The following is a 72,089-nucleotide window of genomic DNA, read 5'->3' on the forward strand; positions in this document are numbered from 1 at the left end:
TCTTGAAAAAGAGGGGGTCGTCTTATAATCAGGGCCGTCTTATAGTCAGTGGTGTTACCAGGATGACATGAGTGGGTGGGCATTAATCTTACCTTGGGGGTGGGGGGGGTGTTCGGGGGCAATTAAAAAAAAAAAAAAAAAAACAACAATGCTGAAGTAGGTCGAAATCCAGCGTAGGGCTACTGCACCTTTAAAGATATTTTGTGTTCTCCTTGAGATAACTGTTGTTGTGATTTGGTCTAAACAAATAAAAGTTAATTTGATTTTATTTGACTTAGAACACATCCATAACTGAACAGTATGGACATGCAGGTGGACAATGTTTTTATTAGGAAACCTAAAGTGGCTCCTCGGTTTTATTATTATTATTATAGTTATTCTTTGTTCCGCAGCCCCTTTGAGCTCAATTTGACCCCCTTAGAATGCTTCAAAATGCACCAAAATCGGCAGGCAGGTCAAGACAGGTGCAATCTTTGATACCGTGGACCGTAAGACAAATTCCAAATACTATGTAGCGCCCCCTAGCAGTCATTCTTTGTCCCGCCGACGCTTTGAGCCCTACTTTGACCCCCTCAGAATGCTTCAAAACTCACCAAACTCAACAGCTAGGTGAACACTGGTGAAAACTTTGATCAAATGTAAAAAAAAAATTTTTTTTTTTTAAAATCAAAATATGTGTAAATGTGTGTAGCGCCCCCTAGGAACCAAACCAACATTTTTTTTTTTTTTTTTTAAGGTGAAAGAGGAGGTAACAACGCAAAGGTTAAAACTTAAAACACATCAGTACTGATTGATGATTCAGCGTGTCCATGGGTGAGCACTGCCCAATACCCCCCACCCCCCGGTAACGCCCCTGCAGTATATGTTTTACTATTACTGTAACAAAACTAAAATGGCTACACTCAAGAATTTAATAAATTATCCGAACCAAACCCAATAGAGCATGATTTTTACTCATCTTAGACAAAAAGGCAGTCCATGCCAAAAACAAGGAGCAATTGAAGGTTGCATTTTCAAATATTTTTTGTCAGGCTCTAACCTTTTCTAAAGCATTTTTGTCTTATATTCTGTCCACTATGGGTTTATAATAGTATAGAGAGCTTTTTGTAGGTAATTTTAGCCTGCCATAATCTCTCTATGTTGTCAGTAGAAGCAGTGAAATGCAGCGAAAGGTCATTTACGCTGCTGGGACTGTGTAACTACTGGAAGGAGTGCAAATGGTTCTCCGGGGACGCTGCAAGTTTGGATTGCTGTGTTTTCTCTGAAAACACGTACAGCAGTTCACTTGCAGACACTCGGTGAGTTCAGACCTCTGCCAGAGCCAATAGAGCTAAGATCACTCCCTTATGAAAATAAAGTTTTTCCTAGGCCAGAGTCCTAGTTCAATGTTCACTTAATAGTTTTTTTTTTTTTTTTTTCCCTAAATCAACGTATGTAATCTTTTCTGTGGAACTAGTGAAAAAGTCAAAAGATACTTTAAAAATGTACAGGAATAGGCCAAAATATGTTTTTCCATGATTGCTTGCCATAAAGAAAATCACCTGAATCTTTTTTGTATGTACTTAACCTCCTTGGTTGAGGTACTTGTACACAAACAGGTCAAGAAAACCTCTCGCACGTTAAAAAACAAAACAAAACAAAAAAACTTAAATCTCACTACCAAAGAGGCTTTCATTTCTCTATTTAGTGAAAAACTAATGTTATCCTGTTTGTTCTGTTATGTTTGTCCGTTTAGCTGCCGCTGACCTTACTGAGGATGGCGTCACGGGCATCAACATAATCTTCTGTGTCATTTTAATGCCTTTTCATAATCCCTACTCCACACACACATCTCGTTTTTAATCTCCATCACTCCTTCTGTTTTTCTTCCCCTCATTGTTAGGCATCTGCTGGCCTTTTATGGCTGCCAGCGAAGCATAACAATAATTGCAATTGTCAATTAAAAATGCTGATCAAACCATCACCATTGTCTTTTTAACTGATGTATGCTTCATGATTTATATTGTATTGCAGTGCGGTGGCAGAGGCCGAAAGAGGACTGGGGTTGAGTATTAGGTTTAACTGTATAAACTCTACTGTACATGTATGCATCACCTTAACTGCCAGTAACTGTGACTGCATTCTCCCTGTCAAATAAATAATTATATGTACAGTGGACCCTCATGATATAAGCACAATATACGACCAAGCTCGTAACATGAATGTGCTCGTATCATTAATGTGTTTTCTCTATAAAAAAAAAAAACCTGACTTCCAGTTAATGCATTTTACACTACCCAAGACCACCCATGTTACCCCTAAATAATCATTTAAGGTATTACTTTTAAGGCCAAGTAATCTGAAAAAGAAATTCAACACGTAAAAACAATGTTACTCATATATAAGCACTTACCATGAGAGCTGAGGTATGTATGAGGTATGAGGCACTATGTAGCAAAAGTGCGAGCCAGCCATGCAGGAGGAAAGAGAAAACGGGCAGCCATACATAGACCATAGCATTTAAGGAAAAGATGGCATACAATGAGGAAAATAAGTATTTGAACACCCTGCGATTTTGCAGGGTGTTTTCGAAGTTCTTCCGCTTAGAAATGAGGGACGGGTTTGAAATTTTAATTTCCCGTTCCACCACATCCCAAAGATGCTGTATTGGATTGAGATCTGGTGACTGTGGAGGCCATTTGAGTACAGTGAACTCATTGTCATGTTTAAGAAACCAGTCTGAGATGATTCCAGCTTTATGACATGGCGCATTATCCTGCTGAAAGTAGCCATCAGAAGTTGGGTACATTGTGGTCATAAAGGGATGGACATGGTCAGCAACAATACTCAGGTAGGCTGTGGCGTCCCAACGATGCTCAATTGGTACCAAGGGGCCCAAAGAGTGCCAAGAAAATATTCCCCACACCATTACACCACCACCACCACCAGCCTGAACCACTGATACAAGTATGGATCCATACTTTCATGTTGTTGACGCCAAATTCTGACCCTACCATCCAAATGTTGCAGCAGAAATCGAGACTTACCAGACCAGGCACGTTTTTCCAATCTTCTATTTTCCAATTTTGATGAGCTTGTGAAAATTGTAGCCTCAGTTTCCTGTTCTTAGCTGAAAGGAGTGGCACCCGGCGTGGTCTTCTGCTGCTGTAACCCATCTGCCTCAAAGTTCGATGTACTGTGCGTTCAGAGATGCTCTTCTGCCTACCTTGGTTGTAACGGGTGGTTATTTGAGTCACTGTTGCCTTTCTATCAGCTCGAACCAGTCTGGCCATTCTCCTCTGACCTCTGGCATCAACAAGGCATTTCCGCCCACAGAACTGCCGCTCACTGGATATTTTTTTCTTTTTCGGACCATTCTCTGTAAACCCTAGAGATGGTTGTGCGTGAAAATCCTTGTAGATCAGTAGTTTCTGAAATACTCAGACCAGCCCTTCTGGCACCAACAACCATGCCACATTCAAAGTCACTCAAATCACCTTTCTTCCCTATACTCATGCTCGGTTTGAACTGCTGTAGATTGTCTTAAACCATGTCTACATGCCTAAATGCACTGAGTTGCTGCCATGTGATTGGCTGATTAGAAATTAAGTGTTAACGAGCAGTTGGACAGGTGTACCTAATAAAGTGGCCGGTGAGAGTATATATATATATATATATATATATACGTGTATATTATACACAGGGTGCACATATTTTTTTTGCCCAGGTGACTTGGTCCTCATTGAGCTTGAGCGCTGACCCGCCTGATGCAATAACAAGCTTTACTTAGAGCCAATGACCTTTAATTAATTATATTAACAATTAACGCTTGATTAACATCAACTGGCACAACAAAATTGCCATTACTTTGAAGTGAAATGTAAAGAAATAAACATAAAAGCACTAATTCAAAATAAAGGGCATTATCCGGCTCCCACATTAACTCCAAGCTTTTGTAAAAGTGGGATGCCCTCCTCATAAGAGCTCATTGAACGTGCATGTTTAGCTTTGTGAAATACGAGCAAAAACACGTTTGTCAGTGCATGGTGCTGTTCTTTCTGTTTTTTAGGTGAGGCACCTAAAAAACTAGAATTCTTCATTTGGTGACTCGGCTTGCCTGAATGGACAATAATTACATGATGGATGGATGGATGGATGGATGGATGGATGGATGGATGGATGGATGGATGGATGGATGGAAAGTAAAAACTAGTATAATTCTTTGAATTACCTTTAGTTACTTATGCTGTTGTTTTATCATGTTTGTTATTGTTCAGTAGGGTGGTAGTTTTCATTGTTGAAAACAACATTAAAAAAGTTTTTTTTCTAGAAGCTTGAGTAGATACATGGCTTGTATTGGGGATTTGTGTTGATAGATAAGTAATTTGATTTTTGGGCATGATCAGGTAATTAAGTAAACTTGTAATTCATCCTACTACTACAGAAAATAAACATCTTGAAGACAACTCAGGAAAAACATTTTCACAATGGCTTTGCTCATTGTCATAGTTACAGCATACTACAGAACCAGCTGAGCACTCCATTTGGCTTGCAGACCTTAACAGTGTGGCAATTGTCTCCAATTTATGTCTCCAATTTCTTGAGCGTGTGCCAACACCACCGGTGCACATTTGACGGCTGCAGTGCTCTGTGCAAACTGTTTTTACCCCCTCTGAAATGATTCAGTGGTGGCACCTGTAATGAACTACCTCAGCTACCAGGACATTCACTACTCCCAATGTATTAACTACATTGGCATCACTGCAAGAAGGAGAAAAGCTCACAGCGGGCTAAAGGTGTAACAGTGTGGTGTCGACAGCACTTTTCCACACCAAATTGAGCTTCCTGCTCAAGCCGGTGCAAAAGGCTCTAATGGAGTGCCCACACCTGTCTGGTAGCTGTATCAACTCTGCTTACTGTTACTGCAGCAAACATGACAAGGAAATGTAAAGCAGCAATACCACAATGATGGCAAATAACCATTTATTTGCCGCTGAAGTCTTTACAGTAAATCTTAATTCCAACATTGTATAAGATTTGACATAAAATTTAAAGGAAACATTCAGACTTGGCCGAGGGAATATGTAAGCAGCTCAACCACAATTAAGGAATGAAATTAGTATGCTTACATACTGTTTCGGATAATAAGGTAAGCATGAACCATTATAACTTGATACGACATTTGAAAAAGTCAGTTTTTGACTTAAACTTTCAAGGAAAAATATTGAATTGGTGGAGCAAGCATGTCAAAACACCATTGTGGAACACAGTGATGTTTTTAGCAGCCCTTTTAATTTTCGTCTTAGTCTTTTGGACGATAATACCTATTAGTCCCGGTCATATTTTAGTCTTCTCAAAATGTGTTTTTCTTCATCTAGTTTTTGTTGACGAAAACTCAAGACTGATTTCATCTAGTTTTAGTTGATGTTTAATAAGAATGTTTTCGTCTGTAAAAAAAAAAAAAAAAAAAAAAAAAAAAAATCACCGTACTCAAAAAAAAAAAAAAGGTTTCCAACAATTTGGAATGAACATTGACAGACGAGCACATATTGTAGTGCCAACACCAACTTGGTGATAATACACACACAGCAGGAAAACAGCATATTATTTTTAATTAATCATACCCACCTGTACGCCACGAACTGTATGTAAAAAAAAAATTCAGAGAGTTTAAGAGGGCGCTCGGCATTGGCATTAGCCGAATGCTAACGCAAATGCAAATGCTATGCTAACGCTACGAGTTACATTTAGTATGTGATGATCATTGTTGTTAATAAGCCCGTTAGAATATAACGGCGTTACTAAATGCGTTATTTTTTTCAGTAGTAAGTAATCTAATTAATTACTTTTCTCATATTTGCAACACCTTTACTGAGGATGTACAGGCATGCGCTACTATGCGTTACTACGTTGGTTGAATGACATGAGAAAAGTGAGAGACACGGACTCACGGAAAAAGTAGAGCAGGAGTGGGGAAGAGGAAAGGGAGTTATGATGCCGTTGCAAACGTAATGCTAGGTGGCTCCAATAATAACTGACTGTAGCCGATAGCCTACAAACTACGCACACATGATGCTATGATAGACATCACACGTATAGAGAGCTAGATGTGAAATAACTCGCCGGCTTTAGTAAACAGCCGCCATCTTAAAGCAGTAGACTTCTCAGGAAGGCTCTGTTGTAGACAACCTTCCTAGCGAACCGTAGTAACTTTTATCTAAAATACTCCTAAATCGGCAAAATCTTGGCTTGGATCTATGTTTAAATGATGAAACGGTTAAAATTTTCACATGTCAAAGTAGACAGAAGGGAACTAATGCAATAACGGGAGCAATTTTAACAACTTTAACGGTTGATTCACAATATTAAATGACTTCCAAACATAGCAAAGGTTACTACCTAGTTATTACAACATCCGCAATACACTTGTGTCTAGCTAAGTTTAGGGTAAAGAATTGGGCTAGGGCCAATTGTGCTAAAAACCCTTTGAATTTCACATAGTTTGGCCTATGTTTTTTTTTGTTTTTGTTTTTTTGGAATGAAAAAAAACATGAAAAGTAACACCAGTTACTCTGCCAAGTAACTAATTACTCTTCCATTCAGGTAACTGAGTTACTTACTCAATTACTTTTTTGGGAGAAGTATTTTGTAACTGTAGTTAATTACCTTTTTTAAGTGAGATTAACACTGGTGATGATCACTCAGCACAGACCTTTAAAGGCTAAAGCAACATCGCATATTCTCTCTGGCCAAGATAAGAAAACAAATCTTACTGTGTATGCAAGCCTGGAGACTGGAGACATCACTGGTGAGTAGGGGGTGCAGCACATCACATGAGTGACAACCAGCCACTGCTATGATGCAGGCTAACTACACATGAAGGGGCAGTTTACATGGCGACTCTGCGATACAAAGACGCAATGACTGAGTTGCGGACTCGCCTCGCGTGCATGTGGTGCCGGCGAAGATGGAAGGCGAAAACGAAAAATTCTGAATCCTGCCCACAAAGTGAAAGAATCCGATTGCGGGGGGTTGAGGGGGGCTTCCTCGGCATGCATATCAAAGGCTCCTGCCGCGCGAGACCACGCTGTTAACGTCAGCACTCGTACACGTCACATTGGGCGTGCGCAGCGCTGCTACTAAATATTAAAAACAGCAAATATTGCGGAATGCCAGCTTTAATTTACTGTTTTAATAATATTTTTAAATTAAATATGTTGAACGTTTCAATTTTTGTGCCTTTTTGAACAAAAGAAAAATTACATCGCTTCGAATGGGCGGGCATATTTTTTTCCGGGCTGAGGGAGCTTGGTGGGATTAAAGCACATCATTCTCTTTCGCCTGCACTGCCCCCTAGGGCTTGGCATGAATACTACATCGTTTTCATGCGGAATTGCAACATTGTTCAAATGGAAACGCGAATGAAAATGCAAATTTGAAATTGTTCGTATTTTCAGAGATTCACCATGTAAACGGCCCCAAAATGGCACACATTGTGAACATGTTACGGAAACTATTGTGCATTTTCGTCTCATTCTCGTCACGTCAGACAAAACTAGGCATTCGTCTCATTATGGTTTAGTCTCACAAAACACGTTTTTAGCTTGGTATCATCTTGTCATCGTCATGAAAAATTTGTTCGTTGACAAAATATTTTCGTTATGGTCACTGTTGACGAAAACAAAACTAGTGGAACGGAATGAGCATTTGCCTGCTGTTTTGGCAAAAAAAAAAGACTGGATATTCAGATTTTCCAAAGTTTTTAGAATTTACTTTAGATTTTAAGGAAATTTGGAAGCAGCACATCCACAATCATGAGATAAAGTCGGTAAATTGACGTAGGATTTCAGAAAATCAAAACAAATTCAGTGAAAAGTAACATCTTAGCCAGTGAAATGTTAAATCATTACAAAAATGATGATTGATTATGTAACGTTTGTGAACATACAATTACAGTGGATGCGTGGAACCTGAACAGCACCACGTGCGAACAATTCAGTGTTGTAAATGCCAGAAAGAAGAAAAATACTTAAACCAGGAAATATGAAAGCAACACAACCAATATTCTCGAACCAGTCAGTACTTTAACATAGCATTTTTGCATGATTAAAAAAAAAAAAAAATTATGGTGGACTTATTAAGAGAAAGCTAGAACTTGGAAGGATAGATCATCTGCACCATAGCTGGCAGGCTCTTTTGGAAATCCGCAAACTTATTTATGTGACACAACAGAGAAGCCACCACGTAAGATAGCTAGTTTTGACCTCACCATCTGACCTTCAACTGTAATGTGCAACTATCTTGCACAGATGATCAAAATGGATGCTGTCCTTAAATAAAAAAGGTGTGTGAGCATGTTGTGTTTTGTCTTATATTTTATTACACATGTCACATTATTGAATAAATATGGACTTTAAACTGTTATATTATAGTGGAGGGGTTTGAAGTTTGTCAGGATGGTATACTCAATCAGAGCTTGCATTTTGTTGTTTTACCATTTACGGTATTAAGCCAATGATTGTACTTATTTATGATGGTAACTGTTGTTACATTGTAAAAACAGTTTCACTATCGGATTTTCAAAACCTCCTGGAAAAGATTGCATTCTTGTTTTACACTATTGTAGTTTACACTATTAAAATGCATTGAGTGATGACCTCACAGCAACTCAAATCACCAGCGGTCCGTGTTGAACACAAACGAACGTAATTTACAACACGTGGTCAAGCCTCCCGGCCTGTAAATCAATTTGGCCCTTCTTTTATATTTGATGTATTACTGCTGTCGCGTGTCTGTGGAAACAAAATGGTTTTTGTTTATGACAAACAAACAAACAAAATAAATGGACAGGCATAGAGATGTAGGCCGCAACTAGTAGACAAGCTAAAAACGCTTGTTTGTTGCTCTCGCGTGCCAGCGGTTGACATGATTTTGACACCAAAGTGGTAGTGACGGGGCAGTCCTAACTTGCTCTGCATTCTGCCGCAGCAAAGGTAAACAATGAGGAAGAGGAGGTGGAGGAAAAAGAGGAGGGAGGTCTGCAAAGACCACACATTTGCCACGTTCACATCTTTATAGAGGCTCATAAAAAGCACAAGCCTCCATTATGTCTCTTACAGCCCAGAGCTGTGTCAAATGATGGCAAATCATGATTATTTTTACTGGGCCATCTTATTTCAGTTGATCGATGCCTATATGTTTCTCCGTTCACACTGATATTGAACCCCCCAGTCTGTGTCTGACCTGTTCCTGGGGAATCTGGCCCCTTTATCTCCCTGATGCTAATAAATGAGCCTTCATAAGAGCCCGCCATCCACGCATTATCTAAATATAATAAGTGACACATTGCTTTAGCAATCAGTCATAATCATCAAGGCACACAAGCAACAGCAATGACAAGCAACAGCAATGACTTCCCTCTACTGGTCTGAGGTTAAACTACATTCAAGTCAAACAGCAGTTGTATAAAAATACAGTGGTACCTCTACATACGAATTTAATTCGTTCCAGGACCTTGTTTGTAAGTCGAAATGGTCGTATGTCGAGCAGGATTTTCCCATAGGAATACATTATAATTCCATTAATTCGTTCCAAAGCCTAAAAACATACACTCAATTCTTAATAAATACTGCTGGCACTGTTACAAATGGCAATTAAACATAGAGAAACAAATAAGTTATAAATAAATAATTCAGAATAATATAATAATAATAAGAAGAATTAATAATTATTCCTGTAAATAATGTAACGAATCGGATTCTAATATGGCGGACACTTTTTACTGTCCCTGAACGCACCGCGAAGCTGACGTCTCAGTGAGATAGGTCGGTGCGGTAGAGATAATACTTTCGTTTTCTTGAGAGCAGTCAACTGCTTAAGACAATGGGCGTTTTGTGTTGGATAAGTTCTTAAATAAATGATAAAAACGTGACGAAGCTGGCGATTTCCTTGGCAATGTTACCACAATAATAATTGTCACCTTAACTTATAAATAGTGGCGAACGGTGGTCGCAAGAGGACCATGGAGCTGTATTGTTGAGCCAGTTCAGGGACGCGCACCCCAAGCTCATATTTTTCTATAACTTGCATCTTCATTTCAAAGGTAAGCATCACTTTTTTCCTTGTTTCTCCAACTGTATCAACTTTTTTTGAAAACTGTGTTGATTTCTCACACAAGAAAATCCACCGTGCGTTCGTTTGCAGTGCTGTCATGTCGTCGTATTTCGAGCATGTCGTCGGATGTAGAAACAAATGGCGAGTCAAATTTTACGTCGGATGTCGAAAAGATCGTGTGTCAAAGCGATCGTATGTCGAGGTACCACTGTACAGTAAATCGCTTGTATGATCTCTGTTTTACATGAGTTTTTTTTTTTCTTACAGAGCACATTATAGTCAAGTTTATTTATACAGCCCTAAATCATCAAAGATCATAAAGGGTTCAAAGTCACATACTGTAGTTGACATAAAATACACAAATGGAAAAATATTAAGAGCAAAAATTAATCATATCCGCTGATCTATAAACAGCGCAGCACTATAAGGACTTGGCTAGTTGGGAGCTAGCTGGTTAGCCTAGAGCTACCATTCACTTCCTAAAGTGCACACGAGCGAGCGTACCCAGTTAAAAGCATTGCTCTCTTTTGGGACGATAGGATTTATACAAACACTGAAAGCAAAATTGGCATTCTCAGCCTCATTCAAGCCTTTTTATCATATCTTTTTTTTTAACTACTCTGCTCAAGCCAGCCTCCAACCTGAATGATCAGGTCAAACCAACTGGTAAGGGTTAATAGCCTTGCTTGGTTGTCCCTCCACTGTACACTCTAACCCCCCTCTCACAAACATATCTCGGTAAATTCCCGTATAAGGTGACGCAGGATTTACTCGCGTCATTGCTTTCACATATGCAGAGATATCCCAGGAATGACGTGGGTTGGATACTTTCCCAGATTTGTCCCGTGTTGCCCACTGGCGCTCTCTGTGTAGGGACGACTGCTGCACAATTTTATAACCCAGACATTACGTCATTTTTGGTCGGCATCGGCTGTGACAATGTTGGTCAATCGTGTTGTGTTACAGAGCGTTCCTGTCGTCGTAACTGCAGTCAATTCAAGCTCATCAAGACTGTATTAAAGCCGAGGCGATCCAAGAGAAGGGTGCTGAGATATTAACTTGCTGGTCGCCATTCGACACCTTTGCCGCCCTTTTGTTTAAATCCGCTACGTTGTGCGATTGTATGATTTCAGTGTATCCCCGTTGACCTACTGTCACGGACCCATTGTGTTATTCCCCCTTTTCCACGATCGTGTGTGTTTTTGTTTGTATTTAATAAACACTTGAACGCATCCCTCTGTTGTTTTGTGCTTTGAGGTACAACCTTGTTTCCACAGTTGCGGACCCTAACATCGGCAACAAAATAAACCACACATTTCCAAAGATGGATGATGGAATCCCTTCCTCGGCTCTACAATCCAGTAGCAATTTACTTTCGTTATGTTTTCAATTTAATTTAGCTATTTCCAGCTTGCTATGTTGATAATTGTGATGTTTGCTTACCACTTTTCATCTTACTGCAAAGAAGGAGGAAGTGACGATCTGCCCGCCGTGAATTTTACGTCATCAGCCATCGTGCATGTTCTGGGAATTAAAGGCTTGCTTTCACGTACACCTCGTTCCATGAAAGTCCCGGACATTATTCTAAGACGCAGCCCGTGAAGGGCCGTGTAACTTCCGTGTCAGTCAACCTGGGAAACCCTGGCCAACCCTGCTTTGAGTCGTGCTAATCATTAGCATGACTAGCATAGCAGAATAGCTTGCTTTTATGGTGTTGCAATACTACAAGAATGTTGCCAAGAACATTATAAGAGTTCATGTCAGCATTTCAGATCACTGAGCATCATCACAGTCGTCATTTTCTGCATCTGTTCCGGATTTTCAGTTGGGGTTTCTACAGTATATCGGGCCCTTTGCACCGGATGCCAGTGGAGAGCATATTAAATTTGTTACTAATTTTGAACTTGGCATGGCAGCCTGTCGAGCCGCCGCTGCTGCCGGCACAACCACAACACAAACAAAGCATGTGGAAGAGTGGCTTTCAGTGTGCAACGCACTGTAAATGTTTAGACCTTTTCAAAATAACTCTGTGTAATAGAATTAGTGGCAGAGAGGTGCCCTGCTGGCTGTATTTGAGGGCTGAGAAACATATAAACCACAGCCATATACAACAATTTCTAAAAGCAAATCACATCATTAAAAAGGTATACATAGTACATACCGACACAGACAGTGTAGGGAAATGTGGGCAATAATCTAAAAGTCTACGTAAAAAAGAACATTGGGAAAAAAATGGGAATACTGTAAATACACACATTGCAAAGTGTTTAAATGAGGCCCCTAAATTTTGAAAAGCTCTCTGTTGCTGTAGTTGCGTTCTTTAAAATACACTGATATCACACCAAACTACACTGTTAACTATCACAAAAAATATTGCCCCACTAATGGATATGTACGTGCTTAATTGTCTATGGTGTGGGCAACAGGCTAAATAATGTGTAGCCGTGTGTGTAAGAAGCAAAAAACATTTCCTAAGTGTCTCCAGTGGGTGGACCCAGATCTAATACAAAATTGAACTATTCTACTTTATTCACTGGAAAAACTCACCTGTTTACATTTTTTGCATGTTCTGTCAAAGCCATGTTTAAAATAAAAAACATTGATAAGGAAAATGTAAAATGATAAATATATTCAAACTAATGGTGGAATGTTAAAACAATTATTATGTTTCAAGAATTACAAAAGATTTAACGAGTCAAAAATGTTTTACTTTTTTTTATCGAAAGTTGCGTTCCAATCAAGGAACCTTCAAGCAACTTTTATCAAAGGGCAATTTTCCAATAAACAGATTGAAGTGATCCACGAATTATCTTGGCTTATGGTGACAGAAATCGTGAAATGTGATTGAATTAGCATATTTCATGTATAAAATGTATTTTGATTTAAAATAAAAGTGGGTTTGTGGAAATATTATATAATGTGCTAGGCTTTACAGAATTCACCCACAAAACTATATGTAAAGTAGAAGTAAAAATACTAAAATTATATATATATATATATATATATATATATATATATAAATTAATAAATATAATAATAATAATAATAAAATATTATAAAATAAAAATACCAAAAAAAATACACTTTTGCCTAGGTTAGTTTGAAATATGTGTCCTTGGTGCTTTTTTTTTTCTGTTGTTGTTGTTGCGTTTTGTTGGGGGGTTTTTTTGTAACATTTCCATGTCCTAAAATTGCATATTTTAGGTTTTGGACAGCTAATTGTTTTTCAACTGTTTTGTATTGTAATAAACTCATTGAAAAACAACACATTTTGGGACAAATATTGCTATGAAATTAATCAAGATTTATTAATTACAAAGCCTGTAATATGAATTTGATTAAACATCAAACAAAGTGGAATTAAATTATCTTTTGAAAAATTGAGGCATACAAAGAAAATACATACAAATAACATACATATATCCTTCACGCATTCAAATGTTTCAAATATAGTTTACAAAACGCTAATTAAGTTTTCCTAACTTTTAAGTTTTTCTTTCAACTGCAAGGTTACACAATGAAAATGAAAATCTATTTATTTATTCATTCATGTATTTTTTATTTAATTCATTTAACACCACATCAAGCCATGTCCTTTATTTTTCAGGTGTAAAATAATCAAACACTTTCCTGCTTTCTATGACTGACATCTTTCATTTCCTACCTTTTGCATCCGCAGAGATTTGGTGGTGTTTGAGACCAATGTGAAATCATAGCTATCATCTTCCAACACGTTATGGATGTGGATTTTAATATGTATCTAATGCTGACCCATGCGCTCAACCACCCCCAGTACATACACTTCATTAGGTAGAGAGGTCTGTTTTGAAATGTCACCCATGGAACTGCAGTGACCTCTAGAGACAGATCCCTCCATATACAGTGACAAGCCTGCTGAGGTGATGCAGTACTCATAAGAGAGGTGTGTGTGACTAAGTGTGTGATCGAGAGCTAATTTAAAAGTGTGGATCAATTATTGTATTCAAAAGAAAATAGTGTGCCAGAAGCATCAAAATTGGAAGCATATTTTTGATATAGGTCAGCAATAAAATAATTTCAATTCTTTTAACATTAAATTTGATTACTTTACCCAGAATTCACGTGCCCCCCCCCCCCCCCCCAAAGAAATTGAACATATCCTACAAAGCTTGTGTAGAGTAATGCTCTTCCAGTTCAATTATGACACATACTACTGAAATAGATTTTAGATTGAGCAGTGTCCGTTAAATCAAGGAAAATAGCTGCTATGATGGGAATCTTGTAACCATGAGACAGTACATGTCGTAAATCAATGTTTTTATGGGACACTGCTAACAGTGTTCAAGACGAAGCTTGCAACATTCTCGGGAACTGTAAATGTTTCCACTATATTTGGACAAGTTCCCACAGAGACATGCACCTGTTGGACTTCGAAAGATCATAGTGTAATCTCAAAACAGTAAAAGGGTCCAAATCGTGTACTGTGTGTGCATTTTTATGGGATATCGGGGATGATGTTTACGGTGGCGTTTGAAACAATCCCAGGAATTGCGTCACTATCCCATTTGTGCAGGTACCGACAGAAACAAGCACTATGTTTTTAGCATTTTGAAAGGTCATGAGGGGATCCCAAAATAAGAAAATAAATACTTGCAAATATATACAGGGGAAATAAGTATTTAGTCAACCACTAACTGTGCAAGTTCTCCCACTTGAAAATATTAGAGATGCTTGTAATTGTAAACATGGGTAAACCTCAACCATGAGAGGCAATGTGAGAAAAAAAAAAAAACAGAAATTCACATTGTTTGATTTTTAAAGAATTCATTTGCAAATCATGGTGGAAAATGAGTATTTGGTCAATACCAAAAGTTCATCTCAATACTTTGTTATGTACCCTTTGTTGGCAATAACGGAGGCCAAACGTTTTCTCTAACTCTTCACAAAGTTTTCACACACTGTTGCTGGTATTTTGGCCCATTCCATCCATGCAGATCTCCTCTAGAGCAGCGATGTTTTGGGGCTGTCGTTGGGCAACACGGACTTTCAACTCCCTCCACAGATTTTCTATGGGGTTGAGATCTGGAGACTGGCTAGGCCACTCCAGGACCTTGAAATGCTTCTTACGAAGCCACTCCTTTGTTGCTCTGGCTGTGTGTTTGGGATTATTGTCATGCTGAAAGACCCAGCCATGTCTCATCTTCAATGTCCTTGCTGATGGAAGGAGATTTTCACTCAAAATCTCATGGCTGCATTCATTCTTTCCTTTACAAAGATCAGTCGTCCCGGTCCCTTTGCAGAAAAACAGCCCAAAAGCATGATGTTTCCACCCCCATGCTTCACAATGGGTATGGTGTTCTTCGGATGCAAGTTAGTATTCTTTCTCCTCCAAACACGAGGACCTGTGTTTCTTCCAAAAAGTTCTAATTTGGTTTCATCTGACCATAACACATTCTCCCAGTCCCCTTCTGGATCAACCAAATGCTCTCTACCGAACTGCAGACGGGCCTGGACGTGTACTGGCTTCAGCAGGGGGACACATCTGGTAGTGCAGGGTTTGATCCCCTGGCGGCGCAATGTGTTACTGATAGTAGCCTTTGTTACTGTGATCTCAGCTCTTTGTAGGTCATTCACTAGGTCCCCCCGTGTGGTTCTGGGATTTTTGCACACCGTTCTTGTTATCATTTGACGCCACGGGGTGAGATCTTGCATGGAGCCCCAGGTTGAGGGAGATTATCAGTGGTCTTGTATGTCTTCCATTTTCTAACAATTGCTTCCACAGTTGATTTCTTTACACCAAGCGTTTTACCTATTGCAGATTTAGTCTTCCCAGCCTGGTGCAGGTCTACAATTTTGTCTCTGGTGTCCTTTGACAGCTCCTTGGTCTTGGCCATAGAGGGGTTTAGAGTGTGACTGACTGAGCTTGTGGACAGGTGTCTTTTATACCGATAATGAGTTAAATCAAGTCCCATTAATACATCTAACGAGTGGAGCCTCGTTTGACCTCGTTAAAAGAAGTTAGAGCTCTTTGACAGCCAGAAATATTGCTTGTTTCTCGGTGACCAATACTTATTTTCCAATCTAATTTGGAAATAAATTCTTTAAAAATCAAACAATGTGATTTTCTGTTTTTTTTTCCACATTCTGACTCTCATGGTTGAGGTTTACCCATGTTGACAATTACAGGCCTCTCTAATCTTTTCAAGTGGGAGAACTTGCACAATTGGTGGTTGACTAAATACTTATTTGCCCCCACTGTAGTTTCAAGTGATCAAAATTAATCATAAAGTGTCATAAAACATTATATGTGTAGTTGGCTGGCAGTCAAAGTCATTAAAGGTCTATAGAATAAGCGTAACAGAAGATGAATGAATGAATGAATGAATGAATGAATGAATGAATGAATGAATGAATGAATGGATGAATGAATGAATGAATGAATGAATGAATGAATGAATGACTTGCAAAGCAGCACTTCTGGGTCACAAATGACTGCTGATCTGTAACAATTTGAACAAAATTAGACTTCAACATGCATGTGCTCACAAGGACAAGGAGAGTTGGAATGAAAAATTATTTTAAAAAAGACTTTAAAATATTTATTGGACAAATTTATTTGTAATTGATAAATTCAATTTTCAAAATGTATACTGAAAATGCAGGAGTAACATTATGTTTTTCACCTTAAGAATTGATAGGGTACTAACTCATTTTTCCATGATACAAAATCTCAGAAGTTTTTCATATTTCACAGTTCAGTTTTAAAAATCCAGGCGGTATAAACAATAGGGAAATGGTACAATTACGATATCATTCAAAACAAAAGCGGCCTTCAAAACCCAGTTCATCTCTTTTCTTACCATGCATTCGGGCTATACAACATTTCATGGTTCATCCGGGTGAATAGAAAAAAGCCTTTGATAACACCGCAGATGGAATATTTAACTTACTCCTGGCTGGCATGGACGTTCACATTACCTCCAGTTGCACTATACAAGCAACTCAGAAGCTTAAAAAAATGATTATACGGCATATTCAAACGCAGTGAATGATTTGCTATGAAGCATCTTTACAACTCAAACTTCCACCTCCGATAAAATCCCAAGATAGAAAATTATCGTGAGGAAAATGTTTTAAACATAGATATGAATAAATATTGCGTGCCATTAAAGATAATTGCATTTCAATAGAATTATAGCTAAACTAAAGCTCACTAAAACAATGAAGTGTAGTTTAGCTTTTTTTTTTTTTTTTTTTTTTTTTTTTTTTTTTTTTTTTTTTTAATATAAATGTGGGACATTAGGAAAAAAAAAATACAAAAGAGAATGCTCAAACTGTGCATCATACAGTATTTTTCAATCACTTTCCCTCTTTTTTTCCAGAACAGAACATTTCTTCATTACACAGTTCAGTTGTATTTATCTTTATGGTACAATGCAAATGCAATTCAAAAAAATTTTTTAGAACTTATTCTTCAAGCATATATTTAGTTGCACTCTTCAATTAACACAGGTTAATTGAATCATTATTTAAGTAGTTTGCTTATATTAAAGATCAACTTTAATGCTAAAATTATGAATAAAGCAACAGCGGATTACAACATATCAAATATAATATAATATAAGTACATGTACATATCACATTTAAAAATTGAAAGTAAAAATATTTAATTGCAAAATATAACAATACAAATACAAAATACAAATTTCAACAAAAAGTGAAATTGGATGTACTCTTAAAAAAAGTAATGTAAACAACAATTGACATTGCTATCAGCAGAGGTGGGTAGAGTAGCCAAAAATTATACTCAAGTATGAGTAGCATTACTTAAAAAAAAACACTAAAGTAAGAGCAAAAGTAAGCATCCACAAAATATACTCAAGTCCAAGTTAAAGGTATTTGGTGAAAGGAATACACAAGTAATGAGTAATATTGTAAATAAATGCTTAAGATGTTTGATTATTTTTTATCATATTTTTTTTCTCAGCACAAAGTTGTCTATTTAAACTGTAATTATAATACTGTTCCATAAATTATTACATTAACATTTACAATACATTAACCACGCTAACCCAAAGAATAACGGAAAAAAAATGTTGAATTCCAGTGAGAGAAAAAAAATAAACAAAATGAAACATTATTCAACCAATAGGGCATGAGTGCAAGTGGAGAAAACATAATTCCTATTATGAAATTAAAAGGATCATATGTGTGGTTTTTCGTCGTCGATCAGTGCCAAATAAAAACTGGTAGAGAGGTCAAACCTGCACTTTTGAGGCATGTTGACGGCGACACTCTATGTCAAATACTTAAATTTTTACGGTACATTTTAAGGCACCATATGACTGAACAGGTGACATGATCCTAGAATTGCACACTTGAGTCTGATTAGTAAAAAGGGGTCATGTGATTATAATTGCAATATCTCATTGGTGAAACTGGTATAACCACTGTTAATGTCTTTGGCAAGGCAAAAAGTGAAATCTAATCTGTAAAATGTAGCTCAATTTAACGGAGTAAGAGTACACTTTATTCTCCACATTTCTACTCAAGTAAAAGTAAAATGTATGGCTTAGTAAAACTACTCTTAGAAGTACATTTTTCTCAAAAAGTTGCTCAAGTAGATGTAATGATGTAAATGTAACGTGTTATTATCCACCCTATCAGAATCCCGAAAATAGTCTGAATCTCCAATAAGAATTAAAAAATAAAGCTCATAGAAAATCCTTTGTCAGTAATTTGTGGGTAAACCTTTTTTTATGCAAGAAGACAATGCAGGTGGTCCTGCCAAAAATGTGGGATGTCGTGCTGTGTATTTACAGTACCCCCCTCCCCTTTAGCCTATAGCGTACAGTAGCCGGGTCGATGCGCAGATGCCCTGAGTGGTACCATACGGCCGATGGTTCATTAGAGCTGCGAAGGAGGACATGAATCAAAGGGGGAGAGGAAAGGAAACAATCAATCTGCCTAATGGGAATTCCCTGTGAGGAGCGCGGGCCGTCCGTCCCCCAACACCGTGCAGCTGCAGACACTTTCATATGTGACCCTCCCCAGCTTGGGATCCCCAAAAAGACACCAAAGAAGCCCCATAAGATGCTATTAGCACAGTGGGTGGGTTGCTCCCGTCGGGTGATGTGGTTTCCCAATGCGACGCCCCTCACACATGTGTCCTCATCCTTCAAGATGTGGGCGGCAGTGAAGGAAGTGATGGGATTCATGGTGTGGATGGCGAGCATGTGTTTACAGTGTGCAAGGTCAAGGGCAGGATATAATTCTAATGCTTTTTTGAGAACTCAGTTAAGGATCTTTATAAGGAGTACTCATTTCTGCATTGCCTTAAAATGGAAGAACAGAGTCTAATCTTTGAACCAGACTTGGAGGATAATGTCCCAGGCAAAGGAGAGTAAAGTCTTGTTAGCGACAATGAATCAGGCCACCCGCTGACATTATTTGAAAATTGCTTAGTTGCATAGAACTCCCTTTAGTGCTGAACGGACTTTCATAAAATTGATTTTCTGAGTACAGCCTTTTAGCAGCTATAAGCTTGAAATATGAACCCTTCATAGCTGAGAGCATTTCATTTTTTTTTTTTTTTTTTTTTTTTTTTTGTGGCCCCGTGACTAATGATCCAGAGGAAAGGGGGAGTGCGTTTGAAATTCTCCTCGGCGAGCCATTTCCATAATTAAACACTGCTAATTATAGAGCTTTGGATGACTTTAAACAAACACTCGCCACTTTTCACGCCTTCAATTTGGAGATTTATGCAAATAATATGACGTTGGCCCAGATGTCAACTGACACTATTTTTCCAGGAAGCAGAATACGGTCTTATTCCCGCCGGTGCAGAAGTCAAATTACCCAATAAAATGTGTGTTTCAAGTGTGTTCTCCTTGAATTGAAATTCTCCTTGCTACTATATTTTAAAAACTAAGAGCATTTTCTTCCCATCTACTTGGATTCATTGTTACATACCGCACAGCTCCTGAGCATATGACCACCTACTTCTTCCTGGCTGCCATTGATCCCAGGTGTCTACTGTATGTGGTCATTTATCTCTGAATATCCATCTATTCGTCAACATTTCTACACCATGAGTTATATTAAAAAAAAAAAAGTAGTGTCGCTAGTGTGGATTAACCGGCATTTTTGTGGTGTGCCACAGTGAAGAGTCGTGCAAGTATTGGATGATTAACAATGGAAGTTTTTTGCCTACACAGAAATACCAGAGAGGCGTCAAAAGATCCCGATACCAAAATGACTACTTTGCTTTGTCAAACAATAGACCAATCAAACAAGCAATCAACCAGCCTAGGTGTGAAGGGGGGGTTTCACTCTGGATAGCTGCAATTAGCATCCTAAATATTTGCAAATCCAGATTTGTTAACTCCTGGGTTAGTGCAAAAATGATGAGGGGGCCATGTGGCATGAAACTAAGGGGCCGTTTACATGGTGACTCTCCGAGAATACGAAAAATTTCACATTTGCATTTGCATCTTCATTCAAACAATGTCGCAATTCCGCATGAAAACGATGTAATATTCATGCCAGGCCCTAGGGGGCAGTGCAGATTTACAGGGCGACAGAGAATGATGCACTTTGACCCCACCAAGCTCCCTCAGCCCGGAAAAAAATATGACCGCCCACTCGAAGCAATGGCATTTTTCTTTTGTTCAGAAACGCACAAAAATGGAAAGATTCAACATATTTAATTGGAAAATATTATTAAGACAGTAAATTAAAGCCGACATTCCGCCATATTTGCTGTTTTTAATGTTTAGTAACACCGCTGCGCACGCCCATTGTGACGTGTACGAGTGCTGATGTTATCGGCGCGGTCTCGCGCCGCGGGAGCCTTTGATATGCATGCCGAGGAAGCCCCCTCAATCCCCCGAAATCGGATTCTTCCACTTTAGAGGCAGGATTCAGAATTTTTCGTCTTCGCCTTCCGTCTTTGCCAACACCATATGCACACGAGGCCACTCCGCAACACAGTCATTGCGTCTTCGTGTCGCAGAGTCGCCATGTAAACTGCCCCTAAGACTAGCATCCAGAACTGTAGCGAAACCAGACTCTCAACATTTTAGAAAATTTAGTGTTAGAACATCTCAAACAAATCCCATTAAGCACCTTTACTTTGTCTTGACAAGTCCAACATTCAGTCGTCAAGGTTCACAGTTTATTATGTTGAAGCACACAATGACCAAAGAACTTTCCACAGCACCTCAAACAGCTGTTTTGTCACAGCAAACACAAGCTTCATTATACAGTACATTCAGTAAAAAGGTTGTACGCCCGATTGCCTGCCTGAGCGGTCCATTGTCCGACAGAGCCAAGGCAGTCCTGCCCTGCAAACACTCAAGGTACTAATTGGAGCAATCCAACCCTATGGTTTTGCGAGTGTGAATGGGAATGACTAATGAGGACCTCATTGCTCACAAAAGATATGCTGATTAGAGTAAGATGACCCTTCTCTGGTAACAAAAGTGATTTGTATCAACTGATCCACTCTTGTTAGTTCTAGTGTTAAATGTGTATTTAGATATGAATATGCCTTAAAGCGGTGGTCTCCAAACTATTCCATATAGGGCCGTAGTGGGTGCAGGATTTCACTCCAACAAAACAAGACCACGCCTTTTCACCAATCTGGTGTTTTATAAGTGTAATCAGTTGTTTTAGTAGAAACCACATTGGTTTAAAAGGTCTGTGCTAGATGGGTAAGAACAAAATCCGAGACCCGCAGCGGCTCTCGAGGACCGGTTTGGAGACCCCTGCCCTAAAGTATGAACAACAGCATGAGTGCAGTACACTATGATAAATGCCAGCATGCCATTAAAGATAATATACTGTAGGTTATTACATTAGGAATTTGACTATGTCATTTCATTTCTTAATGTATTTCATTAATTAAATTTACATTGTCTTTCAAACACTAATGTACTCAAGCAGTTTGTTAGCAGATATTTACTCCATATGATATTTTTATGGTTTGATAGACGAGAATTAGCACAAAGCAGGTGAGCTCGTTTAAACTAAAAATGATGATAGACAAAAATAAGTACAAGGTATAAAAACAAAAATTCAAAGGACGAGAATAAAAATCGCAAAGAGGGAAAACAGTTGGACTGAGGGAATGTGAATGTGCCTGCATAGATGTCTGAGACTGACAACATCAAGGACTGAAACAAACTGAATACAAACAAAGTGATGAGCCAACGAGAAACACCTGGAAAATATACAGGTGGTTGGGGGAAGTTGATTGGGTGAACATGAGGGAAGAGGCTGATTAGAACAGGTGTAACTAATAAGTAATCAAAGTGACAAGACATGGACCATATAAATATAAACAAAATATAAACCCTAATCGATATTTTTTTCTATTGCATGGCATCGCACCAATATCAGATTAGCGAATGTGTGCATATATGTTTTGAATATCCATCTGTTTGGAAATCTCAGTGCAGTATACATACACATGATGATGATAAAAGCTAAAACACAAACATAAAGACATTGGTGTAAACATTTATTTTTATAATATTTCTCCCAATACCACTTTATAAAAATCAGATAGTTATTACACAACAAGGGTCAGACAAAATAATGGAAACACTTAACATTTTCGCATCATAATCATTGAACATAATTGTTAAAAAATGGAATGAGGAACATTCCAATGAAGTTGAGTTCCTCGTATGGCTGGCACAATCCCCAGACCTCAACATTATTGAGCATTTATGGTCAGTTTTAGAGATTCAATTAAGACGTCAATTTCCACTGCCATCGTTTAAAAGAGTTTGAGGGTATTCTGACTGAAGAATGGCTTAAAATTCCTTTGGAAACAATTCACAAGTTGTGTGAATCAGTACCTTGGAGAATTGAGGCTGTAATTGCCACAAAAGGCGGACCTACACCATTTTTTTTTTTTTTTTTTTTTTTTGTAGATTATTTAAGGTGTTTCCTTTATTTTGTCCAACCCTATTTTGTCCAACCCCTGTATATCATTTCGCCTTTATTCATAATAAGTAGGACGGTGTTTGAAAAAAGAATTGAAAAACCTAAATATCTTGGGTTGTTTTCGTCAGTTTTTTGCCAAATATACTGCATTTTATGATATTTCCCCACAATGAGTCATTGCAATTATATTAGATGACAGAATGTGTATTTACTTCTAAATTTGTCAGCACGAGTGCAGTACTTTTGAATGACAAAAAGCTAGAAATGCTAACACACTTGCATTGTTATTATCAGTTTGGCATGGAAATACCAAGACTTTTTTTTTCCCTTTACAATGAAGAGTTGCACAAATATCAGATGATTGAATGTGTATTAATTTATGAATATGCATCCATTCTTCACCTGAACTATTGAAAAAAAGCAGACCAACATCCACACGTCGTGAATGATAGTGCCTGTCAATTTATCAGCCTTTGACAGCAAGCCACCAGAAGCCATTATATCAGACAAATTATATATGAAGATTAACATCGAGTCGTTTGTTAGAATAGGAGCACGACCAGTAATTCACACATCAACAGCGTTTAAATTATTAAAAAGATGGGAAATCATAATTGGCCGTATATTTTTACTCCATTCTTCTCTACCACAGGTACTTGACATTCACCGGCGGTTTGTAATGTAAATGACATGGGAGAGGGGAATAAGGTGCTATCTTAACACTGAAGAGTGATTGACTCGTGAATGGATGCAAGGCGGCTACAGGTGGCGGTCAATTATCATTTGAATAATCGAGTATCGGCGCGCTCCACTGCCGAGTGTGACACATTTTTATCTCCATGCATTTCAATGAAGTCTGAAGACCGGTACATAAAAGGTTATCACCTAGGAAACATATTTGCCCGGGCGCAAGTTAAACAGGCGGCTGAGATCGGCATAGATATTCAATTTAACCAGTCAACCCTGACCTATAAATATTTCAACAAATCCCTGGCGAGGAGCCGCCTCCACCCGCCTTTTTCACACAATTCTATTTCGGCAGTAGGAGATGCAAGAAATAACGCACGGGTAGAAAGTCAAATGCAATGTAGTTTATCTATTAGTAGGATTGTTTAATGCATCAGTTCCTTGCCCGAGGGATGTGCCTTGACGGAAAAAGGGACAGATTTACACTAAGGTGGATCCGAAGTTGAGTTGGACTAATCTTTAAGTTGTGAGCTGACAAATCTGGCTTGACACGATGGCGCGTTCTTGGGGAAAGCTCACGGGGTAGGCATTAATCACAGCAAGAGCTCAAGCACACTGGGGATGCCTCAAAGTGAGCTGGATGTTGGACAAGTGAGGGCATAATCAATACGGGTCCATCACTGCTCACCAGCAGCACTTAGAGGCCCCCACGGTACTCGCACTCAGTCGAAGCAAGACCTACTGTACACGCTACCAGTCACAGAGAACCAGTTCAGAAACAGTTCAAGATGTTCTTTACAGATGGATGCTGTACCATATTCACTCTAACATTTGAGACCCAAGGTCTAGTTATGCCTGACTAAGACTACACGATTTCAGCCCAATTCTCACCGAAAGACACGTCGTGGAGAATCGTTGACTGTCGTGGCATCATTGTGAAATGGGGGAGTCGCGAGGCTTAGTGTAGTGTGACATATCCACTAAGGCTAACTTCATACTACAGGTCTTAATGCACGAATCCAATTTTTTCATGTTTTTCCAACTTGACGGTCTGAACGTGACAAGTAGCATAGAAGTGGACCATTTCAAATCCGATCTGAGTCAGTTTCGTATGTGGTTCAAATCCGATCTGGGCCATATTTTTTCCAGAATGTGACTGGCGGTCTGAACTGTCAAGACTACCAAATCTGAATTCATGCAGCAATTACGTCAGCAAAGAGCAAGAGGCACGGAGGATGGCAGCCATGTAGGCATTAGCGCCTAGCTTGAACTCTGCTTTTAAGCACGAAGCGGGCTTGACCACAGTCATAAAAATATAAAATGAAGAAAAGAATAAGCCTTACAATTTTCGATTTTCATTCTGTGCGCCGAATGAGCAATATTTTATTATTGCACACATGGCCAAGTCGGGGCAAAGTGACACACCCACGTCATTTCATGCACACACATGAGCCCTGACGTTTATGCGTTTTATCAGTCCAAATAAATTTTGAATATAAGACTTAACAGGGATTATTAATGTCTGGTATTTGTGTCCTCTTTTTGGAAATCTAAATATGATCACTCTGGAATGACATACAGCTAGCATGTGTAATTTGTTTTGATGCTTCTGCGCATGCGGGTCTCTTTGCTGAGTGCATCTCAGACTGCGAATTAGTGCGCATGCGTGATACTTGATACTTAGCCTCAATGGACAAAGGCAGTCTGAACGGGCACGCCAAAAAAACAGATATGACAAAAAATCGGATTTGTGCATTAAGACCTGTAGTATGAATCTAGCCTAAATGACTCGGACGCCTCACGGCCACATCGTAGAAGGTTTGACAAGTCAGAATTTTAGCATGGAGACACATCCTATGTGTTCCTACTATTTTTTTGATGAATTTTGACCAATAGTGACCAGCGTTTGCTATCTCTTGCGTGCAATTTCTCTTTCGTTTTTCACCGGCAGCGTGGGACACCTGCACGTTGCCTGCAGACCATACAGTTGTGTGCCTCCACCCAGACAAAATAAGCATTGAAACCATTGTTCCATCCTGTTTATAGCGAATGTGTTGATCCGAGAGCAGATGACCGTTACTATATGATATAAAGTGCTTCCGTGGCCTTTACTGATTGACAACTGCTTGTCCTGCCATGTTGTCGGACCGTGCTCTTAGCAGCAGTGCGCAATAATCAGGCAGGCACCGTTCTTGTAGTGTGACAATCAGTGTTGTTAATAACGGCGTTACAATATAACGGCGTTACTAACGCCGTTATTTTTTTCAGTAGTAGGTAATCTAATTAATTACTTTTCCCATCTTGGCAACGCCGTTACCGTTACTGAGGACGGAAAGGCATGCGTTACTATGCGTTACTATATTGGTCGAAAAGTCTGAGGGAGACGGACTCACTGAGACGACAGAGCAGAGCAGGAGTAGGGAGGAGGCAAGAAAGTTGTGACGCCGAGCAAACGCGATGCTAGGTAGCTCCAATAATACATGTTGTAGCCGATAGCCTACAAACTACGCCCGTATGTTATCGTAGATATGGTAGACATGGTAGATATCCCATATACTGAACATAGATATAACTAGATGCAAAATGACAGACATGGCACTAAATGAGTTACTAGACAGCCGCCATCTTAAAGCAGTAGACTTTTTAGGACGGCTCTGTTGTAGAGAACCTTCCTAGCGAACCTAAGTAAGTTTTAATCTAAAATACTTCTAAATCGGCAAAATCTTGACTTGAATCTATCTTTAAATGATGAAACAGTTTTAAAACTTTCATATGTCGAAAGTAGAGAGAAGGGAACTAATGCAATAATGGGAGCAATTTTAACAACTTTTAACAGTTGATTCAGGGTAAAGGGTAAAGAATTGGGCTCGGGCCAAATGTACCAAAAACCTTCACAAAAAACTTCCCATCGTGTGGCCAATGTTTTTTTTTTTTTTTTTGAGGAAAAAAAAAAAAAAAAAGTAATTATCACCAATTACTTTGCCAAGTAACTAATTACTCTTACATTCAGGTAATTGAGTTACTAACGCAATTACTTTTTGGGAGAAGTAATTTGTAACTATAATTAATTACTTTTTTTCAGTAAGATTAACAACACTGGTGACAATGTTATCATCCGGTCAGACCAAAAAAATTGTGTAGTCTGTGGAAGGCATTAGGTTGAATGGTGTGCCAGGACTGGAGTTAGAAATTTAGATGTCAGAGGTTTGAGGATTTATGTCTAGTGCCCAACCATAACCAATAGTGAGTTAGGGTAAGAGGTTAATGTAAGGGTAGAGATATGAAGGTTTGGGATGACTATGTAGGCTAGGTATTATCTCGGTCTTAGACTAGCTGGCAGGGCAGAATCGGGATTTTCTGTCAAAACCAGTATTTCAACTTCATTAATGTGATTTTAAGGGAAAACACGGATTTTTTGCTAGCATTGCAACCCTATGAAAAACTGCAAGCTTAACATAATAGAAAATAGATTTTTTTTTCTATTTTTATTTATTCTATTTTTTCATCTTAAAAATTACTCCAAATAATTCACAAATCATAACTCACCACATCTTTGAACATGCACAAGCACTTGCATGCAGGGTTGTCAATAATAAGGTACAAAGTAATGCGTTACTGTAATCTGATTACTTTCTTTCAGTAACGAGCAATCTACCGCCTTCATTTATCCAAACCAGTAATCTGATTAAAGTTTCCTTCATGTCTGTGCGTTGCTATTTTGTTATTGCCTCATAATGTATGTAGAATGAAGAATATTGTAGTCATGTACAAAGAGCATTTCAAAATGTTAGAAAGGTTCCCATCTTCTCACTACGGGTTCGTTTGTATGCTAACATCTCACCTTTAATTTCTGTTTTGGTCTCGAGTCACACGCAATAAGTATTTTGGAAAAGAAAAAAGCGTGTGCCAGGTGCCGGGTGCACATTCGACCCGAGTGCAGCCACCTACTGAGATGTGCGAGGGAATGTTGATGTGTTTGCGTCCATGAATGAACGTATTTTTCCTTCATTCTGGAGAGTTCCAGCGATAGGTTAAGGGCAGCTACATGAGCGCCTGTTTCGTAGCTTTGCCGTTGCAACGTAGGGTAGTCATCGCTCCAAGTCTGCAAGCAATTTTTTACATCATATTCGTCCATCCATCCTATTACACATTTATGCTGTGAGGTGATGTGTTCCTTTAGCATCTTTGGGTTGTGTTGTCAGTTCGATTGAGTGTAAAGTTCCAGGTTGTGCGCGCACATTTGCGCCCGCACCCACCTTTGTGTTCATTGCACAATGTGCAAAGTTAAATTCATTTGTGAGTTGTTGATGATGGTGCATTGTTTTACATTGGCATTGATATGCTGTTAAACCCTAACCCGAAGTTCAGAATTTTGTGAAATTTGTGACATTAGGCTTAGTCTTCGAGTTAGCATGAGTTTAATTAGTCGGTGGAGTTGATTTCAACAAATTCCATACAGTTGGTCAGTTATTTGTTTGTTTCAGGGCTCCAGAGTGGCTAAACTAGCATGAGTCACTGTTGGTTGAAATCAACTCCATCGAGTAACTAAACCCCCAATAACTCGAAGATGAAGCCGCATGTGAAACATTCTGATCTCCACCTTTAAATTCAATTATCGGAAAATCACTGACATGTGATGACATTTTTCTGTTGTCATTCTTACGTTGAGGCAGCAAAGAGAAAAATTTGCATAAAGTAACCGAAAAATTACTTTTAACGTAACTTAGTTACTTTGTTAATAAAGTAATCAGTAAAGTAACTTGAATACTTTTTTGAGTCGTAATCAGTAATCAAATTACAGTATTTTTTCAAGTAATCTGTGATATCACTGCTTGCATTGACATGTACAATCATTACTTAAAACCAATTATCAATTATATTGAGAAAAAGATTGTTGTATAAAGAGTGAGTCCATAACTGTAAAATTATTTAGATTATCATACATGATAATTTGTCACCAAATTGAATTCAACAAAATAGCCTAGTAAATAGAAGACTTCTGATCTTATTTTGACAGCTACTGTATGTATCTAATTATCTGATTTGTTGATCTGATAGGGTATTAATTGATTATGTGACACACAAATCTAAACCGTCCACCATTTTGCCCTTTTTCTTTTTGTGACGGAGTAGCCGATTTGTAAATATGGTGAATTTTGGTTTAACTTTTGTAAATAATCAATTTTGTGCTTTGTCACAGAGCACTGCTTGTTTAGTTGTTGGGAACGTCGTTATTAAAAACTAAAATCTCCTTCTGCTTCGGTTGCCATTTATTGTGAGCAAGAGCCCTGCCACACTTTTCTACTGGCTCTTTCCCATACGGATTAGCTTCAAATTTAAGATCTCAATTTAACACAGTGTTGCAATGCCACTGTCGTGTTGTGACAAAGACCGCTGCCAGTGGTCCCCTCGTGTGGTTTTAGTCTCCTACCCACCCTCAAGTCTCGACAGAAGATCTGTCAACCCCCACGTCCACCCTCATACCCCCCTCATTTCATCCAGTAGACGACGGCCGCTGTAGCAGAAAGCAGACTGTGTGGCAGGAGGTGAAAACTCCAGCTATTTGTCAACGTGGCGCCCATGTCAAGATGTCATGCCCAGGGACATCACTCCCTTGAAACCCTCCCACCCATGCATGTGCAGCTGGCCCGTTAGCGGAAGAGACAGGTCTTTTGGTCGCATCACCAGCACGCTGTCAAAAGTGCTCGAGTCTGGCAATCATTGAGTGCTTCCTCTCCCTTGCGCTTTATCACCACTTCTTATCCACTCCACTCATCCGTCATGGCCAATTTTTCTCTCCCAGAATACCTCAGGGCTGCTTGTTTCTATGATTTGTCCACTAAATAAATCTTTCTTCTTCATCAGTTTTCCTCTGTAAGAATGGAAATGGGATTTTTTTTTACCGCATTTTCTTGAGTGGCCCTCATTTATTGCTTCCTTGTTCTTATCACTATAGCATCACAAGCCGTGTTTTGTCCTTTCAGAGAAATCAAATGCGAAATAGGGAGAGTGGCACAAGCAACTTGAATGGGTTGAGGAAGTTATTATGCCATTGTTAATACTTTACTTCAAGCTCAAGAATAAATTTTATACTGTGATTTGATTTATCTTAATACAGATAAACCATTTTCCCATTATTATTATTATTGGACCGATTATATTTCTGCATCATTGTGGAAACTGATAAATGACTAGTTCATTTTCTGTCTTTTAGCAATTGAGAACATGTGCTTATCCTTTTTCTGTTCCAATTATTTGAACTAGTGTTGTGGGTGAGGTGTCGCCTATACAAGCTGACTTTGAGCAAAAGGCCATCTTAGCTAATATGCAAGCCAATCACAGGGCACACGTACTGCAGAGAAACAAAGCATTGTCTCATTAAATTTTTAGTCTTTTATTGAACTAATAAACATGGTTTTGTAATATTACAGGAAGTCAGAGGACCTGGAAAAAGACTCACGCAAGCACAGCGACTACAGACAGACTCCACGCAGATTGGGTGCTGCCTGGAATTGAACGCACAACCTCAGACCTTTAAAAATGATATGCTAAGCAGTCATAGTCTGTGACAACAAATAACATGCAATTAATCATAATGCGGGAAGAATAGGTTTGGCTCAGCTGTAGAAGAGTTCCTCTTTCAATATTCTGAATCCTTGTACCAATGCCACCCAGATAGTTTCTGGAATGTAAAATCTCCCATAGCTGACATCACATTGTTGTTCTTGGGATGGCTCAGACTGAATGAGACTAGCTAATACCTTAGCAAATACTGTTTATGGCCTTGGCAGAGCTGTTTTGATCAGGAATAAAAAAATAAAATGAAAAAAAACCCAAGTCTTGCCGACTTCTCTGTGAAAAAAAGCATACACTGATGGTGATCATTCTGTTTTAGATGTCCCTCTACCCTAGAGACCTCCAATCCAGCCAGATTATTTAACTGAAATAACAACAACAGGAAATCAAATCATGTAACATACGGGATGTTAAAAACAACATTAACTGGCCAGTGTTCATGAGCAGCAAATCCGTCGCTCTGGTCTGTCTTTAAGCTCCTTTGGGACTTTTACAGCAAAAGTGCAGAGGATAGGCTACTGCTTCGAAATGCAAGCAACATATTCATAGCAGGAAAGATCACTTTTTAATATTCCAGTTTAATTTATTTAATTTTATAATTTTTAGTACAACATCTTATTTGGGCATACATTATAAGCATCTCGTTCGTTACAACTTTGACAACTCTGTAAATGGTTATATGCTCAGTCTATTTTTAGGAGCGGGGACAACCCATCTATCCACCCCTGCTTTGTCTTGATTTTCCCCCAATATTTCTACCTTGACACCCAGCTCGAGTCCATCTGCTACTTTTGCTAAACCTTCCAAAAAAAAAAAAATCTGTGGAATTCCCTGGCCTAATTAACGAGCACACCCCACAGACGGCCAAGGGTGTGCACCACCTTGCCTCAAGAGGCCCTTTCATTGAAAAGGTAAATAAATGAGAGAGCAACTGGACAGGCAGACAACAACAGGACATGTCACACTGTATATGATGGAAAACACGGACAAGACTGAAAAAGCAGTTTCTGCTCTTGCATTCCTCTTTAAAAGAAACTGCTGTATTTTAAGCCAAAACAACTGTTGTGTTTGATAGAACAATATGTCTATATGCTGCCATAGCAGATTCATGGCACATTAAGCCCCCAAACTATTTTTAATTTGTCCGTTTTACCCTGGAAACCCCCGTTTACAGACGTCGCGCAACCGCTTTTATTTCAACCCAGCCATAAAACGAAGGTAATTCATTATATCTATTATTCAAAATGTCTGCCATTTTTAGCATAGAATCGTTAATTGATGTCTGATATTTCATTTAAAAAAAACGGCTTTAAAAAATCATTCACTCGCATATTTTAAAATTTTAAACAAATTATGTCACAATGAAAAAAGGTGTCTGTAAAAAAGTCACGCATATCTACCTCTTAACTGTATCTTAATAGTATTTCTTTTGTTACTGTCGCATTTCTCCAATATGTTAGATCAGGGGTCCCCAAACTTTTATAATATAATATAATATAATATAATATAATATAATATAATATAATATAATATAATATAATATAATATAATATAATATAATATAATATAATATAATTTGAGCTGTCAAATGATTAAAATTTTTAATCGAGTTAATTACAGCTTAAAAATTAATTAATCATAATTAATCTCAATTCAAACCATCTATAAAAAAAGGCCATATTTTTCTGTAAATTATTGTTGGAATGAAAAGATAAGACACAAGATGGATATATACATTCAACATACGGTACATAAGTACTGTATTTGTTTATTATAACAATAAATCAACAACATGGCATTAACATTATTAATATTCTCTTAAAGCGATCCATGGATAGTAAAACTTGTAGTTCTTAAAAGATAAATGTTAGTACAAGTTATAGAAATTTTATATTAAAACCCCTCTTAATGTTTTCGTTTTATTAAATTTGTAAAAATTTCAATCAAAAAATAAACTAGTAGCTCGCCATTGTTGATGTCATTACACGATGCTCACTCCCCAAACCCATAAAATCATTTGGACCAAAGCGCCAGCAGAGGGCGCCAAACAACAAAAAGCAAGTAACAAGTAACAAGCGGACATTACACTGCTGTCATTTTAATCTGAGCTGGGCATGCGCGTTAATTGCGTCAAATATTTTAACGTGATTAATTTAAAAAAATTAATTACCGCCTGTAACGCGATAATTTTGACAGCCCTAAATATAATATAATATTAACACTATTAATTAAATAGATAATAACCCTCTCTGGGTTCTTCACAGAAAAAAGCCAGGAAATAAATAACACTATTGAGAAAAAAAAATAAAAAATGTTCAGGGGGCCGGACCAAATGTGGAGGCAGGAGTTTGGGGACCCCTGTGTTAGATGATAAATAATGGATCCAAACAAAGAAAAATGGAAAAAAAACTCTCGACCACTCCTTGATGTCTGCGATTTCTGCATCGCGACCCTTGTTATATTACCATGTTTCACCCATAAAATCCAAAAAATCCAGCTGTGGCCATTCACAGCTGTGTCTTGACACTCAGTGATACATGCTACATGGAGTTTTTGGATCAAACCAAGGCAAGTACGCAATAATATCTCGTTAATGTCATGGCGTCTGTAATTCTGCTCTCGTGTGCTCTCGCCTCCAGATAGGGTTTTGCTGTTTAATTTTTTTTTTTTTTTTTTAAAGTTCCCTCCTTTTTTAAAAAAAAATTATTCCCCCAAAAATTGAGATTTTAAGCTTTACAATGATGTATCACACATGCATATCGGACAATTTTGAAAGTTGGCCAAATTGGAGGTGTCAGAGCAGAACTTCAAGTCACCTGGGTGTTTTCCGCGATATGTTTTATTCATAAAAAAATATTCGGCTGGCACATTAAAAACACTGGTTACAACATTACAATTATTTGGTTTGCAGCAGTGTACAATTGCAGTGCATTGTAGTTGAGAGTTCTGTATATTCATTCCATTGTGTTTAGTTCTCTAAAGTGAACGATTTAAAATTGAACTTCAATCACATATTGCATTTTTTTATGAGTAGTATTTTTTCATAACCTACTGTGTTTTATTTATTAATTGGTTTTATGTGTGAAACAAAGTATAAAATGTTATCACATTTTCTTTTCAAAATGCATATTTTTTTTATGATACAGCTCTTTTACTGGCTCTCTTTACATTGTGTAGGCATACCTAATGAAATGGCAGTCACAGCACTGGAGTAGAGTTGGTGGGCTGTTAGGGGAAAGAGTGGTCTTTGGTGCCACCATGCCGTGCCTCAGCCAGACATCCTGGACAGATCTGCGGCCGGGCCTCACGCCGATCTGCTCCACTAGCACACTTCAAAGTTGTGGTGCTGGCATGTCCGACTCAGTGCTGTCTCAAAGGCATCTGCTGAGCATGTGGATGGTGGTCGGCTGGGAGGCAGTTGAAAGATTCATGGGGCTGGATGTGACGTTCGCAGACAATTTGATTGATAGCCCTCATGATGTCACCATAGGAGACCTGTTTAAATTTTGGAGTGTGGTTTGATGGCGCCACTGTAAGACTCCAATACAAAATGTTCCAGAGCCTTCATCAAGGTCAAATGGTCTGAACATGTCTATCAGATTCTAAACTATCAATTTGCTATTACAGAAAAAGAATCATTTTTAACCTTATCAAGGCATTTGGTGAGCTGAACTCCCTGTTCATTCTGGGTAAGAGGCAAGGTGCACCTTGGACTGGTCACCCGTCAGTCGCAGTGCACACACACCATATACTTTATGTCAAGATTCACACTCACATGGACAATTTACAGTTTTTGCGTCACGCCAAAAAAACAAAATTCGGAAATGTGCATTAAGACCTTCGGTATGAACCTAGCCTTTTGTCTTGTTTTTCTAACTCAAGTGAGACATTAAATTGACAGTCTGAACGGGACAAGTCGCATAGAAGTGGACCATTTCAAATTCGATCTACTGTAGGTCACTTTTGTAGGTGGTTAAAATTCAATCTGGGCCACATTTTTCCAAAATTTGGCTGCGGTCTGAACTTCCCTCCCAAATCAATAATTCACTCAGCAATTACGTCAGCAAAAAACGAGAGAGGCATGAAGCCAAGGCAGTGCTGGAGCCGTGCATTAGCGTCTATCAATTAGGGGTGTTCCATCTTAGGCACCCCACGATTCGATTCGATTACGATTCAGGGGGCTACGATTTGATTCTTAAACGATGATCATGGTATTGACAATGATCACGGTTATCACCATTATCACGATTATCGATGCATCGTACATTACTAATTAATAGAGCTGTCAAACAATTAAAATTTTTAATCGAGTTAATCACAGCTTCAAAATTAATTAATTGTAATTAACCGCAATTCAAACCATCTCTAAAATATGCCATATTTTTCTGTAAATTATTGTTGGAATGGAAAGATAGGACAAGACGGATATATATATTCAGCATACTGTACATAAGTACTGCATTTGTTTATTACAACAATAAATCCACAAGATGACATTAACATTATTAACATTCTTTCTGTGAAAGGGATCCACGGATAGAAAGACTTGTAATTCTTACAGGATAAATGTGAGTTTGTATATTGTGACTAAATATTGCCATCTAGTGTATTTGTTGAGCTTTCAGTAAATGATACTGTAGCGACTTAACTGTTCTGCCCAAATGCATGATGGGAAGTGGTTCAACCATGACTGTGTGTGGTGGCTGCAAATAGTATAGCTTCTCTGCGTTGGGAGCAATATAGGGTGTTAAGAAAGAAAAAATCCTGTTGGTCTTCCCCACCTCACTTCCTACAACAGATGTACTTGTTGTGGAAGAGATGTCAAAGCTTTTATCAATTAAAAGCACGGCCTCAATGAATGTTTGAATATACTCTACTCACTTGACCTTGCCTTTTAGATCTGTATTTACGCAAAATCAGAGCCGTTGTAGTCTATTTGCTGAAATGCGTGAGTGGGTCGTTCCATGCATGCGTTAATTGCGGTAAATATTTTAACGTAATGAATTTTAAAAAATTAATCACCGCCCGTTAAAGCGATAAATTTGACAGCCCTACTTATTAATAAAGTAGACAAAAAAAAAATGTGTCCATTATTTATTTAAAATATCCTAATGATTCAACAGGAATGATGGAAACATGCCCAACAACAAAAAGCTGCCTTTAACCTGTTTTTTTATGTATTTATTTTTGCAAGAAAGTGCAAAAACATTAACCATTTTAAAGGACCTATTTCTCTCAACAATACAATAAAATTTACACAGGTGGAATGAATTCCACATTTTCTGGAAACAGTGTCTTTAGATATAAGACTTCTTTTAACCAACATACTTTGTTTTCACAGATTTCTGTACTATTTTGCATGTTGGTAGTGTTACTGCTGTACTTAATCATGGGTTTTACACGTTCTGCATATGAAATACACGTTAGCAAATTAGCTAATTAGCTTAGCGCTCTGCGCTAACTATTAATACCTCAAAAACAACAACAATAGAGGCTAAACAGTACAAGAGGGTTCGTGTACTCACCTTTTATAGACGCACACAGGTCTTAGCAAAGCACTCAGGAAATTTTTCAAATGACATGACCTGAAACTATAGCTGGACATCTGAAAGACAATGAGCAACGAACTATCTCTCTTCCCCTCTCGCTCTAAAAAATATCTGTGCGGTCGCACAGTAGTGCAACCGCTTATTTGCCTGCCTGTCTCATACACAAATTTATTTTCCAGTCTAAAAGGAGTAAATTTCTCACTCAGTTTCAGGCAGCATCCATATAACGTTGTGCATGCATCCGTTAAAGGTGTCCGGGCGGCAGACGTGTCTTGAATTTCGTTCTGACTGTCATAAAGTTATGTGGGAAAATCATTGTTTTTGAACCTTTATGAATCGTAATCGAATCGTCATGTGTCGAATCGCAATGCATGTAATAATAGATTTTTTGGAACTCCTCTACTATCAATCCATATAAACTTTGAATATCAGACTAAACGGGGATTATTTATGTCTGTTATTTGTGTCCGCTTTTTGGGAATCAAAATATGATCACCCTGGAATGACGTAGAGCCAGCATGTGTAGTTATTTTTGGTTCTGCGCATGCGGGTCAGTTTGCTCAGTGCGTGTCGGACTGCGAATTAGTGCGCATGCGAAATACTTAAACGGGCTCAATGGACAAAGGCAGTCTGAACGGGCACGCCAAAAAATTAGATATGACAAAAAAATTGTAATTGTGCATTAAGAATCTAGCCTAAGTTAGTAAAAAAAAATTGAAGCACTGGCAGATAATTTCACTTTTTTTTCTAGTAGATTTACACTGAAAACAAGGGAATTTCACAAGGAGGTATGTTTTTGCAGTGTGTCCAGGCGGGAGTCACAGGCAGCCAAGGCGGCATCCATGGTGGGTGGTTGGTACTGGGAATCTCTGACTGGCACTAGCATTAGAGCAGTTTTCAACACATTTCATTTCCCCAAACACAAACACACACTCACTCCAATGGGCACGCATACAAGTCAAGGCACCACAACACATGTTAGGAAATACTTTCTGTGTGATCCAAGCTGAATTGATGCTCACATGACATTTTGGACAGCGACAACACAGAAGCTGCCGAGAATTCAAAGGAGAATTCCAGTTGAGACCACTAAATAACTTGCAGGCAGTGACAAAATCTGCAACAAATGAACCCATTTAATGTGTGATAGATAGTATCTTGAACAAAATCTGTTTTGTTGAAAGCATAACATAGAAACCCATATCTCCGTTGCCATTTATGAATGGTGTGCATAATTTTCTGGGAGCTTCACATTAAAATTCAATAAAATTCACTTTTGGTGATGACATTTTAAGGCAGATTTTTTTACTGCATCTATGCAGTTTAAAGCAATTATGTTACAGTATGTTCAGTCGACTATCAGTTGACGGGACTCCGGGCTCGAGGACGATCCGTAGAGGGCCTATTTAAAATGCACATTTTTTTTTATGGATGCAGAAATGTCTAAATTACTTATTTTTTACCAAAATAACGGGCAATTGGCCAAAAATTACCTGATCGTTTTAATGTAAAGTTAAGCTATTGTGTATGGGTACAACATGGCGGCCATCACAAAGCAAAGAGCTTTGTAAGTGGAAAATTCTTGTAAATAAATGCGTACATCCTGGAATATCTATAGATATGAACATAAAACAGTCTAGATTCTTGGTTAAAAGCCAAAAAACAAACAAAAACAAAAACGGGCAGCTATTTATTTAACGTAAATCTTTCAAGCTAAAGTTACACTATTGTGTAATCTAGCGTCGCGGCCGTCATAAACCAAGAGCTTTTTAAAGTGAAAATTATTGTAAATAAATATGTAAATCCCAGAATTTCTATACATATGAACATAAAACAGTCGAAATTCTTGGTTAAAAGCATATGCGATTTTTTTTTTCCCATTCAATTTTTTCACAACGTTTCAAAGTGCATGCATGATGCTAATTTATATAATAATTACTTGAATCCTCGACCAATTCACTCTTGAGACACTCCTGCCTGCTTGTATGCAGTAAAACTTCCGTCCTTTTCCACCTAAATCTGGCTTTTGAACGCAGCGACTGTTTGAGTTTATAGCAGTGAAAGCTACAGGACGCTCTGCCTGGCCCAGCCCCCTACGGGAGGGCGTGGCGCAATGCCTGTTGGAGCTGTCTCGTCAACTGATGGTGAAGTCTATGGTTCAGTCACTGTAACACCCCACAGGTTTGTACCGCCCCTGAGACACAGCAATTCGAGAGTGGGAGGGGTTTCCTTTTCGTTCTCCCAACTTGGTTTATTTAAAAAACAAGAAATTAAAAACAAGCTAAAAAATGAGTCGATTGGGAACATCTGAGGAGAAAAGTTTACACCTGTTCGCTTCCACTGCTTGCCACGCCCACTCGCTCCCAGCTGTCAGTTACATTACACGGTTTCATTTTTTTTAAATCATAGTTTAAAAATACATAAATGTACTGTATATTAAAATATAAATTCATTGAAATTACATTTTTACATAAACTACACACATTATAAAATTGAAGTCGAATAAATTTTGATTGAGGTTTATTGTTGAAACCTTTTTAAAATATTTGAATGGTTTTTTATATCAGTAAATATTTTAATAATGCATGTACAGTATTTGTTTAAAATGTTATTTATATATGAATTCCTTCCTGTATCTATATGTTGATTGAATGCAAATCTTCATGGATTCACATGCATTTAGAATACAATTATTTAATCAGCATTCGGTTGAATAATTGCTCTCTGGCGTGCATTTATGTTTAGGACTACATGGGAAAATCCAAAGGATTGTGTCGTGCAATGCATCCCCACCATCTCAAACCATGCATTCTGATTCATATATATAGTTGATACTTTTCGGTGTACCTAATGTTGTGATTATAATTTAATGATAAAACATATAATATTGCACCATTAGCTAACACGTCGTGCATACGTGTTAACACGCACTAACATCAATTAAAACACAAGTCTCTCACTCCCACTTTAATGGTCAACCATTAAACATTCACCGATTGCGAGACAACCTGCAACAAGTTTAATTGGCAAAAACATCAATAATTTAACACATCTAACAATAGAACAGAAATTAAGCTTTCATAGGAAGGAATATATGGCAATTAAAGGCATACGAGCTAGGTCAAAAATGAGTAGCAATTTATTGTATTGGCTCGTGTGTGGGAATGGCAGCACTAGATACAGTGGGGCAAATAAGTATTTACTTAATCACTAATTGTGCAAGTTCTCCCACTTGGAAATATTAGCGAGGCCCGTAATTGGCAACATGGGTAAACCTCAACCATGAGAGACAGAATGTGGAAAAACCCCCAGAAAATCCAATTGTTTGATTTTAAAGAATTTATTTGCAAATCATGGTGGAAAATAAGTATTTGGTCAATACCAAAAGTTCATCTCAATACTTTGTTATGTACCCTTTGTTGGCAATAACGGAGGCCAAACGTTTTCAGTAACTCTTCACAAGCTTTTCCCACACTGTTGCTGGTATTTTTTTGGCCAGTTTCTCCATGCAGATCTCCTCCAGAGCAGTGATGTTTTGGGGCTGTCGTTGGGCAACACAGACTTTCAACTCCCTCCACAGATTTTCTATGAGGTTGAGATCTGGAGACTAACTAGGCCACTCCAGAACCTTGAAATGCTTCTTACGAAGCCACTCCTTTGTTGCCGTGGCTGTGTGTTTGGGATCATTGTCATGCTGAAAGACCCAGCCACGTCTCACGATATTGAGTTAAAACAGGTGCCATTAATACAGGTAACGAGTAGAGCCTCGTTAGACCTCGTTAGACCTCGTTAGAAGAAGTTAGACCTCTTTAACAGCCAGAAATCTTGCTTGTTTTTAGGTGACCAAATACTTATTTTCCACTCGAATTTGGAAATAAATTCTTTAAAAATCAAACAATGTGATTTGATGTTTGTTTTTTTTGTTTTTCCACAGTTGGTGTCTCATGGTTGAGGTTTAACCATTTTGACAATTACAGGCCTCTCTAATCTTTTCAAGTAGGAGAACTTGCACAATTGGTGGTTGACTAAATACTTATTTGCGCCACTGTACATCCGGCAAATTTTAGATAATCAAAACACGCTATAAGAACGTATCGTATGAGTTGTGTTTTAGAGTCTACTGGGAACGTAACTGATGTTTTTTTGAAAATAACTATTAGGGCTGCAGCTACTGTATCAAATATTTTACTCATCGAGTATTCTACTGAAAATTCCATCGATTAACGGAGTAATCTTTCTTAGGTAAAGAGCAGTTATAAATATACATGAGAAAACAAGACATTTCACCAAGTAATGAACAATTCTAGACAATCAATGCCTTTATTTTAGATGTACATTGTTGAAAACAATTGCATCTCAGATGTGACTAGAAAAAATAAAAATAAAAAACTTAAGATCTTATTTAAAAAAAAAAAAAAAAAACTGTTATTTCTTACCCAAAAATGTCATTACACTTGATAACACACATCACTTTAAAGTTAGGTGTTTTTCCCACGTTTCCATTGAATTTCCTTTTGTGTCAAGCTATTTTTAATTTCTAGATAAGTATTAACTTAGTATAAATTGTAAGTCCTGATAGGAGTTTGAGTTTTTACAGTGTTCAAAATAAATGTATGATACTTGCCGTATTGGAGCACATTAGGCACGAGTGCTAATTGGTGTTTTATCCATCAATGACTACTGAGCTAAAATCGACAGTTTGCTTTATTATGTTTTTATTTCACACCTTCATCACTCTACAGCGCTGTGTTTTTACAGATTAAATAAAGCTTGTATGAAGGACACGTTGGCCACGCATCGACAGTAGTCATAATTAATAGAAACCATATTACGTTAGCTAGGTGGAGTGACGTTAATCTTATTTATTAGCGCTATGTTAACTTAATTTTACCTTGTCTTGAGTATCGCTGCTCCGCTCTCGGCATAAACGGGGTGCCTTCGGTGGAGCTGCAGCATTGAAGACGTGCTCTATGTAGTGTTATGCAAGCGCTGTCTAACAGTGAATAGACCCTACTCATCTACGTCACAAAATGACGTGTCGCTGTATCCGGCCGCCATATTGTCCGTATTTTTTAGACCTATTCTCATTGTTTTCAATTAGTCGTGCAAGTTATAGAGCAATTCATGGAAGCCCCGGTGTTATCTGACGCTGTAAACTCATTGGATGCGTTGCATAAAAGGCGTTATGTGGAAAAGCTACAGTTTATCCATTCGCCAGATCCATATTTGATGCCTAAATCGATGTTTTTCGACCCGCTGTCTTCGCCGTCTTTGCCTGACCCTGATGTTTACAACTATTTTGTCCACACAAAATCAGCCTATTTTCACGAAAGTCGGAAAAACTTTAAGAGCTTGGAGGCTTATAAATGCTACGTTGCTGTTTGGGTGAAACAGGTCCTCGTACACGAAAATTCGGCAGGAATCTTGTGCTCGGGAAGGTGAGTTACGAAATTTTCAATTCAAAATCTTTTGTTCTTGCTAACATCCACTGTCAAGTCTAATGTATTTCATGTCATTTGTCAATGGAGCTAGGGCTTTTAATGTTTATATGGTTTAGCGATAGCACTCTCACTACATACATACAGTATATAATATGTAGTAAATATGAAGTGCGATAGCACTACTCCAGATTGTCCCTAGTTGAATTTATTTTTGGGCTTTTGACCTCAATAGTGAAATTGTAAATTAACTGTATGACAACTGTCTTATTATCCCCTTATAATTATATATTTTCAGGTAGTTCATTCACAACGTCTGAGTGTATGTTGTCGGCGATTAGCCTAGCAATGATCTTAATTGTGGTTGTCAGCCCAAAACCCTCTAAATATATATTAAATGCATCTTACCAGATATAAAATGACGACTACATAATCTGTGGTAGTCGTTTGGAGCCCAGTTTTCTCGTCGAATTGCAGCAGTCAATCTCGCTCTCCTCTCTGGGTCTCTCGGAATACGGTAAAACTTCAAGTCTCTCCGTCTATCTTCTCTGTTTTTTGCAACCGACCGCCACACACGACTTCACCATTTTGATTATTAATGTTAACAAGCAGAAAAACACGCCATAATAGGAGGAATTTACGAAGCGCTAATGCATTAGTATACGAGTATACGGACAACATGGCAGGGGGGTGGCTGTGACGTCACGTGAGTAGGGTCTATACATGGAACAGTGTTTGACTTGCTGTTCAGCTTGAAATGCTCTCACGTTTGACATTTTCTGCTTTTTCTTGATGCTTTTCTCTTCACTTTTTTCAGGTTCTTCATCTTTATCTCTATATTCATATATGGTTGATATCAAATATATCCGCCTCTGTCTTCTTCCTGTACACACACGAAATCAGCGCGTTGTGCCGCATTAAAAGTAGTCCGGGCAAAGCATCATGATTAGAGCTGTCAAATTAAATGATTTCTCGAGGCAGAGAAAATTCGTCGATCAATTTTTAAAATCGAGTTACTCAAATTATTAGAGTAATCGTTTCCACTCTATAATTAACATAGTCTTCAATAAGGGAGTTCCACAAAAATTGATAATCAGATGCACCGCGATTCGACACGTGACAATTCGATTACGATTCATAAAGGTTCAAAAACGATGATTTTCACTCATAACTTTATGACAGCCGCTTGTAGCGGAAGGAAATTCAAGACACGTTTGCTGCCCGGACACCTTTAACGGACGCATGCACAACGTTATGATGCATGCTGGCGGTTAATGGGCGAGAGATTTACTCCTTTTCAAAAGACTGGAAAATAAATTTGTGTATGAGGCAGGCAGGAACCCGGCGATCGCGCTTCTGTGCGCAAGTTATTTTTTTTAGAGCGAGAGGGGAAGATAGTTCATTGCTCCTTGTCTTTCAGATGTCCAGCAGTAGTTTCAAGTCATGTCAATTGATAAATGTCCTGAGTGTGTTGCTAAGACCTGTGTGCGTCCATAAGAGGTGAGTACACGAACCCCCTTGTACTGTTTAGCCTTTTTTGTTTTTGAGATGTTAACAGTTAGTGCCGAACACTAAGCTAATTAGCTTATTCGCTAACTTGTATTTCATATGCAGAACTTGTAAAACCATGTATGGAAGCCCTTAAATTCCTCTTCATCATCACTATCACTTTCAAACATTTTTCTCAATTTTTGCACGCTCCTAGAAGCACCCTCTTGAGGTCGCTTGGAAACATTGTTTGTTGAGAAAGCCAAAATGGCTGCACGGCGTACACGGTTGCTGCTTCGGCAGTGATGTCGGTCTTTATTTTTTCCTTGAGCACGTTTCGTTAATAAGTACCGTTAGTAAAGTGCAGTGAATATTTTGTTGCTGTACGAGATGTTGTATTGTTTATATTAGACATTTATAGATTATTTCAAGCGTAACTAGTCTGTGTAGTTAGCATATGTGGCTAATGCTGAGCTTTTTCAGTTTTACGAGGACCTTTGGGCAATTGTTAAAGCAAAAATAGCATATCATGCGTATAAGTCGCACCGCAATTTTCGACTAAAATTTCGGTTTAAAAAATTGTGACCTATACGCACAAGTATATCTGGTAAGTGTTTTTGCACACAGACTATAAGACTAGCAAAACTATAGAATACAGTTATTTACATGCACAATTTTGTCTCACATTTAGTCTTGCCTTGTTTCTGATAGCTAAAGAATAATATTTAGTCCATAGCAGTGTTGTTTTCGTCAACAATGACGATAGCGAAAATATTTCTTCGAAGAACAAGTTTTTCATGATGATGACGTGACGATGGCGAGCTAAAAACGTGGTTCAGGAGACTAGAACATAACGAGACAAGTGTCAGTTTTCATCTAATGAGACGACGACAAGACGAAAATGTGACATCGTTTCTATTAAATGTTCACAATGCATGACATTTTCATAGTGTACGTGGAGTACGTCAGCTTGCATCATGGCAGTGTTTAGGTCATGTCACTCATGTGAGATGTGCTGTCCTCTCCCTCCTCACCGGAGTTTAGTATGTGTCTCAAGCTAGGCTGCTCTCCATCTTGCTTGCTTGGGAAAACGGTAAGATTTGTTTTCTTATTTTGGATTGAAAGAATATGCAGTGTTGCTTTACCCTTTAAAGGTCTGTGCTGAGTGATCATCAGACGCAAAATGTAATCCTAGCGTTAGCATTAGCTTCAGAATGGCGAGCGTCCTCTTAAAAAACTCGCCAGTCTAAAGCAGAGCCACTTGGCTTTTCTGGTCAGTAGGACTAAAGAATGTTAAACGCTCAGACAACTTTTTTTTGTGGCTTCAAAGTAGGTTTAATTCAAAATAATATAACGTATTGGCCCGAATATACAGTAAGACGTTTTTTTTTTGCATTGAAATAACACTGAAAAAGAGAGGGTCGTCTTATATTTGCGGTCTAGACATTATACCCATTCACGACACTAGATGGCACCAGATATCATTGGAACGATGTTCTGTCATAACAGATCTCAGCTACTCTCCCCATTCACGACGCTAGATGGCGCCAGATATCATTGAAGCGATGTTCTGTCATGACAGATCTCCGCTACTCTTTTTAGTTTAACCAGTTTGCATTATTTTATTGCAATGTTTTTCCTTATTCAGATTTGTTTCAAGACTACATATTGCAATGTTTTTCCTTATTCAGATTTGTTTCAAGACTACAGTTACAGTTAGACTTCACTTTGATGGTTAATGCAGTTATTGCAATTTTGTTGTTTTATCACAATAGACAACAAATTTATTTACATTTCAAAAACCAGAAGCCATTCATTTACGAATGTGATTGCACTTTAGTTTACATATTTAAATGTTCAGATATTAAGATTTGAATGAGGCAAAACAACATGCTTTTTCTCTCAAATGTATTGTTTTAATCATTTGTTTCGGATGTACTGTAATTATTTTGTGTATAAAAATTATTATGGTGTTCAAAAAGTCTTTTCAAACTTCAGTCTTGAAAAAGAGGGGGCCGTTTTATAATCAGGGCCGTCTTATATTCGGGCCAATACGGTACTACATTTTCTGCTGAACATGTATTATCATCACAAAGTTGGCATTGTCTTTGTAGACGCTACAATATATGCTTGTCTGTCTATATTCATTTCCAAATTGTTTGGAAAGCTTTAATTTTTTGGGGGGACTAAAACCTTTGAATTTTACAGACTATAAAATTTTGAGTAACTGTCTACTCAAACTAGACGGAATTGGTATGAGATTTTGTCGACTAAAACTACACAAACACGAAAACATTTTGAAATGAGTAAAATATGACTAAGACAAATAAGTATTTTCGTACAGAAGACTTAGACTAAGACAAAAATTAAAAGGGCAACCAAAAACAACACTGGTCCATAGGGATGTCATGGGTTGAATAAACCAAGTTTAAAATAATGTGATTGGTAGTGATAAAAGTCATAAGTTGTCAGAAATGATTACATCCAAGAGGTCTAATATATGTAGACTGTAGCTGATTAAACACTCACAAACACACACAGGTCTACACAGCTCTTGAAACACTCCATCACACTTTGTGGTGAAACCCTAACCTCCATTCAGAACAAAATGACAGCAACGCAGGCCCAGTTAAGAGAGAATCAAAGAGGGAGAGGGGCTACGATTTAGTAATTCAAGGGGATCAAATGCTCGCCTCACGAGGACGCCAAGCCGCCACATCGGGTTGAATGAAAGCGAGCTCTGTGGTGGCGATTAAGTCAGGCGAGACACCCGCTGAGAGGGAGCAGTCAGGCCTAGAAGAGCCTTCACACTGTCAGGGGTCAACCCCACTTCCCCGGAGCATAGCCGCCTCCTGCTCTCCCCCACCAAGCAATTTCTCAGCAGGTACAGCAGCCAGGGAACCCAACACCAATGGGATGAATCACTCACCACAGACACGGAGAGGACTCGCAGACACGATGGCGGAGGAGGAATGGACACTATTTTCAGTCATAATTGTGCTGGCATTGACCAAAAAGAACAGTTTTATTCCTCATGTCTGTAACGTTATGCATGATACTCAAGTTTGTTTGGTTGTTTTTAATTTTTTTTGCCGGTGTCTATTTTCCTTAGAAAAAAAAATGACCCTTAAAATAAACAAAAGCAGGAAACAGGCGACAAGAAAGCAGGTCAAAGATTATCCTACAGCGTTGCACGGAACAAATCCAATTTTTGCCACGTATAGGAGGTCAAATAGGATATTGTACGTAATTACTAGCTAAGAGCTCCCCCACCGAGTACAATAACAATGATCTTAATTACAATTTTCCCTGTCAACCTCACCTCAAAGTAAAAAACACAGAAGACAAAATTTGGCAATGCTGCTTGAGGTGACTGTGTGCCAAATTTTGTCTTAATGCGCCAAGACAAATCATACTAATGTGTAACCAAAGAATACGTTTGGCCTCAAACAGATCGAGTCGTGCCAGTAAACTTCATTAAAGAGAAAACACTTTTAAGGGACCGCTCCTTAATGAATAGTAATTAAGAATAAGCTCCTTTGCGGATGCCCCCCAGCTTGGGTGGGCTTTCCAGCCTGAAAGAAGGGCCTGCTCAGATGACAACTTTGTCGCTATTGCTTGCAAAGTGGACAAAGGGCCATTTGTCAACATGGTTAAGCAATAAAAGGTTAGAACTGTTGTGCTGATGGATGGAGAAAAAAAGAGAATTGGATCCGATATAAAAAGCATCAAAAAGGGAGAGCTTGAACTCGTGTGAACATGTAAAATGAGATGATTCGAAGGCTTCAATACCTATGACACTAAATACCAAAATGACATCCAAGTGGGACTTTGGTCAACCTCTCATTTTGATAATTGCTATGAGTGAAACAATAAGTTACAAGTAAATGCTGCTTATCGTAAGAACAACTAAGCTGTTATAAGATAATTATTAGAATTTGAGGATTATGGGGACTCATGTTGCAGGACTGCATAACGTACGGTTTGACGTAGCCCCACCAGATGGTAATGCAATTTCCAAGCTAATTGTGCCAAATCTTCATGTGTTGCTGGAAGATATACCGTAATTTCCCGAATATAAGGCACACCCGTGTATAACGCGCACCCCAAATTTATTTGTAAAATCTAGGGGAAACTATTGTACACGTGTATAACGCGCATCCTAATTTGAGTACCAATAAATAGAAGAATACAAGAAAACAAAGCTCATGTACAGACACAGAAATGTCATTTTACTGACTGGTGAAACACAGCACAAGGATAGCACATTGGTAGTCAAAACATTACTGTAAACTGACAATTTGCACGGTAATTATATGATCTGACAACTTCTCCAACTTACCAAAATCCAGCCAGAAAACAAAACAGACGTGACTTTTCTTTTAAAGGCTGCTGACTTGATCGTTTCATCATGATGAATAAATGTGTCTTCCATGGATTAATACGGTAAAATAAAAGTGAGGACCGAAGTCGGAAATCGGAAAGAGCGCATCGCTACTGTAACAATAGGAACTATTGTTATTTGGGTTTGAGTTTCCCGAGGGACAGATATAGTTGACTGACGCAGGAAGCCTGTGTTGTGTTACGTTTGTTATGGTCCGAGTTGCTGAGTTGCAATAAAAGTTGACTCAAATGAGTTCAAGAAACTAAATTCTGTGCTTTATGAAGAGTGAAAAAAGCAGAATTTAACACAGACGAACTCATTCGACCAATTAGAATGAAATATTACCGAAACAAATGGTGACGTCACGTACCGTAATGGTCGGCAACAAATCGCCGCATACGTTTTCCTCAACACAACATGGCCGTGTCAAAAAATTTAAAAAAAAAAACTGGTCTTTATTAGGGCTGTCAAAATTATCGCGTTAACGGGCGGTAATTAATTTTTAAAATTAATCACGTTAAAATATTTGACGCAATTAACGCACATGTCCCGCTCAGACAGTATTCTGCCTTTTGGTAAGTTTTACAGCAAGGCTTTTTGTGCTGTCTAACAGCGAACTCTTGTGGTCGCTTTGCGACATGGTTTATTGTTTTCTTGCCAGTTCAATATGGCTGCACGACGTCTCGGGCTGACGCCTACGTTTTAATGTTGTGCTTATATGATCCTTGGACAAGGTTTGTCCGTAAGTATGTTTTTTGTAAAGAATGTACATATTATGTTAGTAAGCGAAATGTTATATTTTTTGTATGAGACGCTTTTTGTTTATGTTCAGTGAACCTGTATAGCGTGCTAAGCTAATGTTGTTGCTAATGCAATGCTTGTGTACTTTTTTTCTGTAGTTTTACGACGGTCTAAAGAGGACAATGGTTTCAGGCCATTTTATTAATAAATCAGATGAAAAAGGAAGAAGTCTGATTATTAAGGCGTCGTTCACTAGCTGTCTAGCTTTGGAAAAAGTAGACGCTTCGGAATGAGGACAGCATAGACAGATTTAAATGACAGTAGAGTGAAATGCCCACTACAGTCCTTATGTACCGTATGTTGAATGTATATATCCATCTTGTGTCTTATCTTTCCATTCCAACAATTTATTTTACAGAATATATATATAATTTACAGAAAAATATGGCATATTTTATAGATGTTTGAATTGCGATTAATTGCGATTAATTACGATTAATTAATTTTTAAGCTGTAATTAACTCGATTAAAAATGTTAATCGTTTGACAGCCCTAGTCTTTATATATACTGTATATAATATACTGTATATATATATTTCTGTCTTCATCCCTGTACCCGTGTATAATGCACACCATGATTTTACAAGTTGATTTTGGGGAAAAAAGTGTGCGTTATATTCGGGAAATTACGGTGTACCAGGAGTGGGAACTTCTTGGTACCTCACGATACGATACGATTTGCGATACAAAGCTCACGATAAAGATGATCTGACGATATGGCGATACAACGATTATGGATACATTGGTCAGGAAATCATTCTAGGATTTTCTACAAACAACTAATAAACAGAAAAACAAGTTTCTGATGTGAATTGGAATGAGTTTATCACTAGTATATGGAAAAACTTATGCATGCATTCGTTTTCAGCAGATTGGACTACTGCAACGGTATATTTACAGGTCTTGATAAAAAATCAGTCAGGAAGCTGCAGCTAGTACAGAATGCTGCAGCCAGAGTCCTCACAAATACAAGGAAGCTGGACCACATTACACCGGTTTTGAAATCGCTACACTGGCTTCCAGTGAGTCAAAGGATAGACTATAAAATACTACTGCTCGTCTACAAAACACTTAATGGCCTTGGACCAAAATACATGCTTGACTTGTTAGATTCCTATGAGACATCTAGACCCTTAAGGTCGTCTGGAACGGGTCTTCTGCATGTTCCAAGAACAAGAACCAAGCAGGGTGAGGCAGCATTTAGTTATTATGCTCCTCACCTCTGGAACAAGTTACCCGAAGGTCTGAAGTATGCTCAAACCGTTAGCTCATTTAAATCAGGGCTAAAAACGCTTTTGTTTAGCACTGCATATCCATAACTGTCTATATATTTCAATCTACCTGCCTTCTATTCCTCTTGTGCTTATCTCCATTGCTGATTTCAATGATTATTATTAGTAGTAGTTTTTGCTTTATTTCTATTTTTGTTTTATTTTTATTTATTTATTTTTATTCTGTGATTAAATGCGATCTTTTGTCTTGGTTTTTACGTTGTGTTGATTTAAATGTGATTTTTATGGTTTTCATGTGATGTAAAGCACTTTGAATTGCCTTGTGTTGAATTGTGCTATATAAATAAATTTGCCTTGCCTTGCCTAGTAGACGTCCAATCCATTTGAACTTCAAACCGATTGAACGTCTCTGGCCGTCAGTGGCAGCCAATGCCAGGCAGTGAGGTAAATTTTGGCCATTTAAGGTCATTTACCTGTTGATTTTCAGTTACTTCCTGTTGATTTTAGGGTATTTTATGGGTCACTTCCTGTTAATTTTGAGTTACAGAACAGGACGTGACCTGGGAATCACCAAAATGAATAGGCAGTGACTCAAACTCAACAGGAAATGACCTGTAAATGCCCCGAAAATCGAACGAACGACCGTTCCCAGTCTAAATGGATTGGGCGTTGAGCACCGTCAATGGCAGCCTTAGAGTTAACTGAGACACTATTATAGTGGAAGATTTTGGTAGCAATTTTTTGATGGTTCGTTTTTAAAAAAAAAACAACAACAAAACAAAAAAAAAACATTGACACCTTTTTAAAACGATATCTCGATTCTTGACAGGAGCATATCGATAACCTTTTGGGATACAAAGTATCACAATATATCACCATTTCGATATTTTGTCACACCCCTAATATATACAGTAGTACCTCTATATAAGAATTTAATTCATTCTATGACGTGGTTTGTAGGTCGAAATGGCCATATGCCGAGTGGGATTTGCCCATGAGAATACATTACACAATACATACAATTCGATTAATTTGTTCCACAGCACAAAAAAACCTACACTAAATCCTTCATAAATATTGCAGGTACAATCACAAATAGCAATTGCACATAGCAAAACAAATAAATTATAAATACAAATCGAAATAATAGTAATTTAATATTGGGTTCTAATGTGGCAGTTGTGTTTTGCATGCTGTTCGTGAACGCACCGTGTGACTGACGAGAGGGTGAGAAGTGCGGAAGAGTGGGAAGTTTTTACTTCCTCGCTTCATGTTCTCTTATTGTGGACGTCAGCTACGGTGGACAGTAGCCGTGTTGTGTTGCACAAGTTCTGAAATAATTAAAAATCTGACGAAGCTGGCGAATTCCTTGATGTTACAATAATCCTAATTATCACCTTGGCTTGTAAAGACTGGCGAACAGAGGTCGGAAGAGCACCGTCGAGATCGTAGACATATTCCGGCCGTATTGTTGAGCCAGTTCACTGACATGCACACCACCCTCACATTATTCCATCATTTCCATCTTAATCTCAATGGTAAGCATCACTTTTTTTTTTTTTTTTTCACCACCTGCACTAACCTTCTTGGGACCCATGTTGAAAAACCGCCGGGCTGCCTTCTTGCGGGAAAACAAAGAAATTGCAACATTGTTGTAAATCATCGTATTTCGAGCATGTCATCATAGACAAATGATGAGTCAAATTTTACGTCAGATGTCGAGGTACCACTGTACCATGAGCTTTAGCAGCTCTGAAGCTGCCATCTTTTCATCATTGCCATCTTGATGATGTCAATAACACCGACTAAAGCAAACACACCAAAATATTGAAACACTTTTATTAATGTGACATTGTGACACACCAAAAAATAGTAAATTTTCTCTTATGTGCCTTTAAATATGACAGTGGTAAACATATTTTTGAGACTTACCCCTAATTTGTCCGTTAATGTGTTGAAATGCACATGGCTGAAAACATGGCCTTTTTGTAGAGCTATCAAACAAATGGAAACATAACCTACTTGAGACATCGCAAGTTGTCATCAGTGCACCAACAGGAAGTCATCTGAGACTGACAGTGACAGGAAGTTGATCCCTTCCCCTCTCCAAACACGTTGCCGCCTCCTGACAACTTCCTCTCATTGTAGTTAGACGTGAAAGCAGTCAGATTTAAACACGACGTTGACACACGAGGACCCCATAGATGCTCGGTATTGCGCGCTTAAACGTTTGAGGTGCAACTCGCCGCAGATGTTATTCCCTGTGTCGGTGTGACGCTAAAACGATGCTTCCTCGCTACGGGGGAGAACGACGCGCTGACAGGATGTTCAGAAGGGTATGATGATGTGCGCTGATACGACAGCTTGCACCTGTGATACCTGCTTAGACAAACCCTCTGACGACAAGCTAAGCACATAACAACATGTGGATTTGTTTGACTTTCTCCAGTCTCTCGGCCTCTCTTGTTGATGCTAAGCTACAATGTTTACACGGCCCCTCCGGGCTGTTTTCACTTTCCAACAACCAAAATAGCAGTCAACCCCCCTTTGCCACTTCCCCAAAAGACAAATGTGCATTGATGAGGATAAGAGGAGAAAGGGACAAGACAAGCTTGGGGGATTAGAGGCCCTAAAACTCCAGCAAAGCACTCTATACCGTCTGTCTTGGCAAGGAGGAGGGGTGGTGGTGTTCTTTTGAGGAGGTAAAGCGGGGAGCCTTAGCACGACCCTTGGTGAGGATTAGTATTTATGTCCCCCTTTGCTTCCAATCAGGTCGGATCACAATAGAATAAGCAGCTTCGACACATTCTAAGGTTAATTCTGCTCTGTTGCTGCTCAAATATTGTCTTAAGATATGAAAAAAATCTAATCAGAGACTTGATTTATCTGTCGTTGTTGACAAAATAACTTTTTTTGTGTATAGAGATTTTGTTGACCTAAAAGGTGTTAAATTTGCTCTTTTGTTGGTTTTGAGAAAGAAAGGGTTATTGCTCGCGTGACTAAATTTTAGGCTTTGAGTTAAAGATTTGTTCAATATATGATGGCTGATAATTCATAGACTTCACCATCAGTTGACTCTCACAAACATTGTGCCACGCCCTTCTGTTGGGGGCCAACCCAGACAAAACATTTGGCTTTCACTGTGATACACTCACACACACGCTGCGTTCAAATGCCCGATACAAATAAAATTGAATTGAATTGAATTTAGGTGGAAAAAAGACTAAGGTTTTATTGCATACCAGCAGGCAGGAGTTTCTCAAGAGTGATTTGGTTGAGGATTCAAGGTAATAATTATGTAAATTAGGTCCATGCATGCACTTTAGCTCGAAATATTGAAGTAAAATGAATGATAACTGCCTGTTTTTTTGCTTTCAACCAAGAATCTAGACTGTTCTATCTTCATATCTGTGGAACTTCAGGAATGTTCGCATTTATTTACAAGAATTTTCAACTTAAAAAGCTCTTTGTTTTGTGATGGCAGCCATGTTGTACACAGTAGCGTAAGTTTACATTTTAATGATCAGGTAATTTTCGGCCAACTGCCCGTTTTTTTGGCAAATGGATAGTAATTTATAGTAATTTAGACATTTCTGCATCAATACATTTTAATTTATGTAACATTTCAATTTAAAAACGACGAGGGCCAGATAGCCTGCAAGACGTGCCTCCTTGCTGAAGCAATAGTAACATCGGAATTTAACCTAAATAAGTTCTGATTGTAGTAGTGTATATCAAATGCAAATGTTGCTTTTGTTAAGTAAAATTAAGATGCTTCTGCATGCAAGTATAAAGTCTCTGATGTCAAAATTGAGTGATTTAATAGCTGTTGCGGGATTTTATGAGTGAACGACTTTGAATTTTTTTATTTCGCTGCTCATGGAGACTCATATATGCCTAAGGGAGGTGCCTGTTTTGGTTTTAGGTCGCGAGCGGCTTTGGTTTTGAAAATATTTTAATTTTAAGTTTTTGAAAATAGGCCCGCCACGGATCGGCCCCGAGCCCCATGTCGCGTCAACTGATAGTGAAGTCAATGGACAATAATTTTATATTATGTCACTACAATGTCACCACAAAGGACAGCAGGGTGATTATTTCTGATCATGCCCACAGAGTTATAGAAACACTTGAACCAAAAGAATACTGAGTTAACGTAATTCGAATTGGAAGAGTGGTCCATGGAATCTTTAAAGAAGGACTATAAATTTTTCCACCCTGGCATATGAACTGTAGTCTATGTTTGAGCCTCACTTGAGAGCTCCTTAAAAGGTCTGGTAGTGTTTTGACTTTGGAGGTGAATGAGGAGCATCAGGAGGCTTCGGCAGATTCTTCAGAAGTCCACAAGCCCTCCTCTGCCTTCTTTTTCTTCCTCCCTCAGCCTCAAGAAAGAATAAAGGAAAAACAGGAAAATTCAATAATGCCTTCGAGAGGAAGGATTACCTGAGGAGACGTAAGCCCCTCCTCCTCCTTTCCTTCTTTCTCTCAGCATCCCTCATCCAGTTCCATGCACTCCCCAGCCTGGCTAAAGACATACATCAAAACTTCTTTGATGCGAAGACAGACATATAACCTCCCCGGAGCCCGACAGTACAGATTGCTTGGGATTTGTGACACAATTCAGAAGGGTGGGGTCAAAACGGTCTCGTTTGTTTGTTAGTTTTTATTTATTGTTGATTTCTTTAATGAAGCGGCAGATTGGAGACAACCCATTTCTGTCAGTGCAAGAGAAGTAAAGTAGGCTAAACCTCAGGAGTAAGGTCCTCGCTTCACCATAGAAAGGAAGCCTTTGCGTACCGTTAGTTGTACTCATGAGCTCGCAATGAACAACATGGCGAACAAAAGGAGACAGACGTTCCTTCAATGTTAATGACCTTGTGGGAAAAATGAAGTCAATATTAATTTCAGCTCTAAAAAAAACTGAATTATGCAATGATCCAATTCAGTTTACAGATAAGTCTGAAATTGAACTGAATAGTGATTTTGCTTTGGGAAATGACATGAGAAAGTGGCAAAATAGTTCTCAGGACAGGAATAGTTATTTTTCAAAAACTTAAAAACCCTGATAGAGATGGTGCCCTGCCTGTGTATATGTGCATATGTGTCCTAAAATAAACTAAAAAATATAATGGCCACTATAAGACAGGCACACAGAAATGTCAATGACAAAATATGAGGCTATGGTGGCAGTGGCTGAATGCATTTTATATTTTTTCTTTGGAATAAAAAAAAAAAAAAAAAAAAACTCTCAAGCGTCCTAATAAAACATCAAGAAGATGCTTTCAGAAAAACACCCCAAGGGTGAACAATTTCAAGACTTTTTACTTGTGTTTTTTCTAGTCTTATTTAGGCAGCAGCATGTTCTCCTGTAAGTAACCCACTGCTTACCCTGCAACCCTTAAGCCTGAGTTATGCTCCTGCGTTGCGGTGACGGCGAAGCATTCGATAGTTCTGCGGCAAGGGAACGTGTTGCGCTGTAATTCACCGCCAAGCCACTAGAGGGGTGTGGCCTTGTGTTTGTACGGTTTGAGGGGACTCTTGTCGACTTCCTCTAGTTTTTTTCCGGTTACACAACAACCGGTTGGGGGGGGGGGGGGGGGCACTGCATATGGTGTCCCATTCATATAGTACTGATGTTTTATAAGGTTTAACCTTTGCGTTACCTCCTCTTTCACCTTAAAAAAAAAAAAAAAAAATTAAATGTAGGTTTTGTTCCTAGGGGGCGCATTTACGCATATTTTGATTTTTTTTTTTTTTCCTTTACATTTTATCAAAGTTTTCACCAGTGTTCACCTGGCTGTTGAGTTTGGTGAGTTTTGAAGCATTCTGAGAGGGTCAAAGTAGGGTTGAAAGCGTCGGCGGGACAAAGAATGACTGCTAGGGGGCGCTACATAGTGTATTTAGAATTTGTCTTTACACGGTATCAATGATTGCACCTGTCTTGACCTGCCTGCCGATTTTGGTGCATTTTGAAGCATTCTAAAGGGGTCAAATTGAGATCAAAGGGCTGCGGAACACAGAATATATATAATAATAATAATAAAAATGAGGAACTACAATAGGTTACCTAAAAAAAAACACTGTAACCTGCATGTCCATACTTTTCAGTTATGGATGTATTCTAAGTCAAATAAAATCAAATCAACTTTTATTTGTTTAAACCAAATCACAACAACGGTTATCTCAAGAAGAAAACAAAACATGTTTTAAAGTGCAGTAGCCCTACGCTGGATTTCGACCTACTTGAGCATTGTAGCTTTTTTTTGCCCCCCCCCCCCCCCCCAGCCCCCCCCACCCAGGTTAGACTAATGCCCACCCACACCTGTCATCCTGGTAACACCACTGTGTGGAACGCTTAAATGTGGATATTCCGCTCATCAACATTGACCAACAAATGTTGATCATACAATTGTTGAGGCGCAGGCAACACAGAAGATGGTTGCAGAGGTGGTCTGTCCGACTACTGAACCAGTCTAGGTTGACAACTGGCGAATTTACAACACAGGTTGTCGCACTGCGTCTTGATGAATAGCTTGCCAATTGGCAATCTTTATAATGCCTTGACGACACATTGTAGAGGTGGTCGTACTTGCGGACATTTTCGATGATCATCTCGTCGACTCGGTTCATTTTTGCGTGTTGCAGTGGCACCACAGTGTTTGAAAATGGTGATTTCGTGCTGAATCGGAAATAAAGTCTGAGCGGACCAATCACGGTCCATTTGCGCCACGTTACCATTCGTTGACACGTCAACCAGTCAGAAAATTGTGTAGAGCACGTCAGGCTACAGCGAAGGGTCGCAAATCGGGTCTGCCTTGGCGGCGTAGCTCTGCCGCAGAAGCATAACTCAGCCTTCAGTTGTGTGTCTCAAAGTAAGGATGTCATTACTATGATGATCACAGATTGTAATATTATTTAGAGGGACCACTATTTTGTATTACATATTTAAGACTGAAAAATAAAAAAAGAAAAAACATTTCTTACGCAGACCGGGATAAATAATGATTGTATTTGTTTATGTGCTGATGATTTAAAAAAAAAAAAAAAAAAAAAAAAAATGGGTTTAGACAAGATTTCTGAAAAGCTTTGTTGGAAAGCGACCAAAAACTAACACAACTCAATGAGTGGCTTACTAGTGACAGATTTGTACAGAACTGCCTTTTTTTAGTGCCCCCTCTTGGCTTTCATGATAACGGCAGCGTCAGATCTCGAAATAAAAGAAAATCACCCGGCACGATCCAATTGCATGAAAGCTTTGAGATCATTTTCAATTTTAATGAGTTTGCTATTACTTCTCTTGTCTTTTCTCCTCCGACAAAATGCATGTGTGTTTTCGAAAAATGTCTCACGCACTTTCGTCAAGCTCGGGGAAGCCTGCGCCAGATCGCCTCGGGCCACAACCGACACACCCCCACCCTCTTGCCTTGTTACCCTTCCGTATGCACTCTTCTAAATATGAGGACAAGTGCTTCCTGCCATGGTGCAGCCCTCCCCAGGTAGTGAGGCGGTGAGGAGACAGCTGTTCTCCGCTTCAAAGAGAAAAAAATATATACTGGATAAATCATTGAGCTTTTGTTCCACTATGCCACAGAGCTGCGGATCACAAATCCCTTTTTTTTTCCAAGCTGCCTTTGTTTTCCAGAAGTGAAAGTGAGTTGGGATGTGACAGTAAATCTGACTTTCTCTGCAGATTTTGTTTATGCGGCTCCATCATTTGAAGTCCTCAAATAGGAAATGACATCGCTGTCATGCTCCCTTTTAGGCAAGTTTAATGGCACCGCTTGAAGTTTACTGTATGTTGCTTAAGAATAGCATATATATGAAATATTCTAGATGTTGACTTTCAAACTGCGGTGTGAGTTCCCTCAGAGGGTGTGGAAGATTTTTATTTTTTTATTTTTTTAAAACCTGTACTGTTCAGCTGTTTGAAACGGAGAAGTGTCCGGTTGGTCCGAACAGTTTTAATGTTTCACAGTGGAGTATCACATACTCTCATTGTGATCATTTAACATACCTCGTTTATTAAGACAAAGCAGTGAACAGGAAGGTGTGATGGGAGAACAGAAGTAAAGAAGGAGAGAGACAGAAGAAACACAAACAAAAACAAGTAATACATTGAACACCTACACTAACTATGAATATGTGGGTGCTATCATCAGCTAGATGTATTTCCGGTTGACACGATGTGGGGTCCCTGTCAACCAGGGAAAGAAAAAAGGGGGGGGTCTAAAAGATATGTGATTGGGAGGAGTGGAGTGTACACGAAGCAGCCCTGTGAGCTAGAACCCAGTAATTGTGTGAATCTCTTGTGAGTGTAAGCTTGTTGGCAACCCACCCTACGCCGCCCCATCGCTAATCCTGGCACCTAGGTCCTCCACCTGAGCGTGTGCAATCACATCCAGCCATGCCCATCAAACATTCAATAGCCATCCAGACGAGCAGAGACCCCAGGGCGAACCAGCACAGCCCATCCCTCCTCCTGCAGCCCAGCAAAGAGGCCATTGTCACCCCCCATCAACCGGCGTTCAGGGATGGGAAGAGGGGACGCACCACCATCCCCCATGCTCACTCCTGTCCACCCACCCAGCCCACGAGCCGCAGCCCCCCAACCGGCACGGCACATCAAGGGACCCCCAGCAGCCCAGCAAGCCCCACGCCGGAGCAGGCGACATCCAGCCGACACACCGGCATCCAGCCAGCGACCTGCGCCGGAGCGCAGGGTGGATACCCCGGCAGAGTAGAGAGGGGAAGGCGGAAGCAGGAGAATGCCGATGAGCCACCGCGGGGCGATGCAAGATCGGAGCCCCGACCTCCCCCAACTCCAGCGGCCAGCAGCCCAAGGTTTGGAAGATTAAATTTGAGCAATTTTCCTGTCACATACGGTGGGGCAAATAAGTATTTAGTCAACCACTAATTGTGCAAGTTCTCCCACTTGAAAATATTAGAGAGGCCTGTAATAGTCAGCATGGTTAAACCTCAACCATGAGAGACAGAATGTGGAAAAAAAAACAGAAAATCACATTATTTGATTTTTAAATAATTTATTTGCAAATCATGGTGGAAAATAAGTATTTGGTCAATACCAAAAGTTCGTCTCAATACTTTGTTATGTACCAATTGTTGGCAATAACGGAGGCCAAACGTTTTCTGTAACTCTTCACAAGCTTTTCATACACTGTTGCTGGTATTTTGGTCCATTCCTCCATGCAGCTCTCCTCTAGAGCAGTGATGTTTTGGGGCTGTCATTAGGCAACATGGACTTTGAACTCTGATGAAGGTTGGACTTTCAGTAGCAAAATTTGTGGCGTGTTCAGCACTTCCACAACATTAATGTCTCTTAACATTACTTATGGTGGCCACTGCTGGCGGAAAAAAAACTTCTAATATCCCTCATCTTCGAAGGGGGCGTTGGAGGCGGTATGTTGTATTCATGTCGGGCCATAGACTTCATAATGGTATTGACGGGACATTGGGCGCGGGGCCAATTAATAGGGGGCCTATCTTTGTCAAAGCTAACCAAGTGGAAACACAGACAAAGAGTTATTTACGTTGAAAGTTCTTGTGAATAAATGCGTAAATCCCTCAGTTCTTTATAGATACGGACATAAAACAATCTCGATTCTTGGTTAAAAGCAAAAAAGAAAATGGGCAGTTAGCATTTATTTTAAGAAAATATGCCGAATGTGCTTTTCGTCTTTAAGGCACTGTGGCCTTACCACAACAAAGAGCTTTTTACATTGAAATTATTTTGTATAAATGCCTAAATCCCTGAATTCTTTATAGATATGGAAGTAAAATAGTCTCGATTATTGGTTAAAAGCAAAAAAAAAAAAAAAAAACGTGCAGTATAATTTTTAATTCACGTAAATATGTCGAATGTGCTGCTCGTCTTTAAGTCACTGTGGCCTTTCCACAACAAAGAGCTTTTTACTTTGAAATTCTTGTCAATAAATGCTTAAATCCCTGAATTCTTTATCGATATGGATGTAAAACAGTCTCGATTCTTTGCTTATAGGGCAAAGAACCGGGCAGTTAATATTTATTTTACGTAAATATAGCGATATAATGAAAGTACTTTAATTCACTTTTAAAATGGTAGAGTCAATTCTATCCTTACAACATATGGGAAAACAATCTAAATGACCTACTGTACATAACTGAAGTCATTATATAATTGGAAATAAGGTGGCTTAAAAGTAGGTGGGGACAATTTGAGCATCCTGAAAAGTTGGTAGTGTTATATCCCCACGGTCCCTATGCAAACATACGCCCATGAGTTCAATTCTTAAGCGTTTTACTCAGTTAAATTGGATTAAATGCATCATTCACTGTGTTGTCGCTGTCATATTATCATATGTTATATTACCAAAAAAAATTCAAATGACCACGTAGTTTTTACTGCAATAGTGGTGCTTTAGCAACTAGGGACGTTTCCCGGTGCCGACCGCTACTTGATGACGTCATTTACAGATCTCGCAAGCACTCCAATATGGATGTATAGCACTATGCTATCCTCGCCATATATTGCAAAGGCTTTCTGGGTTTTACTCGCGAGATTCATCATGCCATCTCGATGCGTAACAATAAATTGCTCACACAAAGGCTCGAGACTATCAGTGGACCAAAAAAACCTTCTTCTGCAAGGACATCTTTGTCAGAGTCGAGCAAAAAGATCGCTTCTTTGTTTCAACCTTGGTTTTTCAAAGACGTAAGTAGACCCTTGCTTGTTTTTCTAATTCTAAAATTTGATGCAATTCTGTTGATATAGGAGGGCTGATCGGACTGCCTGTTCATTGAATGGTCGCCTTCTGAAGCCAAGCCAGTCAGGGTAAAGATGCAGGAACTGAAGACCTGACCAGGAAGTCACAATCTGCTTGAATTCAGTGGCGCAAATCATAGCGCGTAATGCAAATCTGTTTCTTATAGATTTTCCAGGTTTTGTCGGAAATACACTTAATTTCCTCACAAAAAGAGCAATGGAAAAGGTGTCTCGTTTTTGTTTTAATGACAAATAAAAAGAAAACAAAAAATGTATTTAATTCAATGTTTGGTATGCCAAAAATACAAGATGATAGCAATTACACTGGCTCCTGTTACACAAACCATAATTTCTGTGTGATTAATTGTAAAAACTCACAAAGTGACTGCTTTCTTTGTGACCGTATAATTAATTTATTCATTCAACGCTTCTTGTCTCATCCCCTTATACTTCTTTTCGTGCTGAACTCATCTAAAAGACACACAATCCATACAGAACAAAACAATAAATCAGAATCTGAATTATTGAATTAAATATTTTGCTGGTGCATAACTCGGAGATTCTTTGTTCGAGGCGAAGCTCGGCGATAATTGAAAAGCCAATAATTCAATGATTCCGGTTGGAGGCTGGCATTAATAATCTTTTTATTATTTAGTTCTTCATTTCCGGCATAACAATAGCACTGCGTATAATAAGATCAAAGCAAACGGGCTAATAATGGGCACGCTGAGGAGGAATAGAGAAGGAGGCTTTTACAGTATGTCAGTCAAACACTTTGAAATGGCATCTAATTTCGTCTCGCTCTGTTTTACCCCCACATCAATGATGCCTATTGCCCCTCAAGCACCCTCCGACAGCACAAAACTGTCTTTAATCTATTCTTCACTGTTAATGTTGAAGTGTTTCATGATATCATCCGCTACCACTTTTAACACTTGTTTTACATTCTAGCTACATCATTTCATGTGTAAAAAAATGATTAATTTTAAGCACCTCTTAGTGTGACATAACAAATATTTTTGATTATATCTTAGTTGATTAACATTCATATCATAGAGGTTAATTTGAGGAAGGAGGATGTTATGCTTTCCAGTTCTAGTATTAGTTGGATCCCACCATAAGCAGATTTTAAGGGGGCCGAAAAAGTGTCATTGCATGTAATTGACTGTCCTCTATATATATATATATATATATATATATATATATATATATATATATATATATATATATATATATATATATATATATATATATATATATATATATATATATATATATATATATATATATATACAGTGTTGTTAATAACGGCATTACAATATAACAGCGTTACTAACGGCGTTATTTTTTTCAGTAGTGGGTAATCTAATTAATTACTTTTCTCATCTTGGCAACGCCGTTACCGTTACTGAGGACGGAAAGGCATGCGTTACTATGCGTTACTATATTGGTCGAAAAGTCTGAGGGAGACGGACTCACCGAGACGACAGAGCAGAGCAGGAGCGGGGAGGAAGCAAGAAAGTTGTGACGCCAAGCAAACGCAATGCTAGGTAGCTCCAATAATACATGTTGTAGCCGATAGCCGACAAACTACGCCCACTTGTTATGGTAGATATGGTAGACATGGTAGATATCACATGTACTGTATATAGATATAACTAGATGCAAAATGACAGACATGGCACTAAATGCGTTAGTAGACAGCCGCCATCTTAAAGCAGTAGGCTTTTTAGGACGGCTCTGTTGTAGAGAACCTTCCTAGCGAACCTAAGTAACTTTTTATCTATAATACTTCTAAATCGGCAAAATCTTGACTTGAATCTATCTTTAAATGATGAAACAGTTTTAAAACTTTCATATGTCGAAAGTAGAGAGAAGGGAACTAATGCAATAATGGGAGCAATTTTAACAACTTTGAACAGTTGATTCAGGGTAAAGGGTAAATTAGGGTAAAGGAATTGGGCTCGGGCCAATTGTACCAAAAACCTCCACAAAAAACTTGTGTGGCCAATGTTTTTTTTTTTTTTTTTTCCTCAAAAAAAAAAAAAAAAAAAAAAAGTAATTATCACCAATTACTTTGCCAAGTAACTAATTACTCTTACATTCAGGTAATTGAGTTACTAACGCAATTACTTTTTGGGAGAAGTAATTTGTAACTATAATTAATTACTTTTTTTCAGTAAGATTAACAACACTGTATATATATATATATATATATATATATATATATATATATATATATATATATATATATATATATATATATATATATATATATATATATGTGTGATATATATATATATATATATATGTGTGTGTGTGTGTGTGTATGTATATACATATATATGTACATATATATGTATGTATATACATATATATATACACATATATACATATATATATATATATATATATATATATATATATATATATATATATATATATATATATATATATAAAGTATATAAATATATATAAAGTTGTAAAGTAATAAAACTGCAACAAAAAAGAATGAAATGGACAAAAAAAACATTTTTATAATGGCTCGAAATTATTCTTCGAGCACTTTAGACGGTCATTTGCTTTGAATATAATATGTATATATGTACTATATATATGTATATATATATATATATATATATATAGATAGATAGATAGATAGATAGATAGATAGATAGATAGATAGATAGATAGATAGATAGATAGATAGATAGATAGATAGATAGATAGATAGATAGATAGATAGATAGATAGATAGATAGATAGATAGATAGATAGATAGATAGATAGATAGATAGATAGATAGATAGATAGATAGATAGATAGATAGATAGATAGATAGATAGATAGATAGATAGATAGATAGATATAGATATATATATACTATATATGTACTATATATATATATATATATATATATATATGTTTTTTTTTTTTTTGAGAAAAAAACATTCTAAAAAATGACTTGTTTTTCTTTGATTGAAAATATATTTTTGATTGAAGCAACTTTTTGGGGGATTGAATTACTTAGACTCAAATGTCCTAATCATAATATGGCCCAAACACAAAAAGGGATTTCTTCAATCAAAGAAAACTTTTTTTTCAATGAAAAATTAGTGTTCAAATGCAATTTTTTCAATCTCAAATATTTTTTCGCATTCAAAAACGATTTTTTTATGATTGAAATTTTTCTTTTTTTGATTGAAGTGATTTTTCTTTTTGAATATCTTTATTTTTTTAAGCAACTTCTTTTTTGATTGAATAATAAAGGCAAAAATGTCCTAGCCAAAATATGGCCCAAACACAAATCGACATTACTTCAATCAAAAAGTTGTTTCAATCAAAAATAAATAAATAAATAAATAAATAAATAAATAATAATCAAAGATAAATGGCTTTTATGTGCATTTTATTTTTTAGTTTTTTTGAGTTTCAAATTAACTTTTGTATTCAAACACATTTTCTTTTATTGAAGCGACTTTTTTTGGTTGAAAATATATATTTTGATTGAAGCAGCATTTTTTTTTTTAATTGAAGAAACTTTTTTTGGATTGAATAATAAAGACACAAATCTACCTCCAGATGGCTCCGCCCAGAGGATACAATTTTTGACTGGGGTAACTACATTAGCATGACACCGGCGATGACGATTTTGGTGAAATGTATCGTCTAAGCAGCCTGATTTCGAATTCCCCTCAAGAATGATGGGGGGGGGGGGACGCTCATCGTCAACTTATTATTATAAATATTCTTGGAAGTTAATTTTATTGCTGACACTGCATTTCGGGGTCATCAACATGTTGTGCCCCCCAGGCCCCAAAAGCCAAACTCCGCCTATGGATCCCACCAATGGGATTAGCTGGTGTAACCTGGTAAAGAATGTTTTCCTCGCATTTTCGGGGAAGAATAAAGTTGCGTTTTTTTGAGGAGCAAAAAAAACTAAAAGCCAAACACCAATAACTAACTTCCTGGAGGAGGACAAGGTCAACTCGCTTCTCCAAGTCCACAAGTCAAACTCTGCCTATGGATCCCACCAATGGGATTAGCTGGTGTAACATGGTAAAGAATGTTTTCCTCGCATTTTCGTGGAAGGATAAAGTTGCGGTTTTTTTTGAGGGGCAAAAAAAACTAAAAGCCAAACACCAATAACTAACTTCCTGGAGGAGGACAAGGTCAACTAGCTTCTCCAAGTCCACAAAATAAACTGTATGTTGATTTGTTAAGCGAACTGAGCTGTTACTCACTTATGAGTTTGGGATTGCCGCTAGGACAAGCACAGAGCACAACAGCTACCGTTAGCCACTTCAACAATGGAAGCACGAAACAAGTTCCACTTAGGGACCGTTTACATGGTGACGCTTCGTCACCAACACGCAACAATTGTGTTGCGGAATAGTCTCACCTTTATATGGTGAATGCGAAAATGGAAGGCGAAAACACAAACTTTTGATTCCGGGCTCCAAAGTGGAAGGATTCGATTGCAGGGCTTGCTCCACAACCAATCTCTCACGCCGATGACGTCAGCACTCGCACACGTCACTTTGGGCGTGCACAGCGCTGCTACTAAACATTAAAAACAGCAAACATGGCAAAATGTTGGCTTTAATTTACTGTTTTTACAACATTTTGAAATTAAATATGTGTAATGTTTGTATTTTTGTGCCTTTTGGAGCAAAAATCAAAATGCAATTGCTTGGAGTGGGCGGGTATGTTGTCTTCCGGGCTGAGGAGGTTGATGGTGTCAAGGAAGTGCATAACTGGCTGTCGCCTTCTAAATCTGCACTGCCCCCTAGGGCCTAGCATGAATACTACAACGTTTTCACGTGGAATGGAGACGGAAGCATATAAATGCAAAAAATGAAATGTGTCATATTCTCGTAGCGTCACCATGTAAACATTTACAAGACAACAGCCACGGGGTTGACAACGCAAAAATTTTCCAGAGAGCCTTATTGTTTACACGGCAACAATATTTTGGGAGGCAGAAAATGCAAAAATTTGAAAACGCCCCCCAGAGTGAAAATATTGACGACGCTTCCCTCTCTCGTTGCTGTCTGAACAGTTAACAACTTAAAGGGTATGTCAACCCCTGGGGAAATGTTAATATTCCATCATTTATCCATAAACGCATGCCTTTTGTATTCATATCATGCCACTTTGTGTAATTACACACAAGAAAATTTGAGAAATTTGGCTCGATTGTCACACTAAAATGACCGGTGCCCGAGATCTGGCAGATTGTGTGCGTGACATCATTACAAGTGAAGAGAGTGCCACTGGCCACTAGGGGGGCAGCGCCTGTCTGCATCAATATAATTCCTTCTAGTGAGGGGAGGATTAGGGGTGTTCTGAGCTGTTTATGCTGTTGCATTGTGTTCGTCCTGCTCTGCACATATTCCAGGTTCCCTCATGAACACCCCTCGTTGTCAATAAAAGAGAATTCAGAATTGACAGTGAGGGGTGTTTCTTCAACAAGAAAAAGGCTCAGTGCTTTAATACTGAATGGCGGCGATGATGGCAGACAATTTCGTTTCTAGTTTCAGCGACGAATCCGATGTAGAAGGACGTAACGAATGTTCATCTAATGGTGACGAGGAGAGTTACGAAGCTTTAATTGGTGTTTTAGGTTACCAATTTGAGTCCAAACGAACGCCAATGCAGCATAATGAAACGGTCATTGAGGGGAGCAATGACACTGATGAAACATCGGCAGCAGATCGTGTGGGAAACACCGAATGATTTGTTTTGCATTTCTTTTTGTGAAGCTGATACACCGTGACCGCAAAATAAAGTAATGTATAGAATAATTATCATTTATTGCGCTATCATAGCTTTTCGCTCTGCCAACAGACACAAATAAGAATGGGATCAGAGGATTTGTTCTATATATTTTATGAGCGATAATTTATACATGTGTCCAGTCCTGTATCCAATGCGTGATTTTTTTTTTTTTTAATTATAAAGGAGTACTCACTCTGGCCATTTCGAGCTTGGCTGCTCCCCTCCTTTGCTTAGCCTTAGCCTCCTTTGCCAGTCATCGTCCTCTTTCCTGATATCTCGGGACATTTAGGTGGCTGCGCGTGTATGGTGGGTATCCGCTTTGAGCAGCAATCTTTTAGCAAAACCCGATTTCACTTGTCTATAGTTCTAGAAGCTTTCAGGTGGAAAATGTGCACCACAGAAAACCATGCCGATGGCTGGGTCTAGAAAACTAGCCCTTTTTGCACGGACGAACTTTACCCATTGTCTGCGTAGTCCAGCTTTTTTTTTCGCGTTGGGGAACTCATGGATACTATATTCTGATAAATATTAGTATAACTATTAGTATATAACTATTTGTACACCACATAGCACAGCAGTTTTGAACCATTTTAGTGATGTTTTGGTCAAACAAACCCGAACGCTACTCTCTCGTCGATAAAAAACAATGGCACCTGGCTCCGCCTCGACTTTCATTCACTTGTAGTGACGTCCCCGCCCCATTCGGCTGTTTCCGGAACACTTTCGGAAATGTTCGTCATTTTCGATCTATTTTCGATAATTGCTCATTAATGTGGTTGATTTTTTTGTTAACTTTATCAATATTTGTTATCTTGGCACATAACAGTTCTATTGATGTCTCACACCCCCTTTGCGTTTTCACACCCTTTAAAAGTGAATTTTGGGTGACAACTGACTTTCGTACTCCAAAACAGTAGGTGGCAATAACGCTCCAATATAGTTTTCAGTGAAAGGTATGAAGATACTGATGACGTCAGTGCATGTGGACATTCCACCAGTGTATACTATGAAGACAAAAAATAAATAAATAAATAAATAAATAAATTTAAAAAATAAAAATAAAAAATAAAAAAATGTCTTCAAGTAGCAACCTTGTACATGGCCCAACTACATTCAACATTATTCTAGAATCTAGTCAACTATTCACTATTCTAATTACAGAAACTCATTTATTACTCTGCCTGATGCGTTTAGCCATGTTGTTATTTGACCAGGACGAAAGAAGAAACCGCAGAAGAAGAAGAATCAAGTTTTGGTGGTGTTGCCACCTGCACATTGGGAATGCATACTACATCGGCAAATTGGAGGTTTCATGCACTTTTGGCTTCTGTGTGCACGCAGTTTTCCCCACACATAATGGTCTTGTAAACGCAGTATTAAAATAACGTCAAAACGCCACTTTTGCGTTATTGCGTAAGATTGTTGTTGTGTAAATGTGGCCTCAGTGTCCTCCGAATCATCCTTCTTGAGATGTGGGTGAAGTTCTGCCAGAGGTAGAAACTCCTACTAACTGGGGGTCACCATTTCTTCCCCACATACCCTCACAATATGGTCTACCGAGTCAGACCGGCATCTTCCCCCACCATCAGAGCTAACACAACACCAGGTGGTGCTCAGTTGACAGCAATGTTAAATACTATGTATCATAATGTATGTAAGTAGTGAGATTCCACGGAACTGACTACATACAGTATTTTGTAATATTGAATGATTTGCTCATTCATATCAAAGGCTCCTGCGGCGCGAGACCGCGCCGTCAACGTCAGCACTCGTACACGTCACATTGGGCGTGCGCAGCGGTGCTACTAAACATTAAAAACAGCAAATATGGCGGAATGTCGGCTTTAATGTACTGTTTTAATAATATTTTTAAATTAGATATGTTGAATGTTTCAATTTTTGTGCCTTTTTGAACAATGAAAAATGACATTGCTTCGAGTGGGCGGGCATATTTTTTTCCGGGCTGAGGGAGCTTGGTGGGGTCAAAGTGCATCATTCTCTGTCGCCCTGTAAATCTGCACTGCCTCCTAGGATCTGGCGTGAATACTACATCGTTTTCATGCGGAATTGCAACATTGTTCAAATGGAGACGCAAATGCAAATGCAAATTTGAAATTTTTCGTATTCTCGGAGAGTTACCATGTAAACGGCCCCTAAAATTGTTGGTTGATGTGTTTTTATGAGAAAGTTTTCACATTAATAAGATGATGAATTAATAAAAACTGGTATTGAACTGATCGCTTTAGCAATCCTCACTGACGCTAATTTTTGTTCTACTTTGTACTACCTTAAAATGTTGGTATTATCATTATTTTTTCATAAAATATATCTTTAACATATTTTTCACTTACAAGAAAATTAATCGTGAAACTGTTTACGTACCATCAACAGTACTTAGCTGCATTTTGATGGGCAAGTTTGAACACTTTGAACCCATTGATTACTTTCATTTTTTGAGGCAAACTGGTTTCAAAATACTTCGAAGGAGCCACTACGATTGGTTTCCCAAGAATTGCAATGACAATAAAGGAATTGAATTGAATTGAATTGAGGTGAATTGAATTGAATTGAATTGAATTGAATTGAATTGAATTGAATTGAATTGAAATCCCAGCAAGTGCATTGGCATACACCATGGTTGTTTAGCACATGTATTTTTTTGGGGTAGGGGGAAAGACAAGAACTGATTTCAGGTCCTCGGAGTGATGCACCAAGACCAGAAGCTCTGGCTACTCGCCAGCAGTAACTGTACTACCACTCCACATCCCGCTGAGACAACATCCATCTCCCTCGTCAAGGCCGACACTCCGTTTATTCCCACATTCATTTGTCATGTCCCCAATCAGCCGGATGAATGAAAATGCCACAGCCGTGATGGATGAAGGCTCTAATTAAGATGAAAACAAAAGCTCCAATCGACTCTTTATCCGACATAGGAGGTGTCATCGTTACTGTCAGTCAGATGGAGGTCAGGGGAGGTTTTTTTTTTTTTTTAGGAAGGAGGTGGTGTTGATGCTTTTGTTTATTTGTTTTAAACAAAGAGTTGCATGGCACTGAGAATTGTATCTGAAGGAAGTCCCCTCGGAGATGAGTTATTCAAAGGCATGCAAATGACACGGCCATGTGCTGATTTACAAGGGGGTTGTGTTCATTTTGGAACTGCTTAATTGCTTCATTTCTAAAATAACTCCCCGTTCTTGTTTACTGGCGCGAGTGAACGCGAACATGGAAGCTGCACCGCATTTGATCCATCATTTTTTTTTATTATTATTATTTTTTTAAGTATTATTTATTTATATTGAATTATTCCGCTGTCTGTTATTATTCAAGATTTAAAACATATGGGATTCACACTTTATAGTCAGGAGTTTATAAGCCAAAGTAAAAAGGGGAAAAAAAGAATTATAGTAAAAAAAAGTATTGCAAAAAAAGTATTACAATAATATGCACGGATGAATGCGAACATGGAAGTCACACTAAATTTGATGCATCAATTTTATTTGATTTTTTTTTAATATATACTATTTATTTTTATGGTTTATTTTCCATTGCCTGCTATTCAAAATTTTAAAATATATATTTTCAAAGGATTCACACATTATAATCATTGTATAAGCCACACTAAAAAATTTACAAATATATAGTTCATACAAGACTTGACAAAAAATTATGACCATAATAAAGCCTAATAGTGTCTTAATACTCTTAAAAATAATAAAGTTTGACTTTTCATTTGACGAGTAAACACGAATCAGAGGATTTTTTTTAGAATAAACATTTCAGTTCGGCCGAGTTTTATTACAATGAGAAAAAGTTTGTAAAATTAAAACTAATGAAATATTTTGAAAAGGAATTGTACTATCTACAACAAAAACAATTTTAAAAAATGTGTTACGACAATAAATTACAATACTAAAAAGAATTTTGACAAGAAAGTCAGGATTTTATGAGAATAAAACTAATAATATTACAAGGATTTTTTTTTTCTTCAAATCAAACATGGAATAACATTTTTATATGATAAAATAAATAATGCATCAGTCATAATTTTAGACTGCTCTTTTTATTGTGAATTTTATTGTTTTAAAATGGCAAGTTTTTTTTTTTTTTTTTTTTTTACGCTTGATGAGATGTGATCAGTTAAGACGTGTTTGTCTGAAAATTCTTAGGCTAGGTTCAAATCGCAGGTCTTAATGCACAATTTTTTTTTTTGTCAAATCTGTTTTTTGGGCGGGCCCTTCCAGACTGCCTTGGTCAGGTGAGCCCCTTAAAGTATCACTCCAACACAGTAATTCGCAGTCCGAGGTGCACTGTGCAAACTGACCCGCATGTGCAGGAGCATCAAAACAAATGCTGGCTCAACGGCATTCTAGGGTGATCATATTTTGATTTCCAAAAAGACGACACAAATAACAGACACAAATAATTCCCGTTTAGTCTTATATTCAAAGTTTGTATGGATTGATAGCATGCATGCACTATGCGTGGATGACACACACATATACAGACAGTTTACCCCAACTTTCATCCGTGTAAGCAATCTTGAAATATTTCTCATTTGGAGCACAGATAACCCCCATTTCATTTTTTTATGACTGTGTTCAAGCTCGCCTCTTCCCTAAAAGCTACGTTGAAGCTCGGCGCTAATGCTAATGCACAGCTTCATAGCTAACGTAGCACCCTGTCTTTCTCGCTCTGCTGACGCAATTGCTGCATGAATTCTGATTTGGGGGACTTGACAGTTCAGACCGCAGCCGCATTCTGGAAAAATGCGGCCCAGTTCGGATTGTAACCACATACGAAAGTGACCTAGATCGGATTTGAAATGGTCCACTTTTATGCGACCTGTCCCATTCAGACCGTCAAGTAGTCAACGACAACTTTGTTCAATGCTGTCAAGAAACAAAACACGATAATAAAAAAAACTATGTTGGACATACAATCAAGAAGCATGAGCGATAACTTGTTTAGTCAATACATCATTCAGATTTCTATTTTCTGTGTCTAAGCAGCTGAACAGGACAGGTTAAAAAAAAAAAAAACTGCTTTGACACAGTCTTCACATTACCATACTGATGACAATGCAACAACATCAGCCAGGGTTTCAGTTAATTGTCCACTTAGACATAGTCAGAATGGTGGAGGATCAAATCCACAACCTACAGGTTGGAAGATGGGCACTATGCCACCTGAGCCACACTGCCCACAATATTACGAAAATACAGTGATCATTGCATTGGGATACATAAAGGCTAGGTTCATACCGTAGGTCTTAATGCAAAAATACGATTTTTTCATGTTTTTCCGACTCGAGTGAGGCATTAAAGTGCCTGTGACACGAAAAAGCATGTTTATTTCATAATACACGCGGTATTTTATGCCCCTGAATGATATGGACCGCTTGGATGTGTGTGGAAGCGATCGCTATATTTATTTAGTTTTTTGAATCCCGCGCCATGAAAATGAGTGACTTCCGGCTTCGGTCTCTCATTGAGGAGGAGGGCGCTGTGACGTGTACGGTACAAGACGTTCTCTTCACTATACAGTGTACTGTTGTGTATGAGGACGAAGGATTCAGCTGATTTTGCGGATTAATAATTTTATTTTTTGCATCACGCCAGCCAAACGGCTGCAGAAAAATCATTCTGTATGCGGGAGAGGCGTATGCGTCTTTTTGGAGTTTCAAAAGGTTCCCATTCACCGTGGATATTTACTGTGGGACCATTGGACTTACAAGGAAGTGAGTAAACATCTTGTTTTGTATTATGTCAAATACGAATACAGTGATTACAAAGTAAACACTATAAAATTCCTTTAAATAAAGGACTACTTACGTTTGATCATTGATAGGCATGTAAAAAGCTATCCTGATGCTCATTAGCAGTTAGCTGTTAGCACGTTAGCTGCACAACAACTCCAGCCACCCTCCTCCAGGGAACGAACTGTAAATTGCTCTCCGCCGGGCGGTTTGCCGATCCGCAAAGAAACTCGACAACCGGGTCGTCATGTCAAATAATCCAGGCTAGTTATGTGTGATTTTCCACTTCGAAGACTTTGAAACGTCCCTCGGTTCGGGTTAGCATGTCGGCTAGCTGTCACTCCTTCTGGTCTTTTTACATTCTCTGAAGTCGGGGAAGGGAAATTACATATGTCCGATTTAGGTGTCATAAAATATCGTTCGGGAGGTGTGACAGTAAAGGTGAAGTCGACAGTTTTGATCATTATGGAGTAATTTTGCCATGTCGTCTTGAATAAATGGATTTTTATTATTTTATATTCCATTTAGCACAAGATTGTTATTTGTCATGACCATGCCATTTATTTAGCAATTGGGGAAAGTACTTAGGTAAAAAGAATATCCTGTAAAAATAT

This window comes from Corythoichthys intestinalis, chromosome 1 (genome assembly GCF_030265065.1).
Source record: "Corythoichthys intestinalis isolate RoL2023-P3 chromosome 1, ASM3026506v1, whole genome shotgun sequence".
Classification (NCBI taxonomy): domain Eukaryota; kingdom Metazoa; phylum Chordata; class Actinopteri; order Syngnathiformes; family Syngnathidae; genus Corythoichthys; species Corythoichthys intestinalis.